Below are 72,089 nucleotides of genomic sequence, written 5' to 3' on the forward strand. Positions count from 1 at the left end.
AGAGACAGAGTCTTGCTCTGTCACCCAGGCTGCAGTGCAGTGGCTTGCTCATAGCTCACTGCAGCCTTGAACTCCTGGGTTCAATTGATCCTTTCATCTCAGTCTCCCAAGTATCTAGGACTACAGGCAGGCACCACCACACCCAGCTAATTTTTATTTTTATTTTGTGGAGATGGAGTCTCACTACGTTGTCCAGCTGGTCTCGAACTTCTGACCTCAAGCAATCCTCCTGACTCAACTTCTGAAAGTGCTGGGATTATAGGTGTGAGCTACCTTGGCCAGCCTTCCCAGTGTAATTACACCTCTGGCCAGTACTGAGAGTTTGTATAAGACAGCCTAGTGAAATATCACATGGTCTAGAGCCTGGCTATCCAAGTGTGGTCTGACAACCAGTAGCATCGCAGCATCACCAACACCAAGGAGCCTGTGAAACATGCAAAATTGACTGGGCGCAGTGGCTCATCCCTGTAATCCCAGCACTTTGGGGGGCCAAGGCAAGTGGATCACCTGAGCTCAGGAGTTTGAGATTAGCCTGGCCAACATGATGAAACCCCATCTCTAATAAAAATACCAAAAAATTAGCTGGGCATGGTGGCGGGCACCTGTAGTTCCAGCTACTTCGGAGGCTGAGGCAGGAGAATCACCTGAACCTGGGAGGTGGAGGTTGTGGTGAGCCAAGATTGTACCACTGCACTCCAGCCTGAGCAACGAGAATGAAACTCAGTCTCAAAAAGAAAGAAAATGAAAAGAAAGAAAGAAACATGCAAAATCTCAAGCCCTATTTCAGACTTTTAGAACCAGATTCTCCAGTGTTCACAGCAAAATCTGAGAACTGATCAGTTCCTCATTTATGACATTGCTTGGTGTCCTCTTGGTTAGAACTTCATAGGTAAATTTTTGTTTTGTTAGTCTCAAGGCAAATTGCTCTTCAGAGCATTTTATTTGCTTTGTTGCTCTTATGGACATTGCAAATTGTGTAGTTTCTCTTTTCCAGTTGGCTGCTAAATTTACACTGTCTTCTACACTTCTTAGTGTAGTGTTTTGTATGGACCAGAAGAAAAATATTTGATGCATAAACAAAAAGAATCCATGCCCTATATTATTAAATATAGAAGACTCCTAAAGTCCTCAAATGGGGTGGTATAGTTGTTTCAGTGGCATCAGGTACCAGAGAAATTGAGAAGGCTTTTGCTTACCAGCAGGCCTGAGGACACAGCCCCCAGGCAGCACTGGTGCTGACTGAGGAAGAGGAGCAATGGCTTCAGTTCTTGGGGACCGAGGAAGAAGCCCAAAGCTCTCAGTGACTGGCTCTAACACACCTAGAAGCTCTGCACATTATACACTGACCCTGTGAACTGCTCCCACATGCCAGGTGGGACTTCTGTACAATCAGCTGGATAATGATGACATAGAGCCATGCGCAATGGGTGGGTCAAATGGACCTGCCCAGTTCCTGGAGCTGGGGCTGTGGCCATGTCTCCCTTTCTCCTCTATGCCATGAGGGGCCTTTGGACTGCCAGGCACTGGAACGCCTTTGCTACTTTCTAGAAGGGAGAATATTCCAGACCCCACTTCTCCTCCCAATCCATGGCCTCCCTCAGTGCTGTCGCACCTTTTCTGTGCATGGTTCCTGTGGGAGAAGCGAGGTAAGGTAAGCCAAGCTGACTTGAGACTATTCAGCTCCTGTTGCTGCAGCAAGAGGGAAGTGACAGGCCGTTGCTCCCCGTCCTGTTTGCAGGTATCAGCACCTTTCTGAGGAGGCTGAAGATGTGCGGCTGGTGGCCTTCTGCCCCTATCTCTCAGAGGTTTGGAGGAGAGAGGTTTGGCTGAACAAGGCATGATTGGCAGGCCTGTGCCAGCTTCCTCCTGCCCTTCAAACAGTGGTACCTCTAAAGTGCCGATAAAGTCACTTACCTGTCTACTGGGTTTTTTGGACCAGGCAGAGTCACACCCATAGAAATCACAATTAGCAAATATATATGTGTGTTTGTGTGCAGACACACAGATATGTGTATATTGATTATGTGTGTTTATATGTATGTATGTATATATTCCCCCAGTCCAAGAACTAAACTCCCTGAATAGCACACCAAAACACTGCTTTTCAGTAATTTTTATGTAACAAATTAGAGAGTTGTCTGAAGTCAGGGAGTGCTGTAATTTGGAAGCTAGCCCTTCATGTCAACATGGCCCTGGGGATTAATCAGCAGGTGCAGATAACTCGGCCCCTTCCAGGGTTTGGCAATCAATGGTAAAAACGGACAAACACAGACACGTACTTCAACTTACCCCATCAGGAACACCGCATAGCCTCCTGGCCTCAGAGGCGAGCACCTGGAAGCCACTTCTTGTTGTCTTCCCACATCTGAAAGCTAAGAGTGACACTATGGAATCTGTAGCAGAACCAAGCCACACGGTCCAGTTTGGGCCACTGATGGAGTCTGTACAAAATGAGATCCGATATTCCTTGTCAAGGAGTAGTTACTCTGGGACAGCCTTGGCTGCTCTGCCCACTTCATCCATTACGAGCTATTCCCAGATTTCCTTCCTCAGAGGCGGCTGCAAATTTGGAGTGCACAGATGTACACTCACATCTTAGATTACTTTTGCCAGTGCACATTACTTTATGTTTATTTGAGTTAAGTTTCATCTGCCTTCAGGCTGCTCAATCCCCCCAAGTGTTTGAATGCATCTGGAGTTTCCTGCAAATCTCCTTAGTTTTTATTAGCAAAAACAATTTGGAGCCAGTTGAAATCTCTGGGAAGACATTAAAGGACAATTATGTGACAATTGCTCGTGTAATCTGTGACCAGGTAGCCCAGGGAGGGACTGTGGATTGTAAGCAGGATAGCACTTCTTTCAGCGTGTGCCTCTCCTGATCTCACAGCCCTGGAGAGGTGCCAGGGAGTCCCACATGGTGTTTGTTTCTGCAAGTGGAAATGCAGATGTCTGTGCTTCAACCAGAGCTTGGAAGCCACCTTTTGGGGGTGTGACGGGGAGGCATGTTACATAAGATCCATTCTGTCTGAGTGAATTGGTTATGGGAGAGAGAAGAGGAAGCAGAACAAGAGCGGGTGGGAAGCAAGTGAGTGAGAAGGAAGCTTGTGCAGCAGCCTGTTCAGATGTGTGGAAATACAAGTTTAATCAAGGAGAGGAGGGAGAATAGGAGTGTGGCACTATGGACTAGCCTAGGAAGGCATAGTGGTCAATTTTGGCATATCCTGGAAGCTGGAAGAGAGGGGCTTGGACAGGAATGGAAGGAGTTGCCCTCAAGACCCAGAAAAAGACGGCAAGGAGCAGCCCAAACTGACAGGAGGAGAGAAAGCAAAAGGAGTTGTTTGCAAGAACCAGATCTCTTGGAGCCTGGCTAGTGCGAGGCTCTTGTGTGTGGGCAGTGTCTGAGCGGATCCGAGTGTTTCAACGAGCTAAACTAGTCAGCTTCAAGCTGTTCTATAGACAGTGGGTGTGAATCCAAAATCATTTCAGACATTCAGCTTTATAATGTTTCTTTTAAGAAAAAAAAAAAAAAAAAAACATGCAAGAAGCACCAGACCCAAATGATTCCTTTTTCTCTTGGCCAGTTACCTGTGCAAGTATCAGGCCAGTTGTAAAACACAAATCTGGGTAGGTTAGAAAGGCAAGTTGCAGATGCCTCTTCCCTTACAGCAGCATTCATGGGAGAGCTTCTTTCTCTCTCTCTGCCTCAAGGATACTCACCATTCTTCGATTCCATTTTTAGAAACAGGCTGGCAGCACACAATCTCCAGTCTCCACACAACTCTCCTCTCCTCGGTGGTCCGTTTGTCTCTAAGTCTCGTTGGTTGTTTGCATCTGCCTGAGTAGTTCATGCATGGGAGTCAGACTCGGATGAACGTTCAACAGTCATTGAAGGGAGAGACTGTGACCACTTCCACTGCCTTGCTAATACCCACCACCTCACCCTCCAATCTGCTTCACTTTGGTCTTGCTTCAAATTCCTGTGGCTGCAAGGAAGACCTACTGTTAAAAATGAGGAGCTAACACTATGAGTGTTTGGGGGAATCGAGTGTAGAGCTGCAGCCTGGGATAACCTTGGCAAGCACTGTGACCACCCAGATGGGGAAGCAGTGGACCAGAAGAGAGCCTCAGGCCCCAAGCATGCCTGATTCATGGAGTTCTTTCTCCCCCACCGAGTGGTTGTGTTAGTTTGATAAAGCTGTTGTAACAAAATACCACAGATTGGGTGGTTTAAATAACAGGAATTTGTTTTCTCACAGTTCTGAAGACTAGAGCCTGAGATCAAAGCGTTGGCAGGGTTGGTTTCTTCTGGGGGCTGTGAGGGAAGCGTCTGTTCCAGGGCTCTCTCCTTGGCTTCTGGGTGACCATCGTCCCTCTGCTTCTTCTCATGGTCGCTCTTCTGTACCTTTTTGTGTCCAAACTCCCTCTTCTTAAAGGAACACCAGATGTATTGGATGAGGGCCCAGCCCAATGACCTCATTTAATATTAATTACCTCTTTAAAGACCCTGTCCCCAAATACGGTCATGTTCAGATGTACTGAGAGTTGAGACTTCACATATGAATTTTGTGAGTGGACACAATTCAGCCTCTACCAGTGGTCAAAAAAGGTTTTCTTTCCTAAGTCTAGCTATAAAGAACACCCACTTGGAGAAGCAAAACAGCCTAAGATAGTTCAAAAGGACACACTCTGACTCCTCATCCTCTCATAGTTCATTGTTGGCTGAGCCAGAGTCCAATTTCCTTTGCTTCAGTGAGTGGATGCACAGTGTGAGGAGAAATGGGGGCCCTCTAATGCCCTAAGGCTTTGCTAGATTCCTGATCAAGCCACCAGGGATGCCCCAGGAGTGTTGGCAATGGAACCACCCAGGGGCTTGGCATTGTGGGCGTCAACCTGATTAAACCTGGCCTAAGTGCTGCACCCAAGTCATGTCAGAGGTGGATCAGGTTTTTGTTCATTCAGGTAAAATAACAGGCAGTGTGCAATAGGGGACTATTTCAGAGAATAGGGTCCTTTTCAAATGTTGCACAGATTGAGCTGGGTAGTGCATTCCACATAAGTGAGGGGATGTGGATGAATAACCTGGACTCAGGCAGTAGGCCTAGATTGGGGAAGGAAATGATGCTTGAGCCCCTCTGGCTTAGTCACCTGGCACCATGAGGTATCCTCAGGGAATGATAGTGAATGTCACCCGGAAGAGGGAATGCTCAGAACTGTGCCCCTGGAGCCCAGGCCATTTTGGTGGGAGCACTGCCCCCTTGCTGATACAGGTTGATGGAAGCAGAATCTGTGTGGATCACCTGTGCTCCAGCAAAGCCCTCAGCAGCACTTCACTTGGCCATAGGGCCCAGGGGCTGACCATAACCTATGGTGGCAGAGTCTAGCCTGGAGGGTGTCTGAGCTCCTAGAGGGTGACAGTAGGTAAGTGGCAAGGGGAACTGATTTATGAGTTAGTGAAGGTGATCCTTTGGGATCCCTGGGAGGGAAAATCCAGGTAAAGACAGATCATACACCCTACCTGGTGAGGTAGGGATTTTGGCCAACTCAATTTGGATTTAAAAAGGAAATATGGCCTCATTTTGAAATATCAGGCTGGGGAGGTTTGGACAATACAGATTATATAGATAAAGAGGATGAGAGCTTAACAGTTAGACAGGGGGCAAGCATTGTATAAAGAGGGTACAACATGTGTAAAAGCACAGAAGAGCGAAAATGTTGGCCATATTTGGGGAATCTCAAGTTCAAACTTAATTTTAACTACAAACTATATAACATTTTATATCACTTAACAGTTTACCAAAGTTTTTTACATAGTTTTCTTATTATGTCTTCACAATGACCCTGTGAGATATTTTATTAACATTTGATGGTAGAAGACACTGAGGCTCAGAGATGTTAAGTAACTTGTCAAACTCAAAGAGTTAATAAGTGATAGGCTTAGGTTTCTAACCAGGGTGTCTAACTTCAGACCTCATGTTTTGTTTGTTTGTTTGTTTGTTTGAGACGGAGTCTTGCTCTGTCACCCAGGTTGGAGTGCAGTAGCATGATCATGGCTCACTGTAACCTCGACCTCTCAGGTTCAAGCAATTCTCCTGCCTCAGCCTCCCAAATAGCTGGGACTACAGGTGTGTTCTACTATGCCCAGCTAATTTTTGTATTTTTAATAGAGATGGGGTTTCACTATGTTGGCCAGGCTGGGCTCAAACTCCTGACCTCAAGTGATCCACCCCTCTTGGCCTCCCAAGGTGCTGGGATTACAGGCATGAGCCACCGTGTCCATACCTCACATTCTTGACCTGACTATGCTACGAGGCTCCTGGGCATTGCTGAACGGGGAAGGGATGGGACTTGACAGTGAACCACCTAAACAGGGGATGAGTATTTTTTTTTCTTTGAAATTGCTTGGAATTGCCAGTTGCATGATTATAATACAAAGCAGACCAATTTGTAGTTGGTTCTATCATTGTTTGTCAAGTCTCCATAAATAATTCATCCCTAATTCAGGCTGTGATTGCCTGCAGCCAGGGCAAACCTCTCCCTCCACCTTCCTGGGTATCTCATTGCAATGATTCTTACTGTTGGGTTCCTGACTGCCCTGGGCAAGGTTCTGTCAATAGACACTCATGTTTCCAGGCAGTGGCTACCCAGAGCCCCAAGGAGAAACAATAGGTAGCTTCTATACGGTTGTCAGGAAGGAAGCCTAGACCTTTTTAGAAATTATGGCACATTGGTGTTGAGCAGCCTGACCCTATTGTAGCCTGGAGAGCCATGTGTTCTCTCCTCTTAGAAGGAAAGCTGGAAGCAGAGAGATCATGGGTATCAACCTGATTAAGCCTGGCAAGAGAAAGGAAACAGGAGATTCTGGCCCTGCCACAGCTTAGGCCAAATATCATCCCAGACAAGCAGACACCTGGAGACTCAGCATGGACAAGCCATCACAGGGAGAGCTAGAGATGGAGGTCCACTCCCTCACTTGAGGGCCATCAACCAGAATTTTAACTTGCATTCAATGTAAGGAAGAAATAGATACACACACCCCACAGTTGGCATTTTCTGCACATATTTGATTAAAACCTGACAGCATTTTCTTAGTGAAGGTACAATTTCTGTGATTAGCCTCCTCCCAGCTCCTTGAAAAAATAATCTTAAAGCAAGATAATTAGTCAGGTAACTGTGTATGTGTGTTTAGCCAGGTGCCACAGAAAGATGTGCAAAATATTTTCCTTGATTCTCAACATGAATTCTATTAGGAAGAACGGTTAGGGCCTGGTATTCCAGTCAGATATAGTACAAGCAAGTTCTTGGTGTCATCTGGAATTTTCTATCCAGACTCCAAATTTGCAGGTCTTCTCGGCACAATGAAGGTGTACAGGTTCCAAGTAAGTGCTCAGCTCACTGGAGCCATGAGACCAGCTTCGGGGCCATACACATGGCTGTCATAAATGCCTGACACTGGGGGACCAGTTTTTAAATTTCTTTTGGTGTGGAAATATCTTGTTGTTTTTGTAAAAACAATACAAAATCAATGCATGTTCCTTACAAGCCCAAATTCAAACAATACAGCAGTATATAGAATAAACAATAAAAATTCCCTTCAATCCTTACTGCTATAATCTCATTATCCTCCCTATCCATGACCATTGCTGATAGTTTGGGGTGAATCCATCCTGACCTATTTTATGTATTATCACATATGTAACATGCAGACATGGTTTGTGTGTGTGTGTGTGTGTGTGTGTGTGTGTGTGTGTGTGTGTGTGTGTGAATGAGATCCTAGTATTCTAGATACATTATTCAGTCACTTGCTTTTTTATTGGGGAATTCTCCATGTCAGTACATATAGATCTACCTTATTCCTTTAGTGGATGCATATTATTTAATCATTCTCTTAACATGGATGTTCAGATTATGGAAATTTCATACCAAAGTAGGCCATGCTCCTTTCACCCTTTTATTGATCCCAATCATTAAAAATATTCAAAGAAAAGTCGAAAGACACGGAGATACTGTCTTCTGGCAACTTGAGGAGTGACAAAAGCTACCTGACCCTTCTCTAGGCTCTACCCAAAATCACTACTCTCCTGAAGCTATGAGATTTTAACCTTCATTTCTTTATGCCTTTGTTTCTTCATTCTTTACCACAAGGATCCCCTTTTAAAATGCAGAGCAACTGGGGGTATAAAGGAGTGGGGATAAAACATTAATAATAGTTCCTACACCACCATGACAAGAAGGCTTTGCAAAGTGTAAAAACAGCTCACAGAGAAGGCATTATTATTATTATTATTCGTGTCTAGCACTTTACAAGTCATTTTGTACCTGGGTTATGCTCCTTAGCTACTTCACCTTCATGTGGACACTGTAAAGGCCCCTTTCTCCAAGACACGGGAAAGATCTGGAAGGATAATAGAGTGGAGAGATTGGGCTGAAGAGGCATTGAAAGGGGAAGGCGAGGAAAAAGAGGAAAGACAAGAGACCTGGGATGCTGACAGCTCACATTACCCTGCTCACGATGCTGCCTAGGGCTGACCCTGCCATACGCCGGCATGTTTGCCTGCTGACTGGGCTCGAAAGTTAAAATTGAGTTCTGTGGATGCTGGCCAATGACTTCCTTGTCATGGGAGCGATTGCTTTTTGCTGTGTTTGCAAGATGTGAATTCATTCTTTTTTAATATCAGTAATACACAGTAAAGAGCTTAATTCAATTTACAAAGAAATAGGATCAGGCAAGCCTTGAAAATATCGTGTGCCTTTATGGCTCTAAGACGTTAGTGTTGGAGTGGAGTGAGTGTCTCAGCAGCACGGAAACTCTCTCCATCACCATCATCCTTCATCATCAGAACCCTGGCACAGAAGCAATAGGAGCCAGAGGGGCTTGGAGCTTTAGGGGTGCCTTGGAGCTCTCGTTCCCGTGATGTAAGAAAACTGGGCCATACTGACCCAACAGTTACCACATCGATGTGCTATTACTCATGTAGAAAATGGAAGCTCTTGGTCTCCACTCAGGAGATAATCCATTTAAAAATTATTCATGTAGAGAGTGTGCTAAGCCACAAGCCCTGCCTTCCTGGTGCTTTGTGAGGAGTGATGTTTATTTGTTAGATGTGTGACCTGGGTTAGAGGTGGCCTCTGCCCTGGTCTGTGTGAAGGATGGAGCTCATAGTTATGCTGGGCTTGGTTTGAGGGCAGGAATTAACATGGAGGAAAGGCTGGGAGTGGACAGGACCCTCTGACTACAAAGCTGCCACACAGCAAAAGCCTAAGGTCCGTGTCTCCTTGTGCAAAAGTTGCACCAGCTCCAGATTTTCTTTGACACCCTGAGGTACTGATCTAGTGGGCAGGTGGTCAGAAGTCTCCAGAAAGCTAGAATGGTGGTCAGGCTTGTAGGAGGGAGGGCTGAGCTCTCTGGTGGTGGTGGGGTTTCCACTAGACTTCAATGTAATTAGATTTACACACATTTTTTGGATATCAGTTATGTGCCAGGCACCATGTTAGGTTTAGCAATGAATTAAATTTGATCCTTCCCTTGAGGAACTTACAAGATTACTTTAACATAACCTGCGAAGGTTGCTATGAGTGCATGCAAGAGAGATAGCCAAGCCTGGATGGGAATGCAGGAAAGGCTTTCTGGAGATGACACTTGAGCTGAAGTTTAGAAGAGGAGTCAAACAGAGTTATAATTGTACAACAGTAGGGAAGACATCCTAGGCAGAGGAAAGAGCAAGGACATCAAAGATATATGGAAACACCATGGCTTGCAAGAAATGAAGCCAGAGAAGCAGGAGCCGGATCACAAAAGGACGGATGTGCCCTGCTAAGGAGCTGGGACAATACTCTGTAAGTGAAGACAGCCCTTCAAAGATCTTAAACAAGGCAGTACCAAGGCTTAAAGTGTACTTTAATAAGTCAGACTGGGAGAGTCTGGAGGGTGGAACAATTCTCGAAGCCAGGAGACCAATAAGGAGTCTGGGACAATGTGCCAAAGGAAGCCCAAGGAGGTCTTGAACATGAGTAGAATCTGACCAAGAGGAGGTACGGAGACAGGTGCAGAGCTGGAGAGCCTGGGAAGGGAATTAACAAGGACCAGACAGATTGTTAAGGTGCCCAACTAGAGATGAAAATTCCAAGAAGGGACCCAGGAGAAGTTGTATTTTACAGACAGGTCCCTTTTGGCAGGGAGTGGAAAGAAAGCAGACAAGATGGGGATTGTCCAGCTCTGTGAACATGTTGGATGGGTGGGGCTATCCTGAGTACAACAGAATCTGAATTCACGGCGGTGTGATGTACTCCAGAATCTACCTTCTGATGGTCATGGGCTTGGGATGGGCCTTGGAGAAGGTGAGTGGACTGAACCTGCAGGGTGGAGATCTTCAGCTACTACAGCAGCTGGGCCTGGGAGAGGCAACAACTGGGACAGTTTGAACCCACTGTGACCTGCCCACCTGGCCACCATGGGGTATGCAATAGGCAACAGCTTTGAAGTTAAACAAACCCAAGTTCCAATCTTTTCTCTGTCACTTCCAGGGTAATTGAGCAACTGACTTAACTTGTTGGAATATTAATATGTGTGTCTGTCAGATAGCATCTACCTTACCTGATTTTGTAAGGTGTAAGTTAAATGATTACTATATATAAAGTGATTGGCATAGAGTAGGTTCATTTATCTAACCGATTTTTTTTTTTTGAGGTGGAATCTCGTTCTGTTGCCCAGGCTGGAGTGCAGTGGTGCTATCTCGGCTCATTGCAACCTCCGCCTCCTGGGTCCAAGCAATTCTCCTGCATCAGCCTCCTGAGTAGCTGAGATTATAGGCATGCACCACCACACCCGACTAATTTTTGTATTTTTAGTAGACACAGGGCTTCGCCATGTTGGCCAGGCTGGTCTCGAACTCCTGACCTCAGGTGATCTGCCCACCTTGGCTTCCCAAAGTGCTAGGATTACAGGTGTGAGTCACCTTGCCCGGCCTATCCAACTGACTTTTATTACACCTACTGTGTTCTCAGTACTATGCAAAGTACTGGAGATAATTTTATGAATAGGACTAGCAAAGTTCTTACTCTCCTGGAGTACAAGCACTCTATGCTCAGCTTTTTGGATGTGAATCCACTGAGCTGGTGCACACCTTAATAAACATCCTCCTTTATTCACCCATATTGGTCTCTCTGGTCCTCTGATTCCCACAACACTGGAACTTCCATGTTGAATGCTCCATAGCTCTCAGTAATGCTTCCTTCTTTCTACCCGAGTCGGTGCATGTTTTGGAGTGAATACTGTCTTGTGCAAAGTGCCTTGCTCGGTCTCTTCTGGAGTAAGTCACTAATGGAACAGTTCTCACATCCAGTTTCCACCAGCAACACCCAGGAAGCTTTCCAGGGAGCAGATTCCAGGGCCCCATCACTTGCATATTGGATCAGAGCCTCCAGAGACTCCTTGTTCATGGGAAACTTCCAAGGTTTTGATGGTGACCTTGGCAATCACTGCTCTAGCATACTAGAGTGAAAAAGACAACATTGAACTTCACATAAATACGTTACAGTAGGATAGTGACCAGACTAGGCCAATGTCAAGAATTGAGAGGAAATTATGTTAACCATGCTTTTGGGTGTAATTATTTCCTTGAGGGGAATTTTGTGATTATTTAATTAAGCATTCCACTTTGATCAAAGGTGTTGCTTTGACTTCTCAAGTATGAAATACAAGACTTGGAAGAATCGAACAACTTGTTAAATGCAAACAGTTTACCAAGGGCCCTAAACAAGACAAAATATCATAAATAATAAGCTTTAGAAATTAAGTGTAAATGTCTGTGGAGAAACTAATTATTCCTCTTGTTATGAACATTAACCCACATTCAGTTTTTAAGCCTGTGTTATTCTAATGATGCTCACCATTAGCCATTTCTAACTGCAATAAAAACAATTGCAGGGGGGATTTTGTTCATTAATGCACACTGGGATTTGCATGGTTTTGTCTTCACTTGATTGGAGTTTCAGATGCCTCAAGTCTTCATTCATTGCGAAATGGAGAGAACTAAGAGCTGCCCTTGTGTGAGAGCGAAATGCTTTGCATTTATAACAGAACTGGAGGGCTGAGATAGCTCACTGAGACACATACATAACAGGAAGTTTCCTCCCAGAGAGAAGAAGTTAAGCAGAGAAGCAGAGGAGTCGACAATGTACCAGCATCTTGCCCTAGAAGTGAACATTAGGGATGATGGATTTGCAGCTGTGCCCAGTCAGACCCAGGGAGAGGTGAACGTAAAGACTTTGGGATTCTGTCAGCTTTGTATCCACTTTATCCCTTCAACCAATGGTTAGCAAACACCTACCAAGTGTCAGGCTCTGTTCTAGGCATGTAGGATATATCGGTGACCAAAACAGACAAAGATTTTTGTTCTTTATGGAGCATTCATTCTAGCGGAGGGAGGCAGATGTACATCACAAACACAGTAAATAAGTAAGATACAAGGTAATAAGTGAGAAAGAAGAAGTGGAGCAGCGGAAGTGGAAATGGAAATGTATTAGGAAAGGTAGGCAGGGGAGGCCTCGGGGAGAGGGTGACGTGTGAGCAAAGACTGGAGGAGGTGAAGGAATTGGCCAACTGGATATGTAGGGGTAGGGGCACTCAGGGCAAAGGCTCAAAGGTGGGAAAGTGCTGAGAAGCATCGAGGAGGCCTGTGTGGCTGGAGTAGAGAGAGCAAGGGAGAGAGAGACAACAGAGAGAGAAGCAGAGCTGGTCCACCTAAGGCCTTGTAGATCAGGTCAGAGACTTTGCTTGACTCTGCATGAACAGGGGAGCCATGGCAGTGTTGGGAGCACAGTGTGGCATATCTGACTTACGTTTCAAATCCATCTGTAGCTGCACTGGGGCCAGGGGTCCTATGGCAGGAATTCAGGAGAGTGAGGCTCGTTGCTTGGACCAAGGTGGTAGCAGTAGAAAGTGAACTTCTAGATAAATCATTGAGACTGGCCCCAACAGGATTTCCTGGTGGATTGTATGTGGGGTATGAGAGAAAGAAAAAACAGAGTGGAATAATTGGAAGAGTGGAAAAAGAAAATCTGAAATAAACCAAATACACTCACAATCTAATATTAAGCCACATGTCTGAATGCCAGTGGAGTTCGGTGACACCTACAGGTTATAAACTTGGGTGGCTCTGGGTAATTTTGTAGGGCATCGGGTTGCTGGGGAAGAGCCTGGGATTTGGCGTCAGATGGTCTTGGGTTTTAAAGGCATTTACTCGCTCTGTGATTTTGAGGAAGCCGCTTGATCTCCCAGCACCTCAGTTTCCTTGTCTGTCATATGGGTTAATAATGTAATAATGCTTCTCTTACAGGGTCTGTGAAAATTAAATGAGGTAATGCATGTAAAATACCAGGCACCCAGCCCTAGAACGGTTGATTGTCCTCTCCCCTTCCTGTAAGGGGTTGTATAAATCATCCAGACCTGCGTTGGTGATGGAAAATGAAGAGAAGGCTGGGAAACTGTTCCTGGCACAGGCTTAGTTTCAGAGACTCTCATCTCCAGGACATTCCGTCCCCCTGCCCCTTTCCCCCACCTCCCACTGAGATGATGGGACAGGGTGCAGGAGACAGAGGACCTGGCTGGAGGCCAAGCTACTTTCTGGCAGCTGTGACCTGTTGGAAGGCCATGACCACCAGACAGGCCTGATGACCTATAAAAACAGGGTGACATGGAGGTAACCATGGCAGAGTAGGAATTTGTTTATGTGGGATTAGGAAGACATTACAGGCTACAGGGCTAACGTGGTCCTGTAGCTGGCCATATGCTTTAAAGGCAAGGAGCCTGTGCAGTGAGCTCCTCTGACCCAGTGAGACCATCGAACCCTGAGGAACCAGAGTTCAGCCCCATCACATGTATTTATGACTGGGGTAGCCTTTGCACTCATTGCTTGCTGGTTCTGAACTAAAGAAGCAAAAGCAACTTTAAAGCGTAGTCTGAATTTTTATCCCCACTGAGCTTCAGAGATCTGGCTTAGCTTATCCTTCTTTCATTCATCCCTCGTTCCCCTTCTAGGCTTTTTTTTTTTTTTTCTTTCTGCCATGTCCTGTCCTGGGCTCCAGACCTCTGGAATGTTCTCTGTTTCTGTCTCCTTCATCCACTTTCTTGCTTCTGTTTCAATCCTGCCCTAGAGAAAATAGATCATCAGAGGAGCCAAGAGGGACTAAAGACGCATCTTGCCTGAAGACCTGGAACCTGGCTCCTCGGCCCTTCCCAATGCCCTGTCCTGTGGTTGAGAGCGTCCTGGAGGCTGTGCCCACACTCAGAGGTCTGAGGCACATGGGCCAGGTGCCCTCCAGGGGCCATTCTACCATCTTTCCTCCAGAAACTCTGACTCAGATTTCTCCTGTCATATGCCAATCATAAGTTTCAATATCCAAATTAAAGTTTCACATTTACTGGATTCCTAACTAACTTCCAGACATTGTACTAGCTGCCCCCACAAATATGAACCACAGTAACCTATTCAATTGTGATTTAATTCAGGAAGGCTGGCAGGACCTGTACCTGCACATTTTAAAAGTATAAACCCTGATATGATTCTCAAACATCTTCCATGGTTCTAATAAAACGTTTATCAGCAAATGGGCTAGGCGCGGTGGCTCATACCTGAAATCCCAGCACTTTGTGAGGCCAAGGTGGGCAGATCATCTGAGGTCAGGAGTTCAAGACCAGCCTGGCCAACATGGTGAAACCCCATCTCTACTAAAAATACAAAAATTAACTGGGCGTGGTGGCAAGCGCCTGTAATCCCAGTTACTCAGGAGGCTGAGGCAGAAGAATCACTTGAACCCAGGGAGGCAGAGGTTGCAGTGAGCTGAGATCATGCCACTGCACTCCAGCCTGGGCAACAGGAGTAAAACTCCATCTCAAAAAAAAAAAAAAAAAAAAAAAAAGTATATCAGCAAATGAAATTCAGACATTACAAATTGTTTGTTTCCATGATTGCTAGTATTTGCTGGGTTCTTTTACGTGACAGTGCTTGTTTTATCTTTAATAATGAGGGCTGATGGTAAGGATTCATGAAAAAATAAGGAATTCTGAAACTTCCAAGGGCCTTGAGGATGACTAGGAAGCACCAATAACTTAACTGTAGGCACATTCAGGAAGTTCATCCCACGGCCGCCAGGTGTATCAGGGGATGCAGCAGCAGCAGGCCGGGTTGCGCAGTGGCTCTCTGCTTTATGAAGGCTTAGTGCTTAGTTCCTCTGTCCCTGCTTCCGCAGTCTCTGCAGCTCCTGAAGAAAACTGATGCTACCTTTGTATATTCTTTTTTTTTTTTTTTTTTTTTTTTTTTGTTGGCAACAGAGTTTCGCTCTGTCTCCCAGGCTGGAGTGCAGTGGCGCAATCTCGGCTCACTGCAACCTCCGCCTCCTGGGTTCAAGCAATTCTCCTGCCTCAGCCTCCCGAGTAACTGGGACTATAGGCGTGCACCACCATGTCCAGCTAATTTTTGTATTTTTAGTAGAGACAGGGTTTCACCATGTTGGCCAGGATGGTCTGTATATTCTTTACTCTCTGTCTCTCTCTTTTTTTAAGAGACAGAGTCTAGCTCTGTCACCGAGGCTGGAGCAGAGTGGCTTGATCGTAGCTCACTGCAGCCTTGAACTCCTGGCCTCAAGTGATCCTCCTGCCTCAGCCTCTCAAAGCACTGGGGTTTCAGGTGTGAGCTACTGCACCTGGCCCCTTTGTATATTCTGAGTTCAAGCTCCTTGTCCTTACTTGGCAAAATTTTCACTCCAGGCCACTGCATCGGTTACTGGCCAGCTTTGAAGGCAGGGAACAGGTCCCCCTGGCTGCATGATGGTGAGGTCATACAATGCTCTGAGGGGTCTCTGCAAGGGGCAGGGAAATTGGCTTGTTTAGTGTAATTGACTAAAGTACCCTGATGGCAGAGGACTGTGGGTAAAGTGCTCTGGTGAACCTTGGAAGGTCATTGGCTCAATTCTGCCATGGGCTTTTTACATGAAATGCCTTGGTTTCTTCATTCCAAACAGAGGAGTGGGTGGAAATGTCCTACCTTGCCTTAAGAAGCTATGTTATGATTAGGTAAGAAGACAGAAAAAGCAGCGGGTATTCTATAATTGCAGATCAGCCAGGGTATTAGAAACCCAGCCAACAGACCTAATCAATTCAACAGAAGACACCGTTAGCACTTAGTTACAAGGCGACTGGTGAGAAAACAAGCTGGTGGTTTTTATTGTATTGTGTCTGAACTGCTGATGTTCTTCCTGCTGGTGGGAGCTGTTCAGAATTACTTTGTCAAGCCTGGCTCTTCGGGGGATAGGAGAGAAAACAGAGCTGGGAGCAGTCTCTGCTGTGAACAACCATAAAATCCACCTTGAAAAGCAGTGCAGAGTTGCAACAGAGATATGGTGGTTGGGAACTGGCTCTGGCTTGCTCAGAAAAAAAAATTAAGAAAGAGAAGGATGCTGTCCTGGGAGGCTAAGTAGCAGAAACATCTCTTCAGGAAGAGCTGTTCCTAGCAGGTGCCAACCCAGGAGACCCAGTGGCCAGGCAGGTCCAAGAAGACAATAGGTGCCAGGCTTTACAGCTCAGTGTTTCTTTCTGCCATGGCCAGGGGAAGGGGGCTGAAAGCAGAAGCACAGTTGGAGAACGTACCCCAAGCGTGGCTGCTGCAGATTGACCAAGGGCAAGGGCTGTGATGAGGCCAATTGCTTCAGGGAGGCTGGAATCACAGTGTTTTGTGGTTAAGGACAGAATCTGGTTCATGAGAAAGGAAATTGACCAGCACCTGGAAGGTATCAAGGCCTTAGGCATGTAGTTCTAGAAGAGTAGGGACAGAGAAGAAATCAAGAAATCAAGAGTCCATCCTAGGATTGGGGCTCAGAGGGACTCAGGCCTGCACTAGGGGTATTTGGCTGTGGCTGCAGTGAAGGCACCTGGGAGGGGCGAGAGCAGCCAGCCTAGCTGGTCCCCAGGACCTGTGTTGAACATGGACTGATGTCCAGGCCCTGTTACATTTTGATGACTTAAGAAAAGCAATGACCGGTGCAGGCTATATAGTCTTCTTCCTCAGAAAACAATACAGGGCTCCTTAGGAGGGGAGCTGGGCAGGGCAGGGAGAGAAAGAGCATTATGAGAATGACCCGGCATTTGTGAGCACCTTGGAGATCCTGGAGCAGAAGCCGCCCCGGATGAGGTCATTGGAGTAGGGCACCGGGAAGCAGTAGAATAAATTTGATTAAAGCAGTTTGTTCTTCTGATCGGCCCCAAATTAGAAAGCAGATCCAAGCTGGGCAGCACAAAATGGTATGAAAGGAGCCGAGCCCTGGGAAGTGTTTTTCTTTCTGTCCTTTGTCACTCACTTTCCAAACATCTGTACCTTTATCAGTACAGAAGTCTCTGGGGCCCTGTGGCATCTGCAAGAACAGGCTCCCCAGCTGAGGCAGCCAAGTGCAAATCCAGCACAGCACGGGGGTGCTATCTATCACTCAGGGCTTTCCAGGAAGATCCTATTCAGAAGCCCGGGTGCTTAACAGGCAAGGAACAGTGTTAATAAAAGTTCTTTTGACTTGAAAGGGCACAGAAAAAAACCAATAAAGCTGAGCCCAGCTCTTAAAAAAAAAAAAAAAAAAAAAAAAAAAGGTTGATAAAACCGACAAACAATAAAGAAGTAGTTTATCGTGGTTCTAAAAGAAAGGCGAGGGTTTTTCTTTCTCTTTTTTAAAGGCAGAATTAATTAATCCACCACCGGCTTGAACTCTGAATGGAATGTTAGCTGTGACTCTGGGGGGCTGGTTAAGTCCTGTGGACCCTGGATAAGCTTTCATTAAAGCAACGGTATTTAAAATAGTGAATTTAAATTCATCCATCGAACAGAATAGAGCACCAGGAATGGAGAAGAAAAGCTAAATGACGAGAGTGCTGTTAGGAAGCAACTCTTGAGAGCAGAAGTGCAATTCCTTAAGCCCCGCTTAGGGACAAGATGATAATAATATTAGAACAACCATAGTGGTATCAGCAGTCCTGGTTCCTTCCCTTTCCTCTGCCTTTCCCAGCTTCTCACAGCCAAATCCATGGGCTGTCTGCACCCCCAGGCTCAGATCTATTTTAGTTCCTGAGCAAGCAAGACCCAAGGAAGTAGCCGCTTCTCATTCTCAGGCCAATGGGCCAGAGGGCCAGTTAAGGGGCTCCTCCTGTCCTTACCCCATCCCTGGTTGCCCTCCCCACAGGTGACATGCTCTATCCTAGGTCCTGGGTGAACTTCTTTGGAGTCTCTTAATTTCTTCACTGTCTATATTCTTCTAGGGCTGTATGTCTAAGGCTTTGATACCATCCATCGTTCGGGCCAATTTCCTCCCCTAAGGGCTGAATTCTGCCCTTGAGCCCCAGGCTAGAGTCCTGTCCAATACGGACAGATTTTCTGGAAGTAAGCCCATAGCTTGCCTGAGTATTTGATTGGCATCTAACTTCCTTGCTGCTGTGCAAGGAATCCTTTTGGGATGCACAGGATAACTGGGAGTGCGATGCCACCTGAGATGCCTGCTGTCCTCTCTGGAGCTGATCTTTGTGGCCCCATCATTTCCCCACACTCTTTCTTGCCCACGCCTGTCTTCCTCTTGTGCCCTCTTGCCCTGTTGTTGAGTCTAGCCTACCTCTCACCTGGCCCATTCAACCAGCAACTTGGGACAGTCTGTGGAACCCTGTGCAAGATCTCAATGGAAGAACAATTACTTTGCAAGCACAATGGAGGCTACACAAAGTGTACAGATAAATCTAGACCTTAGATTTAGTGTTTAGGATGGATTAGATTCATTATTCAATAAAAAAGATTATTGAGGTCTTATGTACCAGGCACTGTTCTAAGTGCTAGGGTTATAGCAGTAAACACAAAAATACTTGTTCTTATGAATATTATGATCTGGTAGGGAGAAGATAGACAATAAAAAAGATGAAGTGAGAAAAAGATGTAAATGTTATGGAAATAAATAAAGCAGAGGAGAGGGCAGGCAATGTGAGGTAACTGTTGTGATTTTAAACAAAGTGAGGGAAACTTTTACAGAGAAGGTGACATTGAGGAAAGACCAGGGGGATGTTAAGGAGTGAGCCAGGTCGTATGAGTACCTGGAAGAGAGCATTCTAGGTAAAGGGGCAGTCAGTGCAAAGGCCCTGAAGTAGACATATGCCTGGTCAGTAGGCTAGAACAGAGAAAATGAGGGGGAGGTGAAGTAGGGAGAGAATTCAGAACCTGTAGGTGGGTTTAGGCCTCCAGAATGGCCGAATGAAATAGGGACTATTTTAGTCAGCTCAAGCTGCCGTGACAAAATGCCATAGTCTGGGTGGCTTAAACAACAGGCATTTTTTTTTCTAGTTCTGGAGGCCAGGAAGTCTGAGATCAGGGTGACCACATGGTCAGGTGCTGGTGAGGAGCCTCTTCCTGGCTTTGTAGTCAGCTGCCCTCTTGCTGTGTCCTCACATGGCAAAGAGAAGCAGCTCTGGTGTCTCCTCTTTTTCCAAGGGCGCTAACTCCATCACAAGGGCCTCACCCTCCTGACCTCATCTAAGTCTAATCACCTCCCAAAGTCCCCAGCTCCTAATACCATCCCCTTGGGGGTTAGGGTTTCAACATACAAATTTTGGGGACATAGACATTCCATTCACAACGGGGAGCTAGTGCAGGATTTTAAGCACTGAGAAAATCAATTCCGAAGTCTTTTACCCTCCATCGAATCATCAATTATCTGCCTCAGTTTTCCCAAATTCCATCCTGGGCTCTAACTCTAGAAGCTTTTTAGGAAATCAGAATGAGTCTTGCTTAGGAAAACTCGGGGTTTCTCTGCATGCTGCTTTGGTAGTTCATGAAAATCTTCATTTTCTCCATTCAGCAGAGACAGGTGATTTTCAGTTTATAAAGTTCAATGATACCAGCTTTAAAGTTTTCCTTTGGTCCTACTTGTGCGATTTTAAAAAACTAAGCAGTGATCCACATGAAAGATGTTTGGTTACCCCTATGACTATAGATTAGACCAAGACGCTATGGCTTCAGACAATGTTAATCTTAACCTAGGCCTGGATTTATTAGGCTGCCCGGCATCCGAGATCTCAGATAAGCACATTTTCTACTCTAGCCTTTGCTGTATTAAGCCTCACATGGAAAATTTTCTAAGGGTTCAGAAAAGAAATACTTCAAACTGTAAACCACATAAGCCTTTCTTTTCAGTCTTGTCTTTTTCCCCCCACCTTCTCTTTCTTTATGTATAATAGTGAAACTATCTTCAGTGCTTAACTGAATCATCTGGAAGCCTGATCAGTGAGTTGAATTATCCTCACTTTTTTAGAAGAAGATGAATTATTTGCCTAGAACAAGAAACTGTGCACTGAGATGACTTGGTATAATGCCCTGAGAGGCAATAACAGCACAGTGACCCAGCCACCCTGGGCAGGTGAATGTCGTGGGATTGAGGGGAATGGCCTTCACTCTTCACTCAGCGTCTCCACTCCATCCCAGGCCACCGGCTGCAGAGATGAAAAGTAATGAGGGCATTACCCAGCTCCACGGTTTCTGTAGGATTCTGGACATGCCTCTGGTGCATACACCCAAATGGGACCCATCAGATCTGAACTTGCTCCAGTTGATCCGCTTGTGATCAGGATCCAGGCCTAAGCCCCAAGTCAGCTGCAGAACTTCATTTCCCCACACTCCTTTTTGCCTAGGCCTGGCTTCCTCTTGTGCCCTCTTGCCCTGTTGTTGAGAGTCTAGCCTGCCTCTCACCTGGCCCATTCAACCAGCAACTTGGGACAGTCTGTGGAACCCCGTGCAAGATCTCAATGGAAGAGAACAATTACTTTGCAGGCACAATGGAGACTACACAAAGTGTACAGATAAATCTAGACTTTAGATTTGTCATTCATCTGACAAATATTTATGTGCTTTTGTGTGACAGCATTGTTCCAGGCACTGGGGCTACAGTAGGGAATTAAACAGACAAGATTCCCTGCTTGCATGGAGCTTACATTCTAGGAGGTAACAGACAAGATATAAGTTTTGATCCCGGAGTCTCCAGGGCTGCGGTGGATCAGGGAAGAGAGCAGAACATTTCTCCAGACCTACCTCCTCAGGGCGGAGCTGGACTGGGCCAGGATCCAGGGCCCAGGAACAGGGGTGGGTCAGCCAGGCCTGGCCTCTGCCGGAACTCCTTATGTGGTCTCCAAAGGGCCTTTGCCTCCGTGAAGGCCTCTGGCCAAGCATGCTTTGTAGAATCAGTCCCTCCTGGTACTACCTAGGCCTCCTAGGCAAGGCTGCAAATGTTGCTCACTTGTGGAACTCAGGATGAAAACAAGCCAAATTGCCATGGTAGTTGAAGAATGAAAGTCTGAGCTTAAGGGAATGATCTGTCCCTGGAGGAAGTTGGGGAAGTAACAGCAAATAGGATGAAAGAGGAAGCCTGCAGATGCAGGAGTTTTGATGATGAGAAGACTCCTTGAGATTCTTCTATCTTTTCTCTTAGCTTCACCCAGCACTTACACATACACCCCAGTTCCCTCTCGAAGCTCCCAAAGCCCCTGTGCATTAAATAAAATTCAGAATGTAAGAAAAAATAAACTAGGCATTTTATCTGTGACATGGATTACAGCATCTCCTCGGGTATGACTTACTACCCCAAAGCTTTTTAAAAGGATAGAAGCAATGAGGCTCGAAGCCCAACAACTGTTTCAAACCCATTAACTGGACTTGAGCTTCGCCACGCAGCTTCCCTCTGGTTTGAGGTAGCTGGGATGTACGTTTATGGCTGATGCATCTGTAGTTATAAATACTGGTGAAAAAAATAATGGGGCTTGAAGGTCGGAACAGTCCATTAACCCTAAAACTGCACCATCAGGGAGGTGAGGGAGCATCTTTTGTGGGGAGCAGACGGGTGTGAAAAAGTCCACACGGAGTATAATAGGGCATGTTTGGGAGACAAGGGGAATTTTCTGGTCACTCCAGAGTTTCATCTAAAGCCTAAGACTAGGAATAAAAGGCTCTAAATTGATGCCAAACTAAGTTCAGGAAACCACCGGCGACTGTAACTGGTTGTAGTCACAGTCCTACCATCCAGCCCTCTGGTAATCTGTGAGAACTTGGGTTGAAGGCAGGTTCCTTGATGGGGAAGTGCAGTGCTGGTGAGAGGAGAGTGATTCCTGAATGGGCCCCTCATAAAGATCGGGCTACCCCAATTATCCTGCTTCATGAAGTTGTTCGCAAACCACCGACCTCCAGAAGGGCAGGGTACCTGGCACTGCAGGGAGACTTGGAGGAAGAGGCAGGCAAGAGAGGGCTGGAATTGCACGATGGCCAGGCAGACAGGGGGCGAGGGCACGCTCTGTGGTTTCTGGTGTCCGAGGAGGACTAAGGGTAGATCCCGCACATACCACACACACCAGTAGATTCTGGAGGTGGGGGTGGAAGAGGGTGGATGAACTTGATGGTTACAATTTTGCAAGAGGTATGGCCAGCAGAGTGCGTGAGGTCACGTGCTGGTGGTTCACTGGATAATGTGACTGAATCTTGCAAGGAACCATATGGCAAAGATGGTGTGTTATGTACTGAACAGCCACTCTCACCTTCTACTTTATGAAGAGAAGTCCAATTCTATTGGAGAAAACATTGCTGGCTAAAATGCCTGGCTAAAAATCACATTGCCTAGTTGCAGCTCAGGTTGTTCGAGTAAAATAGGTCAACGAGGGGAGGCCTGCTGGGGATATCTCAGAAGGTTTGTTTTCCTGTGATGGACAATATTCTTTCCTCCTTTAGCTCTTTTTGCTCTTCCTTATTTCCTTATTTCTTGTAACTTGGATGCGATAGCTGGAGCTCTGGCAGCTATTTTGTGAGAATGAGGATGAGAGGGCTACCCTAGGATGACAGAGCAATAAGCTAGAATGAGCTTAAGTCAATGACAACATTGTGAAGGCACGGTATAGCTCCAGACTTCTCATTACCTCTTTCTTACTTAAGCCATGATTGTTTAGATTTTCTGCTACTTATAACAGCATTTTATCCCTAATCATACATACCACCACTGCCTATAAGAGCTAGAGCCACCACCACCTATCTCCGTGAAGCCCACAGGCAGTGAGCCAGATGAGCAGCTAGTGACTGGCCCCAAAGGAGGGCCACAGCTTCTCCATAGCAACAACAGAAGGAGAAAGTCCCCCCTCCCTGTCCCCGTTCTTACCCCAACACTGAAGGGAAAGGCGGAGAGTGTGAGTACAGACACCCCACCCTTGCCACCCAATGACTGCTCCACGCCAAGCCTCAAGAGACTTAAATCCGGCCCGTGGGACAGTGTGTGGAATAAGTGTTTAAACCACTTTTCAATAACTGAAAATGACCTTTTTAATAAACAGAAATAATTGTCAAGTTTTGGAGTCAGGTTGAAATGGTAAGGGAGCCACTACCCAGTGCAAAAAAGGGCTTGGATTCAGCAGAATTAGAGACAGTTTGGAAAACAACATTATTTCAATTCTGTACCCCTATAGAGTTAAAGTATCTCAATAAACTGCTTATAACATACATCTGCTTAATTTCAGTTCTCTTAGACCCACCCCCACATCTCCATGTACTGATACGGAAAGATTTCTAGATCCAAGTTAAAGATCCTAATTTAGATTCTTAGATCCTAAGTTAAAGGAAAAAGGAGGAAAGTACAACACAGCATGCACAACAGGCTACCTTTGGAAAATAAAAGGGGGCAAACAGGAACTGCCCTGGAAACACGTACCGGGTTATCTACAGGGTGGATGGCAATGGAGGAAGAGCAAGATTTCTTAGGAGATATTTCCTTATGTGGATTTGATTCTTGAATCGCGAATGTGTTCCCTACTAAAAATTTAAAATTCAAAATGTTAGTGTCACAGAGTATTCAACTTTCTTACAGAAAATACATTTAGTTCAACAGATGACAAAAAATAGCAGACTGCAAAATTCTCCCTTCCATCCACTTCCAATAATGAAATCAGTGTCTGTTTGCTGCTTTTTTTAGACAAATCTCCCAGTTTTGTAAAACAAGGGAGTATTTTTTGTTTTACGAAACTGAGAGATTTAGGTGAGCTGTGAGTTAGTAGAAACATCCGGAACCATGTAAGGGAGCTTTAGGTTTTGTGTGAAGGAAAGAAAACAGTCTGTGACTTTAGCTGAAACAAATTATAATTAATATATTACTGTATATAATTTATTACTATAGTGTATATTATATTAATATAAAATATATTAGCATATTTATATATTAATTTAATTTGTTAGTATAGCCATATATTAATTTAATACATGTAATATAATATATTAATACATATATCACATGTTATATATTAATATAAAATAGTATATTATGATAACATATACTAATATGTTACATATACATATGACTGTATATAATTTTATGTTAGTTTATTTTTCAAACTTCTTGTGACCAGATTTTCTGTACCTAAGAGAAATGTTCTGTAACTAAGAGAACTTTAGCTGCAGAAATATAACACTAGTGAGAAATCTAACAAGTTTGTTTATTTGAGGCAAGGGTTGGCAAACTATAGCCCATGGGCCCAATCCAGCCAGCTGCCTACTTTTTTACAGCCAGTAAGCTAAGAATGGTTTTGACATTTTTGAGTGGTTATGTTTTAAATGGTTATATAAATATCTACATAATGTCCTTGCTATGGCCTCTTGGCCTCCAAGTCTGAAGATGGGAAAACATTGCTCTGGGTTGGGTGTTTCTATTGTGCTAATGCCTCATTTGGTACCCAAAGCCCTGAAGCAACAAGATTGAGTTGGGTCTCGTTCCAGCTGCCAGACGCGGAGAAGGCCTAGCATGCATAGCTCAGTATGTCACCGGCCCATGAATGTGACTCTTAAATACAGAAAAAGTGACACGTCAGCTCATTGCAGTGGGGTTCTGCGGCTTGAAAAAGACCTCTGTATTGTATATGTATCTTAGTAATTGGAACTTGGACTCATTACGTCTTTTTTAGCAATGACATTGTAACAGCATGGACCCATCCATCATTGTGTCATCCTTATGAAAATGGTCTCCACTGGTCAGCTTGTCATAGTTAATTAGTCTTCCAATGTATGAATAGTCAGAAGCAAAGCGACTTTGAGGTTTTTTTTGACAATTTTAACAGTGAACTCCAGAGATATCTGATCTTTCCTGCCTTTTAATTAGAGCCTTTTCATTTGAGAAGGAGAGTGTCCTTGTGGTTAGAAGTACAGCCAGTCTAGTTCTGCTTCCCATTTTCAGTTCTGTAGGCGACTCATAGCAACCACAGGCAAGTCGGTGACTCTCTGAGTCCTCAAGTATGTGCAGTCCAGGAAGTTCTAGAATAAAATGCGGTTAACTGATTGCTACTCAAATGTAGATATTGTTGAGATCTTAGTGAGACAGGGGTAGTGTGTTAGATACCACTATGAAATCTCTAAACTTAGTAGTTTAAAAAAGATGAACAACCATTTGTTTAGCTCAAGATTCTGTAAGTCATCAATTTAGTGTGGGCACAGCTTGCTCCGTCAGGCACCCGCAGTCAGTGGTGTTGGTGTGTTGGGTGGGTGGGTGGTTGTGTTCATCTTGGCTGGGCTCTCTTATGTCTCGGGCCTTGGTTGGGACAATAGGCTATGCCTCTCTGGTCCATATAGCTTCTTCTCCTCCAGCAGGCTAGCCCAAGCAGAGACAGGGGTCTCGAAAGAGAGTGAATGTGTGTAAGAACTCTTAAAGCCTAGGTTTGGAACTGGCAAAATATCACTCCACCATATTTTAGTGGTCAAAGCAGGTCACAAGGCCAGCCTGGAACCAAAGGGGAGGGAAACAGAGTCTACCTCTCAATGGAAGGGGCTTCAGAGTCATGTTTCAAGGGCATGATTGCAGGAAGAAGAAGGGTTGTGGTTATTTTGCCATCTACCTCTGGGAGCTAATATATGAAGGAACACATGCAAGGTGTGAACTGGCCCTGCTACCATACCAGGTGGGGGGAAGAGGCCATGACCGTGAAGTCTAGATGCTAAGCTGTGAGAGAGGGACTGATCAGGGGAATTCAGTGACCTCAACTACAGCAGAGATATCGATGATGCTGCTGTTTGTCCCTGGGTCTCCTCTGTGGCAGAAGAGAGTGAGGGAGCCTAGAGAAGTTAGACCTGCAGAGGATGAGTAGGTCTGTGAGCAGCACCATGGGGGGTTTTGGTTAATGCAGTGAAGAAAGAGGGTATTTTTCCACATACGTTGGGAAACCAAGAGCGAACACAGGCTCTGAGTTCGACAGGCTAGTGGAGAGGAAAGAAAACTTCTGCACACAGGAAGGAAATCTCCTGAACCAACAGGCTGAGGTTTGATGCTGTCAGCACAGCCTTCCAAGGCAGACACACTTGACTTCTAGTTGTGGTGTGACACCTTATTAACTGTGTGACTTTGGGCAAATCACTTAACCTCGCTAAGGCTCAATCTCCATATCTGTAAGATAAGGATAATAATATATGCCTCAGAGGACTGTAGGGGTGACTAAAGGAGATAATCCATGTAACTTGTCTAAAGAGATACCTGGCAGGGTAACAGCTATCCATGAGTGTCCATTGTTATTAACCTTCTTACCTTTTGTTGCTATTGATTTTTCATGCATGGCCCACAATTCTACTTTGCAGTACTGGCCACACTGATGAGCTCTCCTAGTATTTTAGATGAACAGTTTCATGTGGATGTACCACTATCAATTCAAAACTAACACACATTAAGATAAATGAATTGTCGCTTCATACCATGTTCCTTTCCCAAATGTTTGTATCTGTTCATTCAGCACCACCATTTAGCCACCCAAAGAATCTGTGTTTCCTTCCTTCCTTCAGACCTCATATCCGGTCATCAAACTATGAAATATCTCTCACCCTGTACTTCCCATTCCATTCCCCCACTACCTGCAGAATCTGAGTTCTCACTTGACACTCTGAGTACCACTTCAGAGTTCTTACAAGTTTCCCTGCCTCTGGGCTCTCTATGCGTTCATCCATTCTGCATCTTGTTGCAAAATTGATCTTCCAAAAAACAATCCCTTGCTCAAAGCCATCAATGGTGCCTCAGTGCTTACCAGCTGACATCCAAACATGAAGTCTGACATTCAAAGCTCTCTACAACCTGACCCAGGCCTTATTACTAGACCAATCTTCCAAGACTCCAGGCAAAGTCATTTGGCTTTACAAATTTTTCATATCTCTATTTTGTGTTCCCAATAACAGTGTGAGCCTGTAGAGCAGAGGTTGGCAAACCATAGCCTGAGGACCAATTCTGTATGATCCACAAAGCCTAAAATGTTTGCTACCTGACACTTCATGGAAAAGTTTATTGACTCTTGCTCTTGGGGGTAGAAGCCTGTCATAAATGACTTTGTTCTTCCTACACAACCCTGTACCCTTCAATGAACATTTATCGACCTCTAACCATCCTATTACTCATTCCTGTACATTTGTTTCCTTCATAAAGGGCCTTCGTCTCTTCTGCCTACCTGGGTGAACCTTTTCAATCTTCTGGGGCCCACATCAAATCCTCTGGAAATTCTGACTCTTGCTCAATTCTGAATCCCAACAGCACTAAACCACACATCCTTTGCTCATCTTCTGCTTCCAGTTAGTTCTTTGCATCAGAGTAGGTCATGAACCTAATTGATACCTGTTGCTTAGCTACCAACTGGTTATCATCCACCCTTCAGTACTCGGTAGATATTGTCTGGCCTGGGAAGTGTTCTCTGATTCTGTCATTCTTCTCCCCTACAACTGAGTTAGGAACCCTTCTTTGTACTCCTCCAGCTGCCTGGACTTTCCGTCATGGCCCTTGTCTTTGTGTACTGTGATTGTTGATTTACTTCTAGGATTCTCCAATTGGATTGTGACCTCCTTGAGGACAGGCTGGTGTCTAATTCACCGATACATTCCCAGCACCTGGCATGGTGCTAAAGACACTCAGTTCACATTTTTGAAAAAAATAATGGATCGATGTAATCAAGAGTTGCTGATTAACTACATGCCTGATTAAAATATTGGTACTATTCCTCATGGCACCCTATTTACATGCTTCAGTTCTCCAACTAGTCTATTATGTATAGTCTAGTTATACACAGTAACTAGACTTAGTTATAATAACAACCTTTCCTTAATTATATATCTATGGCTAGTTTGTATCTCTCAGTATTAGTCAATGCCTATCAACTTTTATATGACTGAGGTTATCCGGCAAAACTGGGGGCAACCTGGGAGAAACCAAGCTAGGAGATCCAGGTCTCTGGCAAGAGAGACATGTGCCTTTTTTCAATCCCAATTTCTCTCCTGGACTGTGGGCTACTAAAACAAATAGCAGCTCTCCCTCTTTATGAATTAAGCATTTCAAGGACAGCCTGGCTGTGAAATAAAACGATCCAGACAAATTATTGCACACTCATAGCCAGATTTCTGAATCAAGCCTGAGCCTGCCTAGAGCTCCACGTTCACCTAGCATAAAATAATACCAAATGTTTGGACTTGGAAACCATTTGCCAAATGTTGGGATAATATAACAAAACACACACACACATTATCAGAGACAGAAAATGGCATCCTGGAAACAGCTTAACCCACTGCAAATGAGAAGTAAGAGCCTTATTCAGCAGAAAAGTTCTTTCCCACTTTCGGGTTTGCCCTGGAGCTGTTTGCTGCTTGAACCTCTCTCATCTACTCGCGGTTTTTCCTGGGAGCACATCATATGTTGCAATTGCATGTCACTTAGCTGTCCATGATCAGTTTCTCAAACGCGAATATATTAGAGACAGGTTGTGAATTAGCCAGCCACGTTAGCCCCGATCTCCTCGCAGTAAAATGGATGCAGAATGACCACATTTTTCCCTTCTCTCTATGTACTGGTGGCTTCCACAGGAACCCTCTGGAAATGAAGCATAGAAAGAAGTTCACCTGACCAGACAGAGAATAGACATTTGGCATTTTAAAAAGCCTTTTAAATGTCTAGGTAGATGGTATACTACCCCGTAGCCTTTTCAAAATCTGTAAGACATGCTGTGAATGCCGTTGTCTAAAAGCACCAGCCCTGGAAAACTCTCTGGGTGTCCGGGTGAGGAAGGCAGCAACCTCACCACTTCTGGAAAGAAAAGGTTCCCACTTGCTTCAGGAAAAATCTCCTTCTACCAGATGACAGGACAAGGAAAAGCTAGCAGAATGTTTTGCTCATAATTTTTATCCGATCAATCATGTGTAATAAGCAATGCAGTTTGGCCACAAAAACAATATGCAAGATGGGAGATTGACTGCTTCAAGGGCTGGCAGGAAAGGGCACATTTCTTCAGGACGACATCAAAAGTCACTTGTTGCCTTGAGTGAGTGGTCAGAATTGCAAGTTCAGTGCCAATGGATGCTTTCATGTAAAGCCCCATGGCCTGAAGACAGCTCTCAAGTTGATGCTCAATTGCCACGTGCACCTGAGACATCCCAAGGGGCCCAGCAAAGCAAGAGAGCAGTCCAGTATTCTCTGGGGCTATGGCGCCTAAGTCCAGAGGAGAAGGGTTGTGAGGAATGTGGTGGTTGGGCACATAGAGGTCTGAAAAGTTTGCTTTTGCTTTCCCTTCCCGAAGTTTATACCCAAGTTGCACTTATTACTACTCTCTTTGGAGGAAAGGCAATCCAGAGCCCGCAAGCCACGGAGAAGAGTCAGAGAAAAAAAAGAATGTGCCCACCCAAGCTGGCAGGCACCTGGGCCTCTTCAGCAACTTGAGGTCTGACCTCCCCTCTCAGCTGGGGAAAGCAGGGGAGATAAGATAGGGCTGACCCTAAGGCCTCATCAGCATCCTTGACCTTGGTAGAGGGCAGACATGCAGACGTGGTCCTTGTCTGCATGGGGGTGAGGAGTGGGAGGAACAGGGGGAGTGGAGGAGAGCAGCCTTGCTTTGCTGCTAGAGACCAGCAAGGGCCATTCAGTAAACAAAGCAAAGTAAAGCAAATGACAACAGCAAAGCAAGATGTGAAAGGGAGAAGGGCGGATTTCTGTGGAGTCTCTGGCAGGTTGAGGTGCTGCCTTGCCCAGAGAAAGGCTGTAAGGTGCTGGCATTTCCATGATGCTAAACAGGTGGGGACTGTCACAGGAGAGGCCGCAGACTGCCCTGAGCCTTGGGCGATTGGCCCTTCTCATCACGGTCCTCTTCAGTCATTACCACTGCCTCGTTAGCTTCAGCAGACCTCTGGCTTCAAAAGTGGGAGTTAGCTTGAATCACGGATGTTGGAGAGAACAGAAGATGGGCAGTGTGGAGAAACACCTAGAGAAATACACCTGAGAATCCCACTGCCATCCTCCCCAAGCCTGAATCTGTCTCCTTGCTCAATCATGTAAGGGAATGTTCCACCTACTTCATCGTTTGGCTTTGAGAACTTCCTGTCCTGCTTTCTTTGAGAACACTCCAGGCTTCCTCTTGTTCTTTTGTTCTTTGTATCTCCCCTAATTTCCCAGGCATTCCCATACCTCAATGCTTCTCAGAACATGGTTCCCCAGCCCTAAGCTGCCCTGAGAATCCTGACTGGAAGCTTCCTGCTCATCCGTTTGAGGACCTGTTACTTCAGTGGACTGTTCTGAAGAAAAAAGAGAAAGCAACAGGGTTTACTGCCCATCAGTGTAGAGTTACAGAGCAATTCCAATCAGCCTGTGGTGTGGCACAGTTCTTCCTATGGGTGGCTGTGCAGCAAAGCAAGACTCTCCATGGAGACAACTGCAAGGGATGAGGAGGAGGCCAAGGGAATCCAAGACCTTCCTGACTTCCTTTGCCTTTTTTTAGCTTCTCAGAGGCTTTTAGGGAGAAGTCCTGTCCCTGCTTTTCAGATAATTCAGTAGCTGTTCTTAGATGGCCACCTTAAAATAAAAAAGAAAGGTGATGGTTCTCCACATTTATGTAGTGTTTTACAGTTCTGAGAGCACTTTTTATCTCCCTACCTAAACTGTATCACTTTAGGCCTAGGATGGAAATTAACAGGAGGAATCACAAAACTTAGTTATTCCAATCACAAATTTCAGGTGAGAATATTTGTCTTGTCCTGGTCGGAGCTAATGTTGACCTCTCTGTTAGCATATTTTGGATCAGATTCCAGTGCACCTTTTTGCCTGTAGAACTGAATGAATTCTGTGCTATTAGCCTGATGCAACCATTGGCTTGCTCCCCACACCAACCCTAACCCCTGTCAGTTCCCATTGAAGCTGGTGATTTCACAGAATTCTGCACCCAAATGTGACATGCACTTCTTTCTTCTCTCTCTCTCCTGTTGCCCCCTTAGCTCTCTTCTCTTTCTTTCCCTCCTTTTTCTTCTCTTCCCTTTCCTTTCCATTTCCTTCCCTTTCTCTCTCTGTTTCTGTCTGTCTTCCTCTCTGCTAGATATGGTTTCCTGTCAATCAGCATTCATCAGCAATTGCACGTATACCCTTCTTCGTATCTCAGGGGCTGGAAACCTGGAGTTCATATTTCTCAGGCTTCCTTGATTCCAGGAAGGTAGAGAATAGGATCTTCTTCCTCTGGCAGGAAGAGGTATGGCAAAGATATGGGCTGTACTGGATATGAGTTTTTGTAGCAGACTCCATATTCTACTGTCAGTCACAACTTCAGGGCCAAGAGGCAGCTATGAAGCCAGCAGAGTTTTCCTGCAGTTTTCTGACCCTGAGATATTAGTATATCCCAACTTCATAATCTCTGGATCATGAGATTACAGGTTACAGGTTTCAGGTTACAGTGGTGTAACCTGAAAACTAGTGGCAACTCCTCTAAATTACCTTCCTGTAGCACAGCCAATAATTTTGCTGACATTTTATCCTCTTCCTGCATTGCTTAAAAGTCAGCCTTTATGCATAAAATACTTAGAGTAATGGTTCTCAAAGACTGGCCCTGGACCAGCATTATCATCGTCATTATCATCATCATCATCATCATCATCCGGGAACCTGTTAGAAATGCACATTATTGGGCCCCATACCAGACCTACTGAATCAAAAGCCCTAGGGATGGTGCCAAGCAATCCAGGTTAACAAACCCTACAGGCGATTCTGATGTAAACTAGAGTTTGAGAACCACTGACCTATTGAGATGTTTATTTTCTTATCATAAACCGTGACTGATATACACACACCTTCTCAATGTGTGCTGCTTTTTGTGTGATTATAAAATACTATGTTTCATGTAGAAAATTTAGAAAACTACAAAAAGTGTGAACAAGAAACCAACCCCCACAAAATCTCACACTGAAAGTTAACTGGGCCAAGCATGATGGCTCACGCCTGTAATCCCAGCACTTTGGGAGGCCGAGGCAGGTGGATCACGAGGTCAGGAGTTCAAGACCAGCCTGGTCAAGATGGTGAAACCCCGTCTCTACTAAAACTACAAAAATGAGCCTGGTGCAGTGGCAGGTGTCTGTATTCCCAGCTACTTGGGAGGCTGAGGCAAGAGAATTGCTTGAACCTGGGCAACAGAGGTTGTAGTGAGCCAAGATTGTGCCACTGCACTCCAGCCTGGGCAACAGAGTAAGACTCTGTCTCAAAAAAAAGAAAGTTAACTATTATTACCCTTATTTTGCTTCTAGCCATTTCTCCATGTATACACATTTATACATATAGTTACATAACTGGTTCATCAGTTTTTATCTGATTTTTTCCCCCACATAACATTATATTAGGAGCATTTCTCTGTGCCATTATATACTCTTATTTAAAATTTACTTAATGTTCCATGTTATGTAAGTACCATAATTAATTACCTACTTTTCCAATGATAAATATTCATGTTATTTCTGGGGTTTGCTGGTATAAGTGAATGCTACACTAGATATCCTTATATAAAATATTTCTCCAATGCTGATTGCTCCATTAGCATCAAAGGATAAATGAGGATATGGAAGAGAAGAGAGATTTAGGCAGGACAGTGCTGGACCCTTTCAGAGCAGTGGCTCCTTGTGTGTAGGGGTAAGCAGAGAACTCATGAAACTTACCAGTTAGGAATCAAGGTGGGAAAGAAGAGGAACTTAAGAAAGGTGCTTTCTATTTCTGAGCTTAAATAACAGTTGTGAGAGTAGAGGCATCTCAGAAGGAAGGACAAACAAAATGAAGCAAAGCAAGTGATTCTTCTTTTGACACCCTAGATATTCACCCAAAAGGTAGTAGCATTTGAGGCCAGTGCACACTTGTTGTTTACGAAGACACAAAGACTTCAGTTTTTTCCCCCCGATTCAAGACATCAGCCTGGGGAGGCTGAGTCCATTCTCATGTTATGGTGGCATTTCCATCTATGATAGATGGGCTGAGGTCACCCCAAAAAGTCCAAGCCTTGTTGTGCTAAATCCCTATCAACCTCAATGGGGACTGCACCAGGATTAAGAAGCCAAAGAAGGGACCCAGAGCCAGCAAATGAGACATGCCGTTTTATTGGGAGCTTACATACAGGGGAGAGAGTGCAGCGGTGGAGATCTGTGCAGAAGAACCACATCCACTTGCAAAAAGCATGCAGTTTATACAGTATTTTCACTTTGGACCCTCCCCCTAAAAACCTCCACCTGGCAATTTTCATTTAACCCCAAACTCAGGGCCTGAATCCCCTGTAAGGCCAGTGTTTCACAGGCTGGGCTGGGGGCTCAGATGTTTTTCATAGATAAGGAATTAATTTCTTAACACACATTCAGGTGCATCTGCCATACAGGGTCACTCTCAGGGTATGCTGAAGTCGCTGCTGTCAGGTGAATTTATTGTACGCTCCACCCCAAAATGCCCTTGAATGACCCTCATGTTCTTATCATCTATTTTTCTGCAATTTCCCTGGGGCCAGGCACGCAGAGGAACATTGCGGCCAGATGCCACACTGCAATACAAACTACAGAAACAAAAAGTCCTTCCGTGTGCTGAGAGTTGATCCTGGATGCCCATAGCAGTCCCACTGTGGAGGAGAGGGGCTGGCTCTCCACAGACCCAACAATCTGTTTTGTTCTGGAGAGAGGCCACCATCTGTGCCCAGTTGGTGAAGAGGTTTGCTGCACATCATCTATGGGCAGAAGATGAGATGTTTAGTGGGTACAAAAAAGGGCAAGTCATAACCATTTAACAAGACACAGGAAGTCGTGTCATTGAAAGAGCACTGCCCTTGGCAAGGACCTGGTACCTGGTTTACAATATCAATGGATTGGCTCCCCTCTGCAACATGTGGTGGGAGGCCGGAGCAAGACACCAGGGACCCAATGTTTCACAGTAAGAGGGTAATCGTCCCCTTGCCCAAGGAAGGACCAGGACTCACTATTCTAGAAGTACAAGAGGGAATAGGGTGCAAAATAGGTGTGACCTGTGTATCCTGTTCCAGTCCCTTCCCCCATGGAGTGGGAAAAGTGAACCATCATGGGCTAATTTGTCATTTCTAGAGCCACATAATGATGTGCTCCCTAGATGGTAGGTCCTGAGGCAAGGGCAATAGCAGGTTGTCTCCAATTCCAGGCTAGTGCAAAGTCATGTTAGGAATGGGGTCCTGTCCCTCCTGTATGTGGGAATCTATGGAGGTCCAGCAGCCTCTGTCAAAGACTGCTTCAGCTCAGGTGGCAGGGCCAAGCACTGAATGGAGCTCAGTGCTCAAGGGGCTACCAGTCAATGTGCTCCCCTGTTGGAGGCATGCATGCCATGTGGCCACAGTCTGCATCCAGGGATTCCCAGACCTCAGTCTCTGGAAGGTATCCTGTAGCCAACCTGCCACGGGATACTGGGCAAGCACCAGCACTGGGACCCCCTCTGCAATGTCCTCCACCTGTTGCAAGGCACAATATGCAGTGCAGAGCCACTGCTCCATGACGCTATCATCCACCTTCAGCCTCCTGCCATAATTGGGACCCGAATCCTAAAGGCACATATTCATTTTCTTGCCCTTGCCACAGGCCCTACATAAACCCCTCAGGGTAACCAGCTATATCCAATTCACAAGGCTGTACCTGCACAAGAGTCCCCGCATCCTGTGTTTCACTGCAACTTTAGTTTATTCAAAGGCCTCATCCTTCCTTGTGGACCCATCCCAGTGGGCCCCCTTTTTGACTAAGTGGTATGGGGGCCTAAGACATTGGGCCAAACGGGGAATAAAAGACCATAGAAGGCCTAGGAAGATTTGCAGCTGCTTTGGTGTGCTACGACATGGGTAGACCTGCACCCTATCCATAACGGCAGATGGAATGACTTTAGTCTTACCCAACAAGATGACATCCAAGTATTTGACTGCCAAGCCTAGACCCTGGACTTTGTCTGTACCAACCCGATTGAGACAGCAGAGTGTGGGCTGTAGTTTGTAAACTGGAAAAAGACTCAGAAGTTAACTATCTCTGGGGCAGATGGTAAAGGTCCATTATTCTCTTTCCCAGGTGAATGCAAATTGGCCTTGACGCTCTGGGGCAATGGGAATGCTTAAGAAGGCACTGGCTAAATCGATAACAAAATGGTACAGGCCAAGTACCTCTCCTACCCTCATCTGTAGGGAGATGATACTCAGAGGAGGAACAGCTGCATACGCTCTGGGAAGACCACCTTATTTAGTTTCCAGTAATCCACTGCCATTCTCCGTGTCCATCAGGCTTCCACACAAGCCATACAGTGATACTGTATGGGCTGTGCACTGGCCTTATAATGCCTACCCAGGCCAACTCCTCAACAGTCCTGTGATTATATCACATCCCTCTGCCCCAAGGCAGGTGGTATTGCTTCAGGACTACTTTTTGCTGCAGGGCTGGCAACTGTGCTGGTGCCCATTTCACGTTCCCCTGATCACATGCTTCACTGCCCCAACTCTCAGTCAGAATTCCCTGGCAGTTGTCTGGGGGCTCATAAGATATCCATTCCCAAGATGTATTCTGGGATTGGAGCTATGTATATTAGTAGGGTTTTGGTGGCAGTCTCTCAACTGGTAATACTAATTTAACCTGTTTGACTTTCATGGCCCCCTGGCCCCATAACCATCTATTGTTATCACAGGCCCTTGGAACACATGAATGTTACCATATGTATTAGTCCATTCTCACATTGCTATAAAGAAATACCTGAGACTGGGTAATTTATGAGGAAAAGAGGTTTAACTGGCTCATGGTTCTGCAAGCAGTATAGGAAGCATAGAAGCTTCTGCTTCTGAGGAGGCCTCAGGAAACTTCCAATCATGGCAGAAGGCAAACGGGGAGTGAGATATCTCACATGGCAGGAGCAGGAGCAAGAGGAGAGGGGCAGGTGCCATACACTTTTAAACAACAAGATCCTATGAGAACTCAACGATGGCAAGGACAGTACCAAGAGGATGGTGCTAAACCATTCATGAGAAATCCACTTCCATGATCCAATAACCTCCCCCCAGGCCCCACCTACAACTTTGAGGATTACATTTCAACATGAGATTTGGTGGGGACATAGATCCAAACTATATCACCATATATGAGAGTGCATTGGCACCAGTATCCATGAGGCATGCACAGTTTGTTAGTTTTAGGTGACCAAAATATAGCTCTACATGTGGCCTCTGGTCCCTGGACAGCCTGGTCATTATTGCTCTTATTGGGATCCTGGGGCTTTGGCCTGCATCCTAGTTAAAGAGGTTGGTGCTTGCCATCTCTCTGTAGGAGGGGCAGTGGGATGCACCTGAGGCTCCTTAGTGGAGCTGTTCCAACTTGAGCTTCTGCCCCAGTCTGACCAGAACAGCATTAGACTTTTTATCTGTTTTCACAGCAGATGTCCCTGCCCCTAAGAGGTTGTGCCACATTTGATGGTGGGTCACTGTGATGGGCCCCATTGCTGTTTCCTTTCCTTTCATTCCAGCAGTGTGTACCCTTCACCCATGTAGCACCCCACCCCTGCCACCATTTCCTCCAACTCAGTGTCTTGGGCCACAAGAGACACTGGCTGTGCTACCAAGGGGCTCAGGATAGACACTAGTGTGCCATACCATTGACTGGTGCCAACTATAAGATGGTATCTTTCATGCCAGCACTGAAAAGCTCATCATTGGGACCTCTGTAATGCCCAGCATAGACAACATGCTTCATCCCTAATTCCTAGAGGATGTCCTGCAATTCTTCCACAGTTTGTCATTGCAAAGGAGATGTGGGAACATCTCCCATACTTGGCAAAGCTGCCTTGCAGCCTACAATCACCCAGCCAACGGCACAGCCTGATCCACATTACCAGCACCACAGAGGTGCTGCCTTGAGACCCAGTGGTCTATAATGGATGCCATTTCACTCACGGAGTATACAACACCCTCTGCCCCCATGTCCCAGAGACAAAGAAGCCACTCCACAGTCACCTGTCTCCCTTTCTGCCTGAATCTATTTTCCATTTCCACCAGTTCCACAGCTGTGTGGTCCCACATGGTGGTGCACTGTGGTCTTCCAGGCAGAGGCAAGTCCTGCAGGGCTACCTGCTATGGGCACACTTGGTTTGCTTTTATCTTGGTGGTGACCATCAGATGCACAGAGGGGATGGGAACCTCTAAAAGTTCATCGCAGTCTTCACTCTCCTCCCCACTAGAGCTCTCCACAGGGTCTCAGGCCTTAGGGTCTCAGGAGGATTTAGTCATGATAGCTCAGACTCATTGATGTGGCAGCTGGTGACTGTTCAAGTGGGCTACCTGACAATCCAGGGTCTCCATCTTGTCATCCTGTGCCTGCAGGACAGTAAGATCCCCAATGTTTCAGCCTGAGCTAACCTGGCATCTCTTTCCAATTGCGGTTCATCCTGTAACTGACAAACACTTGCCTGCAATGTGAACTGAGCTTCAGTGGCTACTCTGCAGAGCAACCAGCCAATTGCAGCTGCCACCACTTGGGCATCTAACCCTTGTTTAGTCAGATCCATCTCCTGTAACAACTCTTCCAGATCCTTCAGAATTTTGGGGCATCCCTGTGCTCACATGTTGGACCCCATCCATCATGCATAGTGGCTTTCAGGTCCCACATAGATGTGGACAGCCAGCTCAGAATTTCTGCTGTGGATTCCCCTTCCCTGATCCCATCATGTTGGTGCTCACAGGATTTTCTCCAGCCTTCTGGATAGCTCACCAATTGTGCTGAATCCCTATCAACTCCAATGAGGATGGCACCAGGTTCAAGAGGACAAATTAGACACCCAGAGACAGCAACTGAGATATGGGGTTATTGGGGGTTCACATGCAGGGGAGAGAGTCCAGTGGTGGCAGGCTGGCAGGAGAACTGCTGGTCCAGTGGTGGTGGGCTGGACTGAAGAACCACACAGCCCAGTGGCAGCAGCCTGGAGAACTGCATGGCCCAGTGACAGAAAGCTGGGCAGAAGAACCACAACCACTTGCAAAAAGCATGCAGTTTATATAGCATTTTCACTTAGCACCCTTCCCCTAACAGTCTCCACCTGGCAATCTTCATCCAACCCTAAACTCAGAGCCTTGATTCTCTGTACAGTCCATGTTCCACAGGATGGGCTGGGGGCTCAGCTATTCCTCATAGATATGGAATGAATCCCCTCCAAACACACATTCAGGTGTGTTAGCCATACGGGATCATTCTCAGGGTATGCGCAAGTCATTGCTATCAGAGGTGTTTACCATACATGTCTGGGCACATTATAAGTGTTTCGGCAATACTTGCTGACTGAATAAAAATAAATTTAAAAAAATAGATGGATAGAATATTTCTGAAAACCCAGGCATATATAATATTATCTCAAATGCCCCAGATTTAGTGATTCCCTATAAAATCCCTGCCTAGAAATGAATCCACTTCCCAGCCTGCATGGCACAAATAGGCATTCTTCCCTCTTCTGCTCTTGCCAATCAATCAACAAATATTTATCATCTGCCACATGTCTAGCACTATTCTTGTGCAGGAAATAACAAAGTTCTCACTGCCTTCAAGGAGCTTATAGTTTATTTTTTACTTTTTATTTTTAATTGACAAAAAAATTGTGCATATTTAAGGGATAAAATGTGATGATGTGATGTTTTGATCAATGTATACACTGTATTAGAAAGACTCAGTCAAGCCAATTAATATATCCATTTTCTCACCAACTTATTTTTTGTGGTGAAAATGTTAAAAATCTATTCTTTTAGCAGTTTTGAAACATGTAATACATTATTATTAATTGTGGTCACCATGCAGTGCAATAGATCACTAAAGCTTGTTACTCCAGCCTGAGACTTTGTACCCTTTGATCAACATCTTTTTCCATCTCTATCACTCTCCCCTAGCCTCTGGTAACCACCTTTCTACTCTATTTCTTCATGGAATATCTTTTTCTATCCTTTCACTTTCAGTCTATTCGTATCCCTAGAGGTGAGATGAGTTTTTCTGGGCAGCATAGAGTTGGGCCTTATATTTTTATCCATTCAGCCACTCAATATCTTTTGATTGGATAATTTAATCCACTTACATTCAAAGTAGTTATTGACATGTAAGAGCTTATGATTGCCATTTTGTTAAATTTTTTTCTGGTTGATTTGTAGATCTTTTGTTTTCTCTTTCCTTGTGGTTTGACGATTTTCTGTAGTGGTATGCCTTAAATTCTTTTTAACTTTTGTGTATTTACTAAAGGTTTTGCTTTGTGGTTACCATGAGACTAACATAAAACATCTTATACTAATAACAGGTTATTTTAAGCTGATAATAATTTTGATCACTTGCACAAATTTTACACTTTTACTCCCTCCTAATTTGTTTTTGGTCACATATTTTGTGTCTTTTATAATTTGTGTCCCTGAACAAATTACTGTAGCTATAGTTGTTTTTAATAGTTGTCTTTTAACCTTCATCCTAGAGACATAATTGATTTTCAGATGACTATTACAGTATGAGTGTTCTGAGTTTGACCATATATTTACTTTTACCAATGAGTTTTATATTTTTATATATTTTTATGTTACTACTTAGCAACTCTCCCCCTTTTTAAGTCTGAGAAAGTGATTATCTCCTTTTCATTTTTGAAGAGTGGGATTTCCAAGTATAGTATTCTTGGTTGGCAGGCTTATTTGTTTTCTAATCTTTCAGCTTTTTGAATATATAATCCCATTCCTTTCTGGCCTGCAGGATTTCTGCTGAAAACCCTCAGAGAGTCTTGTTAGAGTCTCCTTATATGTAACTGTCATGTGTGTCTGTGTGAAGAGACCACCAAACAGGCTTTGTGTGAGCAACAAGGCTTCCAACAAGGCTTCGTATTTCACCTGGGTGCAGGTGGGCTGAGTCCGAAAAAGGAGTCAGGGAAGGGAGATAGGGGTGGGGCCATTTTATAGGATTTGAGTAGGTAGTGGAAAATTACAGTCAAAGGGGGTTGTTCTCTGGCGGTTAGGGCAGGGGCAGGTCACAAGGTGCTCAGTGGGGGAGCTTCTGAGCCAGGAGGAATTTCACAAGGTAATGTCATCAGTTAAGGCAGGAATTGGCCATTTTCACTTTCTTTTGTGATTCTTCAGTTACTTCAGGCCATCTGGATGTATACATGCAGGCTTGGGCTCAGAAGCCTGACAGTAACTGTCACTTTTCTCTTGCAGCTTTCAATATTCTCTCTTTGTCTTTATGTGTCTTGATGTGAGTCTCTTTGGACTCATTCTATTAGGTGTATGTTGAGTTTATTGGATTTAGGTTTTTATTTCCTTCCCCAGAAGTAGGAAGTTTTTGCCATTATTTGTTTGAATATGTGCTCTGTCCCTTTCTCTTTCTCCTCATCTTTTGATACTCTGATAATGCACATGTCATTCCGCCTGATGATATCCCATAGTCCCTTAGGTCGTCTTCACTTGTTTTCATTCTTTTTTCTCCTCATATTATATGATTTTCTATAACCCATCTTTATGTTCACTACTTCTTTCTTCTGCTTGATCTAGTCATTGTTAAAGCCTTCTATTGAATTTTTGAATTCAGTTATTCTTCAGCTCGATGATTTCGGTTTGTTTGCTTCTTCTTCTTCTTCTTCTTCTTCTTCTTCTTCTTCTTCTTCTTCTTCTTCTTCTTCTTCTTCTTCTTCCTTAACATTTTTCTAACTCTCTGTTGAAGTTGTCAGTTTTTTCACACATTGTTCTTACCCTAGTGAACATCTTTATGACTGTCCTTTTGAATTCCCTGTCAGGTAAATCACATATCTCCATTCCATTGAGTCAGTTTCTGGAGATTTATCTTGTTGTTTTATTCATAACATGTTTTCTTCATTTTCCTGTTTTTTCATTTTCCTTCACTCTCTGCATTGGTCTCTGCACATTAGATTTAAAAAACTACCTTCTCTAATCTTGTTATACTGCTCTCTTGTGGGAGCTGCTCCTGCCCCATTTGCCTGGCCAGACATTCCAGGTGCCTCTAAACTGTTTGTGCATGTCCCCAACCCAATGTTTTTGTTCTTAGTGGCTTCCAAGAAATTAAAGTGTCAGGTTGGCGTGGTGGCACACACCTGTAGTCCTAGCTACTTGCAGGGCTGAGGCGGGGGGATCATCTGAGCCCGGGAGGTTGAGGTTGCAGTGGGCGATGATCATGATCATGCCACTGCATTCCAGCTTGGGTGACAGCATGAGACCCTGTTTTTTTTTTTTTTTTTTTTTTAAAAAAGGGAATTAATGTGTCAAGTTGTGCTATTGTCTTAAGAGAGGTGGGATAGAAGCCAGTCCTTTGAGATGCAGATGGAGACATTTGGGTGTTAGATGTGTGTTCTAGTTCCTTCTTCCTTTGCAGAGAAACTGAGAGCTAGAGTTTATCTCCACTCATTCTACTCTACATCAGGGAAAGAGTCTGAAGCAGATGCTTGTACTCTTGATCAGACTACTCACTTTGAGATGACTGCTGAACATTTACAAGTTTAAAAGTCACCTTTTTGTTCTCAGTGGTCTAGGAGACTCGGGAGTGCAGAGTCTGTCAACTCCCATAGTGAGGTGATTTAGGAGCTAGTCTTTCAGGTGAAAGCTGTAAAAGTTGGGGCATGCAGAAATTGCTTCCAGGGAGAGTCTGCAGATTTGAATTCATTTCTGGAGCAAGCCAGGGAAGAAGGTGTGGGGAGTTTCCACTCTCCTGTTTGAGCAAGCAGAAGTTTCACACCTTCCTAGCAAGGGGAGACTTCTGGTCTTATCACTGAAACAAGCCAGAGAGGAAGGTGCAGGGAGTACTCACACCCTCTTTCAGGCATGGAGAGGTCCCCCAACATCCTCCCAATGACAGATTCCAAGACTTCAACTTTAGAGTAAGCCAGGGAAGATGGCACAGGGAGGGCTGTCATTCTTGCCAGTACAGTTCTCCAACCTCTTTCTACAGAGAGATAGCAGGGCTGGGATTTTCACTGGAGCAAGCTGGGGAAGCAAGTGCAGAAGGTGCTCACTCTCCTGTTCAAGAAAGAAGAAGTCTCAGACCCTCCTTGCAGAGGGAGCATCCTGGCCTGGAGTTATATGCAGCAAGCCAGGGAAGAAGCCACCAGGGAATGCTCACTTTCCCTTTCGGGCATGGAGAGGTCCACCAGCCTCCCTTTAACAGAGATTGTAGAGATTTGCAGCTTATTTTTTTGAAGACAGACAATAGATATCTATAGTTCTATGAGAAAATTAAAAGAGTTTAGCTTGACACGCAATGACCAGGTTTAACCAAACTCAGACCTGGCTGCTTGCTGCTTGGAAGCCAAAACACGAGAAGCAAGATGGAATGGAGGAAAGCAGTTTTATTCAAATGCTAGCCATTGAAAAGAATGGCTGGACTTAGGTCTCAAAGAACCATCTCCAATTTTTAGACTGAGTGAAGGGGGTTGAGAAGGGAAACTTGGTATGCAAAGCATGTGGGAGTGTGCAGGATGGAGGCTGGCATATCTTGCTCCAATGGCTATCTTGAGTTGTTGTCCACCTGAAGTGTGGACTGGAACCATTTTGACAATGGTTGGGTTGTAGATTAACCACCTTGGGGCAATTTCTAGTTGAGGGAGACTTCCGCAACTGGATCTCTATGCCTGCTTTATTTCAAGATTAGCCCCTGGAACTTCTAAGCAAGTGCATTATTAGACAAGCAAATATGGTGCAAGGGAGTGTCTGGAATAGAAAGAGGAAGAAAGGTTTTCTTGAGATTAAGAAGAGAGAAAATGAAACTTCAAAATACATTTTGAGGTTAAGATATTGAGTTACATATAATGTGAAGAGTGTATGCTACTTTCGTCATTTTATAGTTCCAGCTATAGCAGTGGAGGCTTACCGGGGGATGGTAGATGGCCTGTCTTAGATTCATTTGCAAACCAATAGTCCAGGTTCAGCATAGATTTCTAATCACACCCAGCAGAGGGTGTGGCAGGTCTGGATAGGGTTTATTTTTTAATTAAAAAAAATTTTTTTTTTGAGACAGGGCTTTGCTCTGGAGTGCAGTGGTGCAGTCATGGTTCACTGCAGCCTTGACCTCCTGGGCTCAAGTGATCCTCAGCCTCCCAAGTAGTTAGGACTACACACATGAACCACCACACCTGGTTAATTTTTTATTTTTATTTTTTGTAGAGACGAGATCTTGCTATGTTGCTAAGGCTAGTCTCAAACTCCTGGCCTCAAGAAATCCTCCCACCTTGGCCTCCCAAAGTGCTGGGATAACAGGTATGAACCACTGAGCTCGGCCAGTTTTATGCCCTGAGAGGCTTCACGTGTTAGTGTCCTGATTCTAGTGATGAGGAGTAGTGGTTAGCACTTGTCATGACTTGATTAGGAATGAAATAATATAGTGACTATATAGTAACCAATGTAATCAAAAACAGTTTCCTCAAAAATACCTGGCTGGGGTGGAAGCTAGCTTCTTCTCTCATGCTGATTCTGGTGTAGGAAAGTTTAAATTTCTCCCCTGAAGTTTCGATAATTTGAATCTATAAAACAAATTGATAATAGATGAAAGAAAAAAGGCATACACATTTATTGACATGCATATGGGCATGAGAATCATACACAAAATATGAGGCTTAAAGGTCGGGGGTTGATGATTGAAGTTTTTATGCCATCCTGAGATTACGGAAAAAATAGAGGCTTGGAGCATGGCAAGACAGGTTACAAGAGGGAGAGAAGAGAAAAAGGCTAGCATAAGACCACTAGCCTGGCTAGTGAGGATGGTCTTGTCATGCAGATAAACCTCACAGGTAGCAACCCTTAAAGAATAGATAGATAGTAACCTGTAATAACAGCTTCTCTGTCAGACCTTCAAAGGTGTCAGACTCTGAGTCTGACTCTCTCTCTTTCTCTCTCTCCCCATCAGTTAATCTTTCCTAGATCTGGACAAGGGGTTACCTCAGAAAAGGCCTATTTACATGTCCTAGTTACTTCACTTTATTTCCTCCACAGATGCAAATCTCCTTTTCCCCCAAAAGGGAGGAAATTGCAAGGCTATTCTTGTGCTTGCAGCCTCTCTGAATAGCCATATCAAATTATGCCAAAGAAGTATATTTGGCTGGGCTCAGTGGCTCATGCCTGTAATTCCAGAACTTTGGGAGGTCAAGGTGGGTAGATCACTTGAGGTCAGGAGTTCGAGACCAGCCTGACCAATATGGTGAAACCCCTTGTCTACTAAAAATACAAAAATTAGGAGGGCGTGGTGGCGGGCACCTGTAATCCCAGCTACTCGGGAGGCTGAGGCAGAAGAATCGCTTGAACCCAGGAGGTGGAGGTTGCAGTGAGTCAAGATCATACCATTGCATTCCAGCCTGGGAGATAGAGCAAGAGTGAGACTCTGTCTTAAAAAAATAAAAGAAATATAAATATTTTTTGTTTCCTTCACTGGTCAATTAGTAGAGGCTGTTTAAATCACTGTCTTGAGAAGAATTCTTCAATGGGAATTCCAATTTCAGAAGGAGTTAGAAGCAAGCTAAAGAAAAGCGAGTAATTCTTCTTTTTTTTTTTTTTTTTTTTTTAGATGGAGTTTCACTCTTGTTGCCCAGGCTGGAGTGCAATGGTGCAATCTCAGCTCACTGCAACCTCTGCCTTCCAGGTTCAAGCGATTCTCCTGCCTCAGCCTCCCAAGTAGCTGGGATTACAGGCACATGCCACCACGCCTGGCTAATTTTTGTATTTTTAGTAGAGACGGGGTGTCATCATATTGGTCAGGCTGGTCTTGAACTCCTGACCTCAGGTGATCCGCCCGCCTCAGCCTCCCAAAGTGCTGGGATTACAGGCGTGAGCCACCGCGCCCAGCCGCAAGTGATTATTCTTTTGGCACCCTTGGAATCAAAGAACAGTATGTTCTGAAGCAAATCATGCTTGTGTTTTCTGAGGACACAAGGACTTCACCTAACTTCTTTTTTGATCTGATCTGAGCCATTTGCCAATGAGAAAGGCAACTGAATGGTGATGTCTTCCATGAGTCCAGTAATAAGTATGCTTGCGTCCATCTGTGATGGTGCTTAGTCCTATCCAGGCCCAAATCCACAATGGGGCATAACTTTTCAGTAACTGCCTGAGGCTTAGGAAATTAAGTATTATACTAAAATGTCCAAAACACAGGAGCATGAACCTGTAGTGGATGGTAAGACTTAGTGGCTTCCAAATGCAGTGTAGATTAGAAAGACTGCTGGACTACTGGATAGCATAATCCTCAGAGTCTAGGTTTGTTTGTTTGTTTGTTTGTTTTTTGGAACACTCACAAACTGCACGAACTTGAGAAGGTCAGTTTCTTTCCTAAGCATCAGTTTCTCCATTTATTTAAAAAAAAAAAAAAAAAAGCCCAATAATTTCTGTTCTTCCTACTTCACAGGGATTTCATGACAATCAAATGAGCTCATACTTGGGAGAGCACTCCACTCGGTGCTAGACAAGAACAAGCTATCATCGTTAGTTCGCTGGTGACAGGGAAAGCTGCTACTTCCTTTCCCTACCTTCTTTTTTCTTTTTCTTTCTTTCTTTCTTTTTTTTTTTTAACAGAGGTAGTCATTTATGCACCAGAAAGAACAGTTAAATTCCTGTGCTGTGTGCTTCTCTTAGTGAAATGATTTAGAGCCATGTGTAAATAGCACATAAATTTATTATGACTCAGGTCCAAACTGGGGAATGTGTCTGTATATACACACACATGCAATGACCTCTCAACATCTAACCATTAAAAATATTGCAGCCTTGTAAAAAACAAAGCCACCTTCTTGCTGACTCCTGACAGCTAAAATGTCCTTAAAATAAAGGGGAAAGAAAGTTTACTCCACACACCTGTGCAATGGAGTTTTTATGAATCAGACAAATTTTGAGTCTCGCAGGTAACGTCAGACCCGAGAGTGATGTTTACACTCCTGGTATTTCAAGCCTAACTACTTGCTGCTGATTCGCCCAGATGGCTCTCCAGGCACAAGGATGTGGAACCTCTATTTATTTACTCCGAAGAAACAAACAAACGAAAGGTTGACCGTTGGACCAAGATAATCAAAAAGTTTTTAATAGAGTCAATGAAGGAGCAAGGCAAATGCTTGGAGCCATAAACAGGTGGCACAAATCATTTTTAGTCTTGTTAGAGAATGCGGAGCGGGCTGCTGCAGGGAGATGATTTCCTGCCTAATTAATCTGCATGTTGCCACCCTGGAACTTATTCATTTGGGGGCATGAATCCCATCTGTAAGGCCAGTTGTTAGAATTGGTGAGAAAAGACTTTCTTTTTTCCTTATTTATTAGAGGAGAGAGGAAGAGAGAGAGAGAGCTCATGTAGTTATATTTCAGCTTGAAGCAAATCAAATACTCTGAGTCTTCAGTATTTGAAAGCAGCCAAATGGCTGATGCAGGATGGCCTGTTCCTTTCGTATTTATGAAGGAATTTATATGTATGTGTGTATATATATCACGTTTCCTTCATAAATGTATATATTACAAAAACCATGTATATACTACAAAAACCATGTATATACTACATTATATATATGTGTGTGTGTATATATACACACATATATAGACACATTTTTATATATACATATGTATACATTTATATATACATATATATAAAAAACTTTTTTGTTTTTAGTGGCAACATCTTAATCGGACAGAGCTGCCAGTCACTAAGGGTGAAGTGAGATGTTTTGATTAGCCACTCAGGCAATGCTGCACTACTCTCAATAATGTCTTTGTGAAAGTTAGAAAAGGCACCCTTGCTCAAGACATTTTACTTCTATTTTCTGGGAAATTGTCATACTACATTGAATATGTTAGAGTAAGACACTTTACTCCCACCTGCCAGAAAGCTGTCATTATACAAACTGAAACCTACAGTGTCTTCAATGCGAAGACTATCTTTTTAGATGCATTGCTCTTGCGTACCACATGGCCTAAACAATTGTGCACCCGGCACCACCACTGATGCAGCATTTAGCAAGCTGCTGGGGAAGGCTGGCTGGCTTATAAGGTCCCTGCCCTCAGGCAGCTCAGTCTAGCTGGGAAGACAGACATTAGTCAAAATAATCATCCAAATACATGTACGATGACAAAATGGGGAAGTGCTTTGAAGCAAACCTTCGGGATGCTAGAAGTGTTCTTAAATGCGACGATAAATGTGTATCTAGTGTTTAAAATAGTTCTTGGCGACACGGTGAGTGCTCAACTGATGTTTATAGGAGGAAAATTTCACAAATTACAACCATCCACAAAATGGAGGTGTGTGGAAATAGAGCTTTCTTTGTACAACTGATTTTAATATTTGATTCCAAGATCCACCAAGCGGACAGTATCAAACAGTGATGTTTGGGTAAATCAGTTTAATCTAGTGACTTCTGGTCAAATTCAATCCCCATGCTCTTGCAAGCTCTGTCTGTAGCCAGTTTAAGTCTTCAGAGAGAGACGGATGATTCCCTCACTCTTCGTAGTTGGGTCACAGGCGGCCCGTGGCTGCTCCTTCCCTCACCCCTCCAGGCAGCCTATTCAAACTGGGATGCCAATGTGCCTGCTTATATGTGGGCCTCTTTCTGAATGCTGAAACCCTTGTTGGTCCCCTCCAAGCCATTTTTAAGGTAGGGCCCATCACGACCAAGGGCAGCCAGCTGCTGTTCCTCCAGCTTGTCCTGTGCCCATGTGTAGGGTGGGTCTTTGGTGCTTCCCCTCCCAAGCTGCAGCCAGGGGACAGATTGGTTTAATGCTCTACTGTCACCATCTTGAAATTCATAATCATTTTATCTTTGAATTTGTCTTTTGTGAAGTAGTGCACACACCTGAGCAGAGGAGAGGTGTGCATAATGCATGTTGCCGTTTCTTCCTGTCCCGTTTGCACATAGCATTTGTATTAATGCCTTGTATTGACCAACCACTTAAGTGAAAATGGTGACATAGAAGGAAAGAGAAAGAGAGAGACTTTTGTCTTCAGTCCTTCCTTAACTCATCAGTTAGTCAAAGGTAGAGAATGTCAGTAGAATGTGTATATGTCACAAAGGGAAATAAAGACAGCATCTCCCCTGTTCTGGAAAGGACAAAATACATATGCACACTCAAGCTATGAAATACAAATTGTGCAATGTCAGGGCTTCTGCATATGAGTTAAATGCTCTTAAATTTGCATTGAAAGCTGGCATTGCACAATATAAATAGAATGGTAAAATTCAGGCTAATAATTTTAAATTCTAATTTTTCTTTACTTAGAACAACATTAAATAGCAAATAAAAAGCTCCATGACAAGTTGAGCGAGAGAGAAAGCCTGCAGAAGAAAGTGAAAAGCTTTCAATTTTATGCTTTGTCCTGCTTTTTGAACAAGGAGCCTTACGTTTTCGTTGCACTATGTCCTGCAAATGATGTAGCTGGCCTTGCTCAAGCTCCACACGTTGGGTAGAGCTCCTTCCCTGCTTTTCCCACACCCAGCAAAATGCAAGGAGGTGGGGAGGGAGGGCAAAAGTTACACAGCTTTGTGCACTTTATTTTACTTTTTTCCTAAAACTACAACCCTTTGTGTCTTCCCAGCATGTGTTTCTAGCTCCTCCAAAGGCAAAGCATTGACAGCCAGGTTTAGTTGTCTCTTTACACTTCTGGGAAAACGGCTGTGGCCTCTAGCTGGGAGCCGTGTCTTCTGAACGTAGTAAGAGTCTGGTCTTAGCTTTCGGGCTGGCCTGCCTCCACAGCTATTTATTACAGTTCACACTTAGTTGGGGCTTTTGGGAAAGAGGGAGAAGCTGGAGCCAACAAGAATGCAGAAGGGAGAATGCAGGAAGACAGGGCACAGTGCTTCTGCATCTCTCCTGATGTGGACAGTAGAAACTTCCGGCTGGGCGCGGTGGCACAAGCCTGTAATCCCAGCACTTTGGGAGGCCGAGACGGGCAGATCACGAGGTCGGGAGATCAAGACTCATCCTGGCTAACACGGTGAAACCCCGTCTCTACTAAAAAATACAAAAAACTAGCCGGGCGAGGTGGCGGCGCCTGTAGTCCCAGCTACTCGGGAGGCTGAGGCAGGAGAATGGCGTGAACCCGGGAGGCGGAGCTTGCAGTGAGCTGAGATCCAGCCACTGCACTCCAGCCTGGGCGACAGAGCGAGACTCCGTCTCAAAAAAAAAAAAAAAAAAAAGAAGAAACTTCCTGAGCACCTTCTGCGTAGGGCATGGCTCTGTTGGGGCTCAGAAAACAGTACCCCAAAAGGAAGGCCTCAGCAGCAGCCTCAGAAGCAAACGTTTCTCTCTGACCTTCTCCTGCCCTCCTCTCAGTCCCGTTTTCTCCTAAGGTCAGCCACTGAAACTAGAATCCCTCTTTCTCGAGGCAGGTTATAGAAACCAGAACCCCTTTTCCCCAAAGCCAGCCATAAAATCTGAAAATATTATCTGTGAAAACTGACCATGAAGAACGTATCTGACCTACCTGGTTTGACTGTGGGTCACAAGACCCCCATTCCAGAGAGGCCCTGCCCCACACCCAGAAGGCAGGAATGCTTTAGAGAGGCCGAGAAGAATCTAGACAGGTCTTGCTGGGTTTTCTGACTCAGTCTATTAATATTAGACCATCCCCACTTTTGTCAAATCAGACTTCTACCTGGCTGTCCACACTCTGTTAAGCCTAAACATAAAAACAGACAATCTCCCCCGTGTCTTGGGGTCTTCATTCTGAAGCCTCCGTGGACACACATTGAATGAGTTAGTGTGCTTTCTCTCCTATTACTTGGTTGGCCTCATGTCAGTGAGTTTTCAGTGAACGCAGTCCCCTCGTTAGTGGGCTGCCGTGTCAGGCAGGCAAGCGCAGTGGACTCTAGGAAGGAAGAGGCAAGGACCTTTGGGGAAGGAGCATCACTCAGCGGCAGAGACAGGAAGCCGCAGAGCGGGGTTTTTCAGTCCTCTGCTCCACAGTGCACAGGTTTCAGAATCCTTCCTGAGAATTCTCCATTACCACCACACTTTTTAATTTTAGGAAATCAGCATGTTTTATTCATTAAAAAGATAAAATATCTTTGTGCAAGGGAGGCCCCAGAGGAGAGCAGTGCTCAGAGTGGCTAATGGATTTCTTTATAATGCGGTTTAATGCAACAAGGCAACTCATGTCTTTATGGTTGGGAGAGTTTTCTCCTTGGATGGGGAACGAGGGGCTGAGAGCCTGAGACCGGGCGTACTCCAGAATCCACACCCAGTCCCTGGCTGGAGGCAGCCGCTCTTTGCCTGAGCTACAGTCCTGAGGCTGAGCCATTACCCTGAGTGACCCATCCCTGAGAGACCAAGAGGCAGTGGGGCTGAGCCATGCTTTAGATGTCACCCCTCAGTCCCAGAAGGGATACCCTGCAGGTCACCAAACAAGAGTCGAATTGTTCTCTGTGAAAAAGTCAACCTCTTGAGCATGAAAAAGCCCTAGCACTGGTGGTAGAAACCAGCTGAAGCAGGGGTGGCTAAGCCTTCTGTGAGGAGGAAATTCTTTTTATTTTCTAGAATCTGCGATTCCGGAGGAGACTGTGGAGGGAAGGCCTCCTCTTCTGAGAGTGGGGTGGTGAAATAAGGAGCCTGTGAAGCCGAGGCTCTTCTCACTGGGAGCCCTGACTAATCAAGAACAGCCAGGGCAGCAGCTCCGTCTGTGGCCAGCAGAAATCTTTCTGATGCCCCCTGGCTTAGAGGAAAGAGAAACTGTGGGATTATAGCTATCCCATAAAAAAAGCAAAATTCATCTTTTTCACTTTCATCTGTGGGTCAGAAAATAGACAGTGAGGGCTGAACGTCCTTCCACAATGGGTTGGCCAGGATAGCGTCTGGTGTCTAAGGGCCAGAGGCAGGTGAGGGGAGTGGAGGCTGAGAGCGGCTCTGAGGGAGGAGGGCCCCACTGTTGGCGGCTGCTTCCCCTCCTCGTATTTTCTCCCTCTTCTCTCTGTTTCAATCTACTAATACTTCCGCGTTTCTGTTTCTCCTCCTTGCCTGGCTTTTCTACTCTTGGAGAGGCACTCAAAGAAGGCTCACAGCAGGTGAGCAGAAGGCAAGAGATACGAAAGGAAGCCAGGCGGTGGGGTAATCAGGAGGTCATGTTGTGGAGCCAGAGGTCAGAGCACGTTGAGGTCAGTGTTTCTGGTATGGGGGATCCTATCTCTGCTAGAGCATAAAGACACAGAAGATGTTTTCTGAAATCGTTCTTTCCTCCAGAGCTTTCTAGTCTGGTTGAAAACAAAGCGATGAACAAGCTCCTAGAGGAGAAAATAATTTCACCTTCCACTTTACAATTTCAGCTTTTATTTTAGATTCAGGGGGTACATGTGCACATTTGTGACATGGGTATACCGCGTGATGCCGAGGTTTGGGATATGATTGATCTGTGATATCATCACCCAGGTAGTGAATATAGTACCCAATAGTTTGTTTTCAAACACTTTCTCCCCTCCCTCCCTCCCACCTGTACTAGTTCCCAGTATCTATCATTGCCATCTTTATGTCCATGAGTACACAATGTTTAGCTCCTACTTATAAGTAAGAACACGCAGTATTTGGATTTCTGTTCCTGAGTTAATTCGTTGAGGTTGATGGCCTTCAGCTGCATCCATTGGATTTCCTAGGTTTTCTTCTAGGATTCATATAGGACATGATTTTGTTCTTTTTATGGCTGCATAGTTTCCATGGTGTATATGTACCAGTTCTTTATCCAGTTCACCATTAATGGACACCTAGGTTAATTCCATGCCCTTGCTATTGTGAATAGCGCTGCAATGAACTTGCGAAGTGCATGTGCATTTTTGGAAGAACGATTTATTTTCTTTTGGATATATACCTAGTAATGGGATTTCTGGGTCAAATGGTAGTTCTGTTTTATGTTTTCTGAGAAATCTTCAAACTGCTTTCCACAGTGGCTGAACTAATTTACCTTCCCACCAGCAGTGTATGTGGTTCCTTTTCTCTGCAGCCTCACCAGCATCTGTTGTCTTTTTGACTTTTTAATAACAGCCATTCTGACTGGTGTGAAATGATATGTCTTTGTGGTTTTGATTCACACTTCTCTGATTGTTAGTGATACTGAACATTTTTTTCATATATTTGTTGGCTGCTTGTATGTCTTCTTTTGAGAAGTGTCTGCTCATGTCTTTTGCCCTTTAATGGGGTTGTTTGGTTTTTGTTTGTTCAATTGTTTAAGTTTCTTATAGATTCTGAATATCAGATCTTTGTGGGATGCATAGTTTGCAAATATTTTCTACCATTCTGTGGGTTGTCTGTTTACTCTGTTGATGGTATTGTTTTGTTTTGTTTGTTTGTTTTGCTGTGCAGAAGCTCTTTAGTTTAATTAGGTCTCACTTGTTAATTTTGTCTTTGTTGCAATGGCTTTTGAGGACTTAGTCATAAATTTTTTCCCAAGGCCAATGTCCAAAATGGTGTTTCCCAGGTTTTCTTCTAGGATTCTTATAGTTTGAGGTCTTACCTTTAAATCTTGAGTCCGTCTTGAGTTAATACAGTGCAAGGTAGAGGTCCAGTTTCATTCTTTTGCATGTGGCTAATCAGCTATACCAGCACCATTTATTGAATAGGGAGTCCTTTCCACATTCCTTATTTCTATCAACTTTGTCAAAGGTCACATGGCTATAGGTGTGCAGCTTTATTTCTGGGTTCTCTGTTCTGTTTCACTGGGTTTTGTAGCAGTGCAATGCTGTTTTGGTTACCGTAGCCTTATAATATAGTTGGAAGTTGGGTAATGTGAAGCCTCCAGCTTTTTTCTTTTTTCTTAGAATGCTTTGGCTATTGAGGCTCTTTTTTTGTTCCATATGAAGGGATAGTTTTTTCTAGTTCTGTGAAAAATGATATTGATAGTTTGATAGGAATAACATTGAATCTGTGGTTGCTTTGGGCAGTATGGCCATTTTAACAATATGAATTCTTCCAACCCATGAGCATGGAACATTTTTCCATTTGTTTGTGTCATCTCTGATTTCTTTCAGCAGTGTTTTGTAGCTCTTCTCATAGAGATCTTTAATCTCCTTGGTTAGATGTATTCCTGGGCAGTTTTTTATGTGTATGGTTATGGAAATGGAATTGCATTCTTGATCTGGTTCTCAGCTTAAACATTATAGGTGTATAGAAATGCTACTGATTTTTTTACGTTGATTTTGTATCCACCAACTTTACTGAATTTGTTCATCAGTTCCAGGAGGCTTTTGACGGGGTCTTTAAAGTTTTCTAGTTATAGAGTCATATCATCAAACTTATTTCTTTCTCTTGAGTGATTGCTCTAGCTAGGACTTCCTGTCTTTGCTTTACCCTTTGCACAGTTTTTTGCTTTCTGTTCTCTACCTTGTCTTCTTTTTTAAGCGTAGATAGTTGTTGGGGCTGGAAAACTAGACTTGGGAGCCAAGGCAGTGGCTAAGTTGCATAAAGAAAAGACACAGATATCTAATGAAGTAAATCTATAAAGACAATAGGAAAAAAACTGAGGATGATAATAATGGTTGTTATAGATTCAGAATCCAATATATTCAAAGAACTTTCTATATATCACCTCATTTAATCATCTCAATAATTTTTGACCCCATTAGGGGCCAAGAAGAAATCATGTGCCCAAGTAGAGAAAGAATAAAAGGAGAAACCAAAGAGAATAAGAGAAATCAAGATGTGGGGTATAAGAAGGTGAATGCCTAGAATATGTGCCACTTCTCTCTTTTTCAGGCCTGTGACAGGCATGTTAATCAGTCACAGCGTCCTAGATGTAACTTGAATTTTCTTCTCCACACAACACTCCAAGCAACCATTACTAACTGGTAGAAGCAAGCACTCAATTTTAAATGTATTTGCTATGCTTAGTGTTCTAAGAAAATCAGACAAAGTTCTAAAAGGGGAAAGGTTGGGAGATGCCAGCTGCTTCAGAGGGCCATGCTGAATAGCCCTGATTGTCCGGGTAGTACCTGGTAGTACCTGCAGTGAGGGTGTTTTCTGTCAAGGGGCGGGAGGGTGGTGGGATCCGTGCTGCGAGAGGTTAAGAAGGTAATGGAAAAAGAAGTAGAGGCTGCGGGTGCTGGCCACCTGTTCCTTGAATTTGCAAGCAAAATAGGTTCAAAAGTTGCTCTGACAGGTAGTAGGGTCCAGCAAGAGAGAGGAACTGGGTATTCATGACAGAGGCCATAAGGAGAGAGAAGCTGAGAAGCCTAGAGACCACAAATGTGAAAATGCTTCAAAGACTATGAAGTGCTTTACAAACATGCAGAAAAGAACATAAAATAGTAAAACATTTGACTCTTACCTTTTCCTAATTAAAAATAATAGGTGGATAAACCATTTTCTCCCAATGTCATACACATCAGGTACTTAGTCTCCATTGAACTGATAGGATCAATGGCATTAAGCAGCCAGGATGTGGGATGTGTATTCCAAAGGCCTGTTTCTTATTGTCTCAGTTGTCATTTTTATATTTTAAGGACAGATCTTGCTGTGAGTAATTGGAAAGCGTGGGCTCTCTCATAACCACGGTTCCATCACTGCCTCTCAACTTGACCACGAAGTCCATACAGACCCCGCTCCACCTTGGCTCCTTCAGAGCTCAGCTTTGATGTACTCCCCAAATTGCTGCAACCACCTCCTCCCTGTCCTGCTGGTAAATAACACCCGCCCCCCACCCACCCGAGGCATTTTTTCACAAACACTATCACTACAAAATATTTCTACTAAATGCTCACAAAACAAACAAAATCCATCTGCTATTACTTTCAGAAAATCGTGCCACAAACAGGCTTGCCACATCGCACTCTACAGCTGTGTTATCTTGTAGTTAAGGTGAGTTTCAGCATCATTCAGCCACAGACAGGAGGGGAGAAATTGTTTTAAGGTCCCACTAACATGGATGATATTTTCCTCGAGACACATCCTCCAGGAGTTACCACGACATTTTTCCTACCCATGCTCTGTGTTGAATAACAAAAGCTACAATTTATTGTGCAGCTAATTTGTGCCAAATACTTACAAAAGTTATTTCGAATCCTTCTAAGTTGAGCAGGGGAGGATCCTGTGGTAGACATAGAGAGATGTCACTCAGGATTTGTTCACCAGCAGGGGGGTGCAGCCAGCAAATGACCTCAAGCTGTCAGCAACTTTTGGGTCTTCCTCAGTTGCAGAGGACTGCCTGTCTTTCTCAGGGCAGCCTGCATCCTTGTAACTGCCCAGCCATTGTAGCCCGAAGTGGAACATTCCATCAGACAATTCTCATGCCCCAAAGCTCTGGGGTCAAGGCTTTGTTTGTTCTTCATCAAAGTTCAGCTTCTTCCTCTGCCCAATCTTGTGTCTTCCTGCTTTTTTTCAAAAGTTCCGATCCCTAGTAAACATCTTTTACTGCAAACTCAGTGTTTGCTTTGAATTCTGTTCCCAGTCTATAAAAGGAGATAGCACCTCCTATGGTTATTATAAAGACAAAACAAGATCATGCATAGTAGAGTGCTTTTCACCATGTCTGGGATATAGAACACACTCAGTAAATAATTGGCCATGTCCAAAGTCACACAGCTAGAAATTGTCAGATCCAGGACTCCAACCTCTCTGCCTAACCCCTTGGCCCCAAGGTTGGTTTGGAACTCTCTCGTGATACTTCTCTTCTGCGGCTTTGTTTCATGGTTATTTGCCTGTTATTATATCCCTGCCATCTAGCTGCTAAGTTCTTGGAACAGAGATTATGCTGTATCCACCTGCGACCCCAAGGCCTAGCAGGGGCCTTACACAGTGGGTGATGCTCCATTGTTGTTTAATGAGTGAATGACTGTATGCTTGACTAAATTGCCAACTCTTTTAAACTTCCTGTGGGGCCTGGAAAAAAAAATTAGATCATTTAAGATGCCCAGGTTTTACTTGGTGTTTCTGGGTTTCCCAGTCTTCCCTACGCCTATTTTATGGGAACCTCTAAACTAATAAACCTAAACACCAACCTGAACAGGACAAGGGAGTGACTGTGTTGGACCAGGTTGCAGGGTTTTGAGTGAGAGGCTAGAGCTGGAATCACACTGGGGAACTGCCATGTGCACAGCCCAGACCCCTCTGGGGCTGTTGGCCGGGCAGGGGACACTGAGCTGGCCCTGCTGCTGCTCTCAGCATGGGCCCCTGTTCTGGGGTAAGGGATAGGCAGAGAAACCTCCCTACCCTAGCAACTTCTGTCTATCAAAACAGGCTTCCTGATGGGTTTTCTCACTCACTTTCATGAGCCAAGTACTTGGATGTAAGACTAAAAGGATTTGTCCAAATTCTGAAAACTTGGATGTAATAGTTTCTACAGAACACTCTGGCAGAATAATCTGAAAAAGTCTTTCTTAGTAGAAAGTAACACCAGCATATCATGAAACAAGTCCGCTTGGGTGAGCCAATCTCCTTTCTGATCTTCCCAGGATTCTTCCTTGTCACGAGAAGAGCTGGGAATTCACTGCAAGGTGGGCCTAGTCCCAGAGTACGTAAAACTGTTTTTCCTTTGTCTACTTCCTCCAATCCTTTTCACTGTGAGGGAGATTTTAAACAGAATTCTTTGCTGTTTAATTACCTTCCAGCAGAATTAAATCTTTAAAGAGGAACCCAGAGAGGAAAATGCTTAACCTAAAGGTTTTAATGGTGGAATTGGAGACCATATGACACTGTCCCATTCCAGCAACTGCCTCCACTGTGTGTTAAAGGCAGGTCTTGCTCACAATGTCTCTGCCATGCTCTCTGCCAAGGACCGTGGCAGTGTGGGATGCCACATGTTTAAGTAAAGGTGATAATCTAGGTTCTATTGGGCCAAAACACCACATGATTGGATGAGATAGGTAGAGAAAACAGAGCAGGAGAAATTAAGACATACACTACGAAGAAATGGAGGAAAAATTTTTTTTTCCGATGAGAATTGAAGTAAGATGGAACTAATGGGGCAGAAAGCAGTTTGGATTGGCAAGAACTCTCAGGCTAGTTAGAATGCCTCCTCAAGGAGGTGGGAGGTAAGGTAGAGATGCTGGATGGGTCTGGGTTTCTTTTTGTTTGTTTGTTTAAAACATTTCTCCCCTCAATTATAAGTAGTACATGCCTATTGTAGAAATTTTGTAAAACAGATAATTATCGAGATGAAAGTTAAAAGCCATATATGAAGATTCTACTGCCTAGAGTCAGCCATTCTTGACATTTTGGAATGTTCCCGAACGGTCTTTAGAAATTTTACACACGTGTATTAATTTTTTTCCCAGAAATGTTTTGGTTTAATAGACTGTCCATGTTAGTATGTAAATCATAGTAAATTTCATATCTACTATCTTTTGATTTCCAGGCCTGCTCTAACAATGTGACATGATGTGTCCTTCTAGACATGGGCAATATTAATGATGACATGTGAGTTTGCATTTGTATGGTGGCTGTATTTAACATAGTTGCTGAAATCTTTCCTAATTCTGATAGTCCATATGGAAATTTTCAAGGATTTTCCACATCAAGAAATCACAGTACTTGTGAATAATGCCAGTGCTGTCTCTTCTTTTTTAGTCCATTTACCTCTGAATTTTTTTTCTTGATGTACTCTGTTGGGTAAGATCTCCTGTAGAACAATGTTGAATAGAACTTGGGACAAAGGACCAGGTACCCTGTAAAGCTTCTAATGTTTTAAAAGTGTAAAATTAAAGACTTGTTCATAATAAAAACTGTTCACCAACTATAAATGAAAAATATTTTTCAAAACTTGATGACAAACATCTACCAAAAATCTAATGAGAATATTCTACTTTTGACACATATTGCCCATGTCTAGGCGGATAAATGCATATTAATAATTGAATATGTATGTGAATGCATATTAGTTAGGAAACCTAGAAATCAAAAGGTAATGAATATGATATCAATATTATGCACATATTAAAATGGCCATCCTTCTAAATCAAAGCCTTTCTGGAAAAAATGTAACATGTTTATGTAATTTCTTTAAGGCCAGTAGGGAACATTCTAACATGTTAAAAATGGTTGACTCAAGATACTGAAATTTATATTTATAAAAGACAAACAAGTTTTAAGACAAAAATAATTTATAGGGAAAAAGATAAAGCATGAAATAATGATCAAATGAAAAATTCACTAGGAAGATAAGGCATATATATATATATATATATATATATATATATATATTTTTTTTTTTTTTTTTTTTTTTTTTTTTGAGACAGAGTCTTGCTCTGTCACCCAGGCTGGAGTGCAGTGGCGCAATCTTGGCTCACTGCAAGCTCCACCTCCCGGTTCATACCATTCTCCTGCCTCAGCCTCCCGAGTAGTTGGGACTACAGGCACCCGCCACCACGCCCAGCTAATTTTTTTGTATTTTTAGTAGAGATGGGGTTTCACCATGTTAGCCAGGTTGGTCTCGATCTTCTGACCTTGTGATCCGCCCGCCTCGGTCTCTCAAAGTGCTGGGATTACAGGCATGAGCCACTGGCCAATAAGGCATATTTTTAAGAAACAATTTTATAAGCTCTGTCTTTTAGTGGGTAAACTTAATATAATTATATTTATTTTGAATATTTATATTTTTAGAAGTACATATTCAATTTTTATTCTTTTAGCGGTTACCCTTGAATTTTTAGCCTACATACTTGATTTAAGAAATCTAACATTAAATCAACACATCCACCCTCCATGGAGCAATACCAGAGCCTTAGAATGTTTTAATTCTGGTGACTCTCACTTATGATCCACGTCATTATCTAAAATTTTGGTTCTGTTTTGTTTTTAAATGCCCTGAAATTAGTCATTGTATTATGTATAGAGTTTTTGTTTTGTGTTTCTTTAGTTTCTACAGTTGGTACTTATTTGGACTTCCCTTTGTATGTACCAACTTATTTGCTCCACAATGTTTTATGTGTTCCTCTTCTACTTTATGGGTTCAATTTATTTCTAAATAAATAACTATCTTCAGTAGTTCTTTCGGCAATGACCTGTGAGTGATAAACTCTCTTTGCTTTGTTTTGCCCTCACTCTTGAGTGATGGTTTCTCTAGGTATACAATTCCTTGTTGATGATTATATTCCTGAGTACCTTGAGGATAGCATTCCACTGTATCTGGGCTCTATTTTTTCTGATGAAACATCAGTCCATTTATTGTTTCTTTTTTTTTTTAGATATCTGTCTTCCCTATCCTCCAAATTCTTAAAATTTTTGTATCATTTTTCATCTCTTTATTTTTCACTGCTGTAAACACAACTCTTAATGGCAATGTGTTTAATTTTATAAACATGCATAATTTACTCAATTGTCTCCTTAACTGAATATTTATATTTGTTTGCTTCTTAAAATTAACTGTTCATGCTGGGACTGACATTGAGTATACATATATTTTTCCATACATTGCATATTAAAAGTTACATGCAATACAAAGTAATGAATTGAGTTAGGAGGAAGGGAAATTATTCATAAGAAAACAATAAAACAAAGTACAGGGTAAGCACAGAAAAATTAATTCTACTTTTTCCTTGAGGTAAGCAATGAACCTAAGGTGCTTAAGGGGAGATGGGAACATGGTTTAAATATGTTTTACATTGTCCATAAAATAAAATTGAATGAATCACTCAGGAGAAGCAAACTATTTTCCTAACACTGTTATAGGTGAAGAAGAGACCCATGGCATGATACTGACATGCAATTCAGTCATGGTGATTCTAAGAGGGGTTGAAACAATGTGTTTCATATATACAGCTTCCTGAGAGTCTGGCTTCCTCTATGGGTAATGTTCTAAATATTTCCTGCAGGGTCTTTTTTTTTTTTTTTTTTTTTTGAGACAGAGTCTCGCTCTCACCCAGGCTGGAGTGCAGTGGTGCCATCTCAGCTCACTGCAAGCTCCGCCTCCTGGGTTCACGCCATTCTCCCGCCTCAGCCTCCCAAGTAGCTGAGACCACAGGCGCCCGCCACCCACGCCCGGCTAATTTTTTGTATTTTTAGTAGAGATGGGGTTTCACCGTGTTAGCCAGGATGGTCTCGATCTTCTGACCTCGTGATCTGCCTGCCTCGGGCTTCCAAAGTGCTGGGATTACAGGTGTGAGCCACCGCGCCCGGCTTCCTACAGGGTCTTAATCAGCAGACTGTGAAACTTCTGGAATTGTCTGCCAAGTTTGCATGTTGCATTTTGGGGTACAGGGATTTGGGGCTGTTGCTGTTAGTCCTGTCTGATTTTGTATAGGGATCCACTTCAGCATGAGACCTGAGTTGGCTCAGCAATTATCATATGGTGAAGCTTGTATATGCTCTGTCTCTTTCTAGATCTGCACAGGAAGCACAAAGCTCTGGTTACCACTGGAAGCCATCTCATCCCCATAAACCAGCCTTAGGATGCCACTGATGCTGGATGGCAGAATGGAGTAACAGAGAGAAGTAAGTTGTTGATGACACCATTCACTGCTGATTGTACCATGTCTGGAATCTGGTCTACATCTTGATTTCAGCTATTTCCAGATATTTTAATCGAATGTAAGCCAATGTGAATCATGTTTTTATGACTTGCATCAGTAAGCATTGTAACTGAGATGCATAAGTTGCCATTGAAGAAACTATGACTAAACGGATGTAAGAATCAGTTAGCTATAAAAATGGATGACAGACTGGGTGTGGTGGGTCATGCCTGTAATCTTAATGCTTTTGGAGGCTGAGGTAGGAGGATCACTTGAGGCCCAGAATTCAAGGTTACAGTGAATTTCTATCGTGCCACTGTACTGCCGCCTGGGCCACAGAGCAAGACTCTGTCTCAAAAAGGAAAAAGAAAAGAAAGAAAGAAAAAGGAAAAGAGAAAGAAATGGATGACAGGTCATAAGAGTTGTCACATAATGTTTTCTAAGCACTAGGCAGTGGTCTTCGTATTCTATGTACGTTAATTTATCATCATAAGAACTCAGTAAGATTGGTATTATCATCCCCGTCATTATCTCATTATCGTTTCCATTTACAGAAGTAGAAAGTGAGTCACAAAGGTTAAATAACTTGGCTAAGTTCACTCAACTGCTGAGCTCAAGCAGCCTGGCCCCAGACCCTGGGTGCTTAACCACAATACTATACTGCCTCTCAGTGAAGTGCATGGACCACCTACAGAGGTCACATTTCTTCCAACCTGGGATTTTGTGTAAACATTGGACAACACAGAGGTCATGATTTTAATCCTTGGCAAGAACCTGGAGGACAGCTATTCTGAGTTGCCAAGGAATTGGCAGATATACAACTTTAGTAGTCAGTGGGGAAGGGAGGACAGCATACGGGTTAAGAGCAGGAATTGGTACTCAGCCTGAGTTGAATCTAGCTCTGCTGCTTACCAGCATTGTGATCTAATCTGTGGGAGTTTTATTTTCTGCAGCTAAAAGGTGGGGGATAGTAATCTCCAGCTTGCAAGGTTTTATAAGGTTTAAATAAGGTGATATGTACAGAGGATGGACTTCCTGCGGAGAGACCACAACTTAGAATGGACGGTCTCTGGCCTCTGTATGAGTGTGGGGAGGCCTGGTGGTCAGTCTCTATATAGCAGGGTATCAAGGCACAGTGCCTGATTTGGAGAGTAGAATAAAAAGCAGATGCTGCTGGGCGCGGTGACTCACGCCTGTCATCCCTGCACTTTGGGAGGCCGAGGCGGGTGGGTCACGACGTCAGGAGATCAAGACCATCCTGGCCAACATGGTAAAACCCTGTCTCTACTAAAAATACAAAAAATTAGCTGGGCGTGGTGACGTGTGCCTGTAGTCCCAGCTATCTGCGATGCTGAGGTAGAAGTATTGTTTGAACCTGGGAGGCGGAGGTTGCAGTGAGCCAAGATCACACCACTGCACTCCAGTCTGGCGACAGAACAAGACTCTGTCAAAAAAAAAAAAAAAAAAAAGGATGCTTTATTGGTATGAGACACCTGAAATAGCAAATTCACACAGACACAAAGTAGAATAGGGGTTACCAGGGACTGGGGTAAGCGGGAAAAGGGAGTTTGTGTTTAATGGGCACAGTGTTTCTGTTTGGGGGGGGATGGATGGGGTGATGGTTGCACAACAATGTGAAGTATTTAATGCCACTGAAGTGTACACTTAAAAAATAAACTGACAAATTTTATGCTGTGTATATTTTACTACAATAAAAGAATGAGGAAAAAAAAAGCAAGAGCTCATGATAGTTATTGGTTGAGGGACAGTTGAGATGATGATCACTGGCTATGAACACCATGAACAGAAACTCTGGTATGAAAATTTAAAACCCATAAAAATAATGAGATTATATTTTTAGAGCACTTTTTATACATAATATCTATTTGATCACAATCATTAGTTTGCATAATAAAAAAAGTAAAAAAAATCATGAGGTAGCGAGGATAGCAAAAGGTCATTTTCCATTGCCTTGCTGTTTGGAAACATTATATTTCAACCCCCGCCATGGACTTGCTCTGTGGTGAAAGGGCTCTGACCCACACATATTACCAGGAGGCAAGAAGCTCATAACATGTGTCCCTCCAGCTCTACAGACGGAGGTGAGGCTTTCCTCGGAGGCCCCATTCAGTTCCCATAGTTCTCACTGAGCATACTGTGAAGCCTCAGCCTTAAAAATAAGAAGTGTCTAATAAAGAAAAGTGCATGACCTCCTGTGACTAACAGAAGGAAAAAAAATCCAGCTCTAAACTTTTAAAAGAAAGTGCATTTTTATAATAACAATAAAATCCTCCCAATCAAGCCTTTAAGAGGCAGACTGCATCCCCATCTTTGCCTGGGGCCCATAACTATCCTTAGCTAATCTTTCTCTGACAGATAAAGAGCTGCTATATCCGTTCTTATAGCTCAATTTTAAACTTTATTCAGAGAAGTGGGGAGAAGCAGCCCTGGATGAGAATAAAGAATGAGTGTTTGAGAGTGGGCAAGGGGAAGAGAAAGATGGGATTACTTATTTGCAGAATAGATGCTTGTAGAAAAAGCAAATCTAGGATCCAAAGCCCTATGGTTTGTTCAGGGATACTTTAGACAAATCTTTGAGGCTGCAGGGTCATATCTAGGACAGTTATCTACAGAATTCCATATTTACTCCAATCCAGCCTTGCTGGAGGTGTACCATCAGGGAGGGTTATTCTGACAGATAGAATGGGTGCCCAAATGACTGCCTTCCGAATGAGGAGAGAACAAGAGGAGCTTTTCACAGGCTGTGACAAGTGCAAAGGTGAGAAACAAGCAGAAAGCATTTGTGAGAATTCTAAGTCCCCACCAATGGTCCCCAAGGAAAGCTATGAAATCTTCTGTGCAAGATATCTCAAAAAATAAGAAACATATTTATCAGCCCAAGATGGCTTCCATTTAACTCTGTACTAAAGGTAGATCATTCTAAAGGGCCATTCGAGTCCTACGGTGCTGTATCTCCATGAAAGTGATATTCTTAGTCAATATGGACCTTGTTAGAAGGCTCTGGGAGGGTGTCCCCCCAGCTCACATAGACCCCTTTCTCTATGACCTGCCCTTTTCTCATGGATGGGCAGAGGCAGCCATGTTTGTACTCTTTGGTTTCATCTTCCTGGCTATAGCTGATTGGACCCTGACCCAGGAAAAGCTAGTTAAATTCTTACTCCCAGGGGGTTAAGGGTATCTAGATTGGTATTGTTTGTTTGCTAGAAGTAAAATGAACTCAGAATCCTTGAAGATACCGTCATTTGTCATATCTATGGAAAAGTGAAAAAAGTGATCTGTTCAGAGAAAAAGAGCTAAGACTATTGGTGGTTCCTGTAATCTTTCTAGTCCTCAGTTCTAGTCCTTTTAAAAGATCTGCCTATACTTGGGTTCTATGAGCTGTGTCAATCCTTCCAGTAAATTATTATGTCTTAAACTAGTCAGAGTTGGTTTCTGTTACATGCAACTAAAATAATCTTAAGTATTTTCAGCTCAAATGTGGGGCATGAAATCTGTGTCTATACAGAAGACTATTAGACTGACATTTGTGGTATGCATCATCTCTGAGTTTGCTATCTCACGGGTAGTTTCTTATGTCAGGGATGTCCCAATCTCCTTCCATGGGGCCCACCTCCTGTTTCTTCAGATCCCATCTAGATATCTGGGGAAATCACCGAAGGACCCCAAACTAGGCGTTACCTTAATATTCTTTTCTCAACCTCTCTCCCAATCATCCAATCTCTCCTCAAATCTTTTTGGTTCTACTTCCAAAATCGATCCCAAATCTATTCACTTCTTTTTATTTGCAGAGTGGCTACCCTAAGCCATCAATGCCTTTAGTTTGGATTACTGCAATGGCTTCTGAGCCGGCCTCTGGCCTCCCTGTTCGTTCTCTCTCCTCTCCCAATACATTATCTACATGGCGGCTAGATTGATCTATTTGAAATGTAAATTAGATCATGTCACCTTCCTACCTGAAACGTCCTGTATTAGTTAGGATGCAGGCTGAGTTGATATAACAAAGAAACCAAAAATGCAATTGCTCAAGCAAAGGAAGGCAGATGATTCAGGGCAGGCAGGTGACCAAGTTGTGTACAGCCATGAAGGGAACCAGAGTCCTTCCATCTTGGTGCTCACCATGTCATAAGGTGCTACCCTGCACTCTCCAAAGTCAAAGCTGGCTCTCTAGCTAGATGCATGCACCAACCACTGAGATGAGGAAAAGAGAAAGTGGAGGGCACATGCTCAAACATTTCAAGAACTAGGTCTGGAAGCAGCATACATCACTTCTGCACACGTCTTGTTGACAGGAGCGTAATCCTATGGCCACACATATATGCAAAAAAGACTGGAAAATGGACTTTCTAATCGTGTGGGCATTTGCTGGCTAAAACTCAAGCATTCTAGGACTAAAAAAAAGGAGAGACTGGATGGGTGGGGGCAGAGAGAGACAACTAATAGTCTTTTCCACACTCCCTAATGGCTGCCCATGCTTGCACAGTGAAGTCTAAACATTTCATGATGGCCGCCAAGGGCATCTGGCCTTTCCCTATGCCTCTTGCCACTCTTTCCTTTGCTCGTGGGGTGACACAAGGACCTCTCTTCTTTCTGCTCCTGGAACATGCCAAGCCTGCTCTTGCCCTGGAGTATTTGCACTTGCTATTCCTTCTGCCTAGAAAGTTCTGAAATCATGTCACCCCACGCCTAGCTCCTTCTCATCCTTTGGATCTCAGCTCAAATGCACCTTCCTTGGAGAAGCCTTCCCTGCTCTTTCTGTCTGCATTGTCCAGGCTCCCATGGCTTACCCTTCTCCATCACTTTCCATCATTGTTCTTTGTTCTGTTGACTTTGTATCATTTTAAAATTTATCTGAATTTATCTTGAGTGTTTGTTCATATGGTCACTTATTTGCTTATTTATCTGTTTCCCCCACTCCTCACCTTAGAATTTGAGCTTCCAGAGAGCAAGGACTTTGTCTGAACTCTTTACCACCCTAGATCAGTACGGGGGACAGTACCTGGCTCACGGTACAGACTCAAATATTGGCTAAGTGAATCAGTGGTTAGCTTGGATCTGGTGCCAGCATTCCTAAATAGAAGCTTTTCTCTTAAATTTTGGGAATAATCTCCCATCCCTATCTTCTGTCTCCAAAAAGTGTCTTACCTTGCTGGAGACATGGCCCCTCTTTGATGGGTCCTGGTTGCTTGCTGTGGGGCCAAGTCAGTGTCATTTGTTCTATAACCTCATCACCCACTGGGCCAATTCAATCTGCTTTCCATTCCTGAGATGTCTATGAAACCTGCCTGCCACCTACATCCCTGGAAACTTGGGGAATGAATCAGTTACCTGAAATAAGGGAATAATTTTTTATAACTGATTTAATCATGTGCAGGATGACTTTCAAACTGACTTTGATTAATGGATCTTCCAAACAACACCATCTCCTAACCCCCACACAGCCCTCCACCACCTTGTCCCCTGTGCACTGGGAGGAAGTTGAAGGGTGTAGTATTTATAACAAGCAAGTTGAGTGCTAGAATTCCTGGAGGGTTACACAGGATGAGAACCTGGCCCAATAATAATAATCCTAAACGTTCTTTATATGTTATTTCTCTGCCAAAGTCATCTAGGTAGCTCCCAAAAGGACCATGCAGGAAAATTCCACTGTCAGCATGTGCCAAAAATCTTAATGAGGAAGGTTCAGGGGTTTTAATTAAAAGGGGTTCATTCAGTGGCCTTTCTGCAGTCAGAATAAAGTCTTTTCCTAATGTGTGTGCCGTGGCAGTAGATCCTGGGAAGATGATCTTGCCATCTTTAGGCCCATTTATCTAAGGAAAGCAGACTCCCAAGCCTATCCTGAGGCAGTGCTCTGCCCAAAATGAAATTCCATCCTCAAGAGCCAGCTTTGCTGAAGTATTGTCAGTTCCTGTGGAAGGAGGGTGGCAAAGGTCCTGAACACCTGGAGAAAGCCATCTGTGGGGTGTTCTTTCTCAATAGTGCTTAATACAGTATTAAGCAAAGATTTCTCTGGATCACGAATAAGTGTGGCTGTCAGTATAACTGCCACTGTTGAGTTAAATAAAAATTGAAACATCAGAAAGAGCATTTAAAAAAACCCCAGTAATCATTTTACCCATTACTTTACAAATAGGTTTCTACTTACTGATTCCTATGAGAATAAAAATGCCATAAGGGGGAGAAAAAAGCTCTTCTTTTTCAGTCAAGCTGGAGAATGAGTGTGTCAGAACACCCAGGAGAGATATTCAAGCTTCTAGCTCCATCTTAGATCTGTGGTCTGATGTCTGATGGGACCTGGGTCTCACTAGCAAGACATGGCAGGTACTTTTCAGCTGTTTTCTGATGGGAAGCTGAGCTGCGGAGTCGGGAGAGGAAGCTGTGTACCTGCAAGTTCTGGTGGATGAGACCACAGGCGTTTGCAGATCCTGCATGTTAAGCTGTTGACCTAGAGACCTGCAAAGTTCCAAGGAGCTCGTTTCTGCTCAGAGAAAACAGCTCTGATTGGCAATAGCAGCTAATGAATTCCTACTTGGAGGCAAACATTGACTTCACCTTTGAACCACAAAGAGCCTTTGGGAAGCTCAGAGCATTTTAAGGAATTCTACTTTCAAGCTGAGGATTTAGGCCAGATAACGTCAGTGGGATGATGAAAGGTCAGCATCCTAGCATCCTACAGACAGAGGACTTGAGGAGTATTGGGTCAGCAACCTGCCCCTCAAATAGGTCAGTGCTCAAGCCAGCTGCTAATCCCATTTAAAGACATTGCTAGCACTGAAGGTTCATGTGACCTCATAGATGCCATCGATGTTAGAATCAGAGGGACTTGTGACCATTTCCTCTTTTTTTTTTTTTTACTGAAGAAGAGGATGAGGATCAGGGAGGTGCCCATGGTCATGATCTTGTTTACAACACAGCTCAAATATTTCCTGGTCAGAAATATCCAGGACCGGCCGGGCGCGGTGGCTCAAGCCTGTAATCCCAGCACTTTGGGAGGCCGAGACGGGCGGATCACGAGGTCAGGAGATCGAGAGACGATCCCGGCTAACACGGTGAAACCCCGTCTCTACTAAAAAATACAAAAAAATAGCCGGGCGAGGTGGCGGGCGCCTGTAGTCCCAGCTACTCGGGAGGCTGAGGCAGGAGAATGGCGTAAACCCGGGAGGCGGAGCTTGCAGTGAGCTGAGATCCGGCCACTGCACTCCAGCCTGGGTGACAGAGCAAGACTCCGTCTCAAAAAAAAAAAAAAAAAAAAAAAAAAAAGAAATATCCAGGACCAGCTTTGGTGATGTGACAGATAAATAGAGATAAATATTTTGTAGTGAAAATGACCAGAAGCTCTGAAAACCAGAGGCAGATGCAAGTCCACAAGAAGCATGATTGGAATGCCCCTGGCACACCTGCTGTGGAACACAAGGTGGGAGAGACTCAGGTGGACGCATTCCCCACCTCCCACTAGGAGCATCTGTCCAAGGACTGATGCCTGCCTGGCCAGAATGTCTTGATATGAACTTCCAGGCATTGAAGGGAAGGCTGATGGCCATGCAAGAAACGGAAAGGAATGCCAGTTGTAGATTGCAGGCTCATCAGTGAGCGCAGGACTGTCGCCACTCAAGCACCACTACCACCATAGCCAGATGTTGAGAAGCAAGAAGACAGAAATAAAGAGGCAGAAAGAAGGACACGAAAACCTACCTGTTGCAGCAACAGTGAAAAGTCCAGAGAGGCTTGCTCAGAACTCTAGCCTTTGTCACTTTGTAGGTTTATAGTTATTCCTTTAGGAGGGTTTTTATTGTGCGTGTGTATATTACCAATGAATATTGAGCAAGCATTTCCTGGGTATCAATTTTGTCTAAGGCACTATGCTGGAGCAGTGAATAGGACACAATCCCGGACTGGAGAATCTCTAGACAATGCCATGTGAAAAGTGCCATAGAAGGAGTCTGAGGTGCCATAGAATGAGAGTGGGAAGGGAGTACCAATGTCTAATTGCAAGAATCGAGCACTGCTTTACAGAGAGTGACATAGGTACTCAGTCTTCTACTTCACAGGGTGAAAGAATGGGGCTTTGTGTTCTAAGCCAGGAGTCAAAAGGCAGACTTTTTCTCTAAAGAGCCAGATGGTAAATATTTTAGGCTTTGCAGGTCATAAGATCTCCGTTTCAACTACTAGTGTAGTTGCAAAAGCCACTACAGGCAATACATTAATGAACTGGTATGTCTGGGTTCCAATAAAACTTTATTTACAAAAACAGGCATCAGGTCAGAATAACCGAAAGTCATGTTTGTCAACTGGTATTCTAACCCTTTGATGAGCCAAATCCCGTTTAATGCTCACAACAACCCACTCGGGTAGGTACAGATGAAAGAGAACTTAGGCAACTTGCCCAGAGCAATACAGCTAGTAAAGGGCTGAGGCAGGATTTGAACTCAAACCATCTGCTTTCAGAGTCAAATCCCCAGCCCCTCATGCTTCCCTTATTTTTAAGATAAACTTACAAATCATCATCACAATTCCCTTATTTTTAAGATAAACTTACAAATCATCATCACAATTCCCTTATTTTTAAGATAAACTTACAAATCACATCCCCCAACCCTATTTCTTCCCTCCCTGTCCCTTCTGTCATTTCCTTGCTTCTGTGTCTTTTGTCTTTTATTTTTCAAAAACAAACAAACATATTTTTTGAACTCCTATAATTTGCCCAGCAGAGAGCCAGGCACTTTGGAGAAAACATCAACAGAAGATAACACAGAATCCCTGCATTCTGTTGGTTTATCATCCCATCAAGGACACAAGACACATAGAAAAGAATAAGAAAGTACTGGGGGAGGCAGGAAGCCTCCTTGCCGCTCTGGGGGGCTTGTCCCAGGTGGAGGGGGTTCACCTGTGCGACTCAGCTGGTCACTCTCCATCCAGTCGTCCCCAGAAAGGAGGAGGGTCATGTTTTAACTGGAGAGCCATGAAGAGGAACAGGGCTCACAGAGCCATGCTCCCTTCCTTCCCCTTCCTGTTAGGAGCCAGGCTGCCCACAAGAAGTGCTTGCTTTGCTCTCTCCTCTGTGATCATTGGCAAGGGCGGGATTTTGTGCCCCAGGGAAGAGCTGTCCCCAGGGATGCCTGTGACTGTGAATTCTGCTAGTCTAACAGCACATTTATCAACAATGAAGATGTTATTTTGGTCTCCACATGCCCTATTCTTTTGTCTTATTTCTCAATTAGTTTGTGACTTGCTGGGGATGCCTGGCATTATTAACCAGGCCTATTGAATCCCCCAACAGCTGATGCCAGAGAGCATATGAGAAGTGCCCTCTACTTCCCCTTTCTCTGCAAAAAGGACACAGGTTGCTGGTCAGAGTTTGGAGGAGGGAGAAGAGGTCTCTGTGGCCTTGGAGGGAGGTTAGGAGGCTTGGATAGCTTCACCGAGGAAACAGACAAGTCTTCAGGGAGAAATATGGTTCAGAATGGCTAATCTTAGAGCACATGTTTGTTGCTGTTTGGAATCAGGACCTTGAGGTCCCCACGCTTTGAAGAATTTTCCTCAGGGCCTCTTCTCGGGGAAGAAGAAAGTCTGGCTCAGAAGCTTTATATGGACACAAAGGATGATTTCAAATGTCCGGTATGTGCATTGAATGATAGAAACTTAGAATTAGAAGGAACTGTAGAGATAATTCTATCTAATTTTACAGCAGTGAATCTCAAACATGGGCTGCCTCAGAATTACCTGGGGAGGTGAAAAAACATGGATATTCAGTTGCCACCCCTGGAGATTCTGATTCAGTTCTGGGGCAGCCGTGGCGATGGTGGTGGTGGTGATGGTGGAGTGGTATTTTAATAATAAGCTTCCCAGGTGATCAGGCAATGAGGTTTGGCACACCTGGCAGGTGATCATCCAACATTCATTTCAACACTCCCAATGATTGGACTCACTGAAGTGGCATTGTCGTCTGGAAGAAATACCCAAGGTTCATTGTCTCTCACCAAGGAAATCAAGTACATGACACACAGGAAGTGGGTTTAGGAGTGGAGGTTTAATAGGCAAAAGAAAGAGAAAGGAGAATAGTTCTCTCTCCTGCGAGAGAGGGGCACCTGAGTGGGACTTCTGGCCCACTGCCAAGTGCACAGGATTTTATAGACAGGCTTGAGGAGGTGGTGTCTGATTTACAGAGGGCCCAAAGATTGGTTGGACCAGGTGGTTACATAGCATGCAAGGAAGCTGGCTGCCCCACCCTAATCTTCTGTTATGCAAATGAAGTCTTTGCCTGGCCCGTGCCATGTTGCCTGCTCCTTACTGTACACATGGTTGACAAAGAAAAGGGAAGATGTAGCTGCCGTTTTTAACATACCTAGTCCCCTTACTATTGGCACAGCTGCTGGTATTCACTTGTGCAAGCTTCTAGCTTGCCTTTCTCTATCTGCAGCTTGATTTTACAGGCTGATCTTTGTTAGAAAAGAAAATGATTTGGGGGCTGCTTTGTATTAAAAGGAAAACCTTACCTTACCTTTTTGTTTTGTTTTGTTTTGCTTTCTTTCTTTCTTTCTTTCTTTTTTTTTTTTTGAGACAGAGCCTCACTCTGTCGCCCAGGCTGGAGTGCAATGGTGCGATCTCAGCTCACTGCAACCTCTGCCTTCTGGGTTCAAGTGATTCTCCTGCCTCAGCCTGCCAAGTAGCTGGGATTGCAGACATGCACCACCACGCCCAGCTAATTTTTGTATTTTTAGTAGAGATGGGGTTTTGCCATGTTGGCCAGGCTGGCCTCGAACTCCTGACCTCAAGTGATCCGCCTGCCTCAGCCTCTCGACGTGCTGGGATTACAGGTGTGAGCTACCCACCGCATCCAGCCAATAATACATTTTTTAAAAGGCTGTTATTAGGAGATTCCACAAAGAGTCTCATAAACTGTTATATATGATACACAAAGCGGGCTTCGTGTCATGTTAGTTACACCAGTGATGCCAGTGCCCAGTCTGTGTGTGCATGTGGTCTCTCTCTCCTTAGACTCTTTCTTTTTTCATTCTTTCACTTTCTGTCTTTCTCTCTGCCCTTCTTCCTCTCTCCTTCCCTCCTTTCCTTTATTGTATCTCCTCTCTCTGTTGTCTCTTTTTCGTTTCCTTTTTCTCTTTCCTTCTTTCTTCCTCCCTCCTTTTCTTTTTTCTTTATTCTTCTTTATTCTCTCTCTCTCTCCTGCCCTCCCTGCTGTTTCATGTGTGTGTGTGTGTGTGTGTGTGTGTGTGTGTGTGTGTGTGTGTTGTGTGTAGAAAGAAGAACCTAGGAGACAGAGTTTTGTTTTAAAGAGTATTACTCCTAGCATGTACATGTACTATGTTTTGGAGAGTCTTGCCTCTATCATGTATAATAGGTTGTCCAATGTAGCTTTTATTTTGTTCTTTTTG

The 72,089-nt window shown here is 44.1% G+C and overlaps 2 long non-coding RNA genes across 3 annotated transcripts in view; one reads left to right on the forward strand and one right to left on the reverse strand.

The window, feature by feature from the left end:
- Nucleotides 1-24,511: 24,511 nt before the first annotated feature.
- On the reverse strand, nucleotides 24,512-48,278 carry LOC144340928 (uncharacterized). The gene is made up of 5 exons (XR_013417477.1): nucleotides 48,118-48,278; nucleotides 43,732-43,821; nucleotides 28,742-28,905; nucleotides 26,062-26,144; nucleotides 24,512-25,334 (listed from the first exon to the last, which is right to left on the reverse strand). It is a non-coding gene; the product is annotated as an uncharacterized LOC144340928 (long non-coding RNA).
- Nucleotides 48,279-51,269: 2,991 nt separating this feature from the next.
- LOC114678185 (uncharacterized) overlaps nucleotides 51,270-72,089 on the forward strand; it is a 28,407-nt gene continuing 7,587 nt past the window's right edge. Inside the window, exons 1-3 of one of the 2 annotated variants that reach the window (XR_013417478.1) lie at nucleotides 51,270-51,411; nucleotides 54,742-54,917; nucleotides 60,554-60,664. This is a non-coding gene — a long non-coding RNA (uncharacterized LOC114678185). The remainder of the gene's footprint in view (nucleotides 51,412-54,741; nucleotides 54,918-60,553; nucleotides 60,665-72,089) is intronic. The other variant, XR_013417479.1, reaches the window with a different exon arrangement.

This window comes from Macaca mulatta, chromosome 5, assembly GCF_049350105.2.
Source record: "Macaca mulatta isolate MMU2019108-1 chromosome 5, T2T-MMU8v2.0, whole genome shotgun sequence".
NCBI lineage: Eukaryota > Metazoa > Chordata > Mammalia > Primates > Cercopithecidae > Macaca > Macaca mulatta.